The 72,089-nt window shown below is 36.4% G+C and overlaps 4 protein-coding genes across 4 annotated transcripts; 2 read left to right on the forward strand and 2 right to left on the reverse strand.

The window, feature by feature from the left end:
* The first annotated feature begins 24,260 nt into the window (after positions 1–24,260).
* Positions 24,261–34,339, forward strand: LOC145031275 (Glycosyl hydrolase family protein). Its single transcript, XM_078979832.1, has 6 exons — positions 24,261–24,698; positions 25,060–25,362; positions 26,084–26,253; positions 26,521–26,618; positions 32,737–33,498; positions 33,585–34,339. Exons 1-6 carry the CDS (start codon positions 24,297–24,299, stop codon positions 34,175–34,177), a joined length of 2,328 nt encoding a protein of 775 aa, XP_078835958.1. The 5' UTR covers positions 24,261–24,296; the 3' UTR covers positions 34,178–34,339.
* On the reverse strand, positions 30,510–32,326 carry LOC145031367 (uncharacterized). Its single transcript, XM_078979940.1, has 2 exons — positions 30,998–32,326; positions 30,510–30,761 (listed from the first exon to the last, which is right to left on the reverse strand). The coding sequence occupies exon 1, from the start codon at positions 31,963–31,965 to the stop codon at positions 31,051–31,053; it is 915 nt and encodes a 304-aa protein (XP_078836066.1). The 5' UTR covers positions 31,966–32,326; the 3' UTR covers positions 30,510–30,761; positions 30,998–31,050.
* Positions 34,340–42,803: 8,464 nt separating the features above from the next.
* Positions 42,804–45,512, forward strand: LOC145031457 (SEC12-like protein 2). The gene is made up of 11 exons (XM_078980050.1): positions 42,804–42,923; positions 43,041–43,317; positions 43,641–43,735; positions 43,838–43,988; positions 44,086–44,177; positions 44,273–44,372; positions 44,463–44,538; positions 44,673–44,793; positions 44,887–45,003; positions 45,113–45,180; positions 45,270–45,512. Exons 2-11 carry the CDS (start codon positions 43,060–43,062, stop codon positions 45,353–45,355), a joined length of 1,164 nt encoding a protein of 387 aa, XP_078836176.1. The 5' UTR covers positions 42,804–42,923; positions 43,041–43,059; the 3' UTR covers positions 45,356–45,512.
* Positions 45,513–66,299: 20,787 nt separating this feature from the next.
* LOC145047652 (uncharacterized) lies at positions 66,300–68,634 on the reverse strand. The gene is made up of 3 exons (XM_078995980.1): positions 68,244–68,634; positions 67,693–68,181; positions 66,300–67,117 (listed from the first exon to the last, which is right to left on the reverse strand). Exons 1-3 carry the CDS (start codon positions 68,632–68,634, stop codon positions 66,300–66,302), a joined length of 1,698 nt encoding a protein of 565 aa, XP_078852106.1.
* Positions 68,635–72,089: the final 3,455 nt, after the last annotated feature.

The following is a 72,089-nucleotide window of genomic DNA, read 5'->3' on the forward strand; positions in this document are numbered from 1 at the left end:
ACAATAAATTGTAAATTTAATATAAGGAAATTGACTAATCTAACCATTTTACAATGATATTTTAAAAATACCATCGTAACAGTTATAGGATCCGATCCGGTTTTGTGATCCCCATATAAATATTGTTTCGAAGTTCATTTGGACGTTACTTGTGCTTGAACATACATTTCGAAGACCGTTTCAAACTCAGTAATTATGGACTATCAATCCAACTGCAAATGTTTTCGTCTAGCGGTGATGAGTATCAATTTTTATATGTAAGTTTATAATTATATGTATTTAATTTAGACTGTACGTTAAAACATACATAATTTATGCAATTATATATGTATGATAGATCAAAAAATATTATAAATATCCTCATTTTGACTAGTTTGAAATGGATCCAGAATTTGTATAACACGTCCGCAATACTAAGAACTCATTCGGAATACGAGGAACAATTCTGGAATATGGATCTAGAGCGTTTTTATTCGGAATCTTGATCCATAGTGTTTTCATCATGAATACGTATCTAGAAAAGGGATCTGGAATTGTGATCAAGAATTTTGATACGGAATTCCAATTCGGAATTGTGTATTCCAGAATGTCCTCTAGAACATCCATACAAAAATGCTTAATTAATGATTCTTTTAAATTGTGCAGCATGATAGAACATACGAAGTGGTTGTGACTACAACATGCAGGTATGAACTTGAGCGGGAAATCATGGCTCATTTACAAAATCGAGCAGTTTATGCGGCCATGTTTAGGCAATCATGTTTTGGTGATGATGTGAACATGTCGATGGTGTGGAAGTCACTCTTTACACTGTTACTATCTTATATGCAAGGAGTATACTACTTTATCTCTAGTTGACCTATATGAGCTTCTATTTTCAAAACACAACTATCAGGTTTGCTTTGATAGGAAAACATTATGCTTGATTATCGGCTTGCGGTTTAGGGAACATTTCCCCCTACTTCAGATTTTGCACAATAGATGTTGCAGATTACCATGATATTTGATTTATAGTTTTTTTTGTGCATGATTTGTAACATCCATAAAATTTAAACTTTTCAAAACAACTCTTTTTCTATGGAAGTGTTTACAAAACCCATTGTTTCCAAAACATTATTAAAATCAGAATCGTTCTCAACATAGTTTTCAAAACTTTGTCATTATAAGAGTATCCCAAAAATCATAAGTCCAAAAACGCGAGGATGTGTACGGTTATGCCTTCACCTTGACAAAATCTGTTGAAGTACCTAAAACCATAAACCAAAACTGTAAGCATGAAGTACGGTGAGTTCCCCCAAAGTACCAACACACAATCAGATAACATATACCAACAACAACATGCATACATAGCCTTCAGCCTGTCTAGACGCCTCACCAGGCCTTCAGCCTGTCTGGACCGCTCACATAACCTTCAGCATGTCTGGATCGCCTCACCGGGCATGCAGCTTGTTTGGACCGTTCTCCGGGCCCTCGCCCTGACTGGTACGCTCCACTAGCCTACAACCTATCCAGGCCACCCTGGGTCTGTTAGCCTTCAGCACTAAGCAGGACTGCCTCAACCCAATTATACACACAAACCATGTCGACATATACATAAGAGATAAGCATACATATAACATACCGATATACATATCACCAAGTTTGTTGACTGACATCACAAAGCAGTACAGTCTCAACCCAACCACACATAACATTAACACATGCGACTGGTAAACATATAGCCAGAACAAATAACAAGCAGATCACTAAGCATAGAATAATCCTATCTGCCAGAATACTTATCTAACAGATCATAACAACATTGCAACATACTCAATATCAACAATCCAAGGAATGCATGGTCGTATATATTCAAAGGTAAGATAGTCACCCGGACAAATGATCCCACTCTAGAACCACAACCAAACGAGGAACAGGTAAGAGAGCTTGGATCAAGAGTCTTCAGCCTATCCTACATGACTATATACAATCCCTTAGGTACCCTTCTAACCAAAACTAGTGGGCCAGAATTGGTGCCTTCAACCCACTTGTATAGTGAGGCAAAACTCACCTTGGATGTTGAACTTCACTGCAAGAATTCTTAGATGTTGCCCCGACGACACCTCCGATCTATCAGATCAAAATAATACCCATTTAACAATTGGGTTTCATTGTAACTCCCACCATCCATACTTTGGGTAAAATGACCATTTTACCCCTAACCCAACATGAACCAAAACTGAGGCCCCATTTCCATTAACCAAAAGGTCCACAAAGGCCCATAAGTGGCCTAATTTTCCAAATTGGGCCCAACCTCATATGAGTCTTATCCTAAGCTCATAATTTCCTCTATTACAATTTAGGTCACCTCAAGTACCCCCTTAGGACAACTTGGTCAAAAACAAAAGTCAAAAACTCAAGGTCAACGACCCGAGTTACCCCAACTCGCCGAGTTGTTCCTTCAACTCGCTGTGTTTTTCCATTTAACTGCAAATTCAGGAAAAACTGATCCAACTCGTCGAGTTTATCAATAAACTCGCCGAGTCCGCTCAAAACCCAACAGCTTAATACAATAAGCACTTAATCCATAACGACATGACCCCAAAACCTAGATTTAACTTCCTTGAGCTGGAAAACCACGTAAAGTTGCCAACTTTACATTCATGCATGTCTAAATGAAGCTATTAAGCTTGAAATGGACTTAAGGATTGACTTAATGCATGCATGATGTAACATCCATAAAATTTCATACATTTTAAACTTTTCAAAACAACCATTTTTCTATAGAAGTGTTTACAAAATTGTTGCTCCTAAAATCATTATTTAAAAATCAGAATCTCTTTCAACATAGTTTTCAAAACATTCACATTATTAGAGTTTCCCAAAAATCATAAGTCTAAAACACGAGGATGTGTACGGTCACGCTTTCACCTTGCCACAATCCATTGAATTACCTGGAACCATAAACCGAAACGGTAAACATGAAGCTTAGTGAGTTCCCCCAAAGTACCAACACCCAAACAGATAACATATACAAATAACAACATGCATACAGAGCCTTCAACCTATATGGACCGCTCACAGAACCTTCATCATGTCTGGACCACCTCACCGGGCCTTCAGCTTGTCTGGACCATCTCCAGGCCTTCGACCTGACCGGTCAGCCTTACAGGCCTTTAGTCTATCTGGGTCGCCCTGGGTCTGTTGGCCTTCAACACAAAGCAGTTCCGTTTCAACCCAACCACACACATAAACCATGTCGACATATACATAAAAAATAAGCATACATATAATGTACTGATATAAAGATTATCGGGTTTGTTGACTGGCAGCACCAAGCAGTATAGTCTCAACCCAACCACACTACATCAACACATGTTACTGGAAAACATATAGCCAGAACAGATAACAGGCAGATCTAACAGATCACTAAGCATAACATCATCCTATCTATCAGGATACTGATCTAACAAATCATAACAACATAGCAACATCTTATCTTCCAGGATACTGATCTAAGAGATCATAACAATACAATAGCATGCATAACAGGATATCAATCCAATGGACCAGCATTGGTGTCTTCGACCCATGGGTACAGTGAGGACAACTCACCTTGAATGCAGAAGCTCTCCGAAAGAAAATCCCTAGCTGCTGCCCTACCGCTTTTCGAGTTATCAATACCAACAACACACCCAGTTAGCAATTGGTTTCCATTATATAATCCATAATCCATACTTGGGGTAAAATGAACATTTTTACCCCTGACCTAACATGAACCAAAACTGAGGACCAAAACCAAAAGATCCACAAATCCACTAATTGCCCAAATTTCCAAATTAGGCCCCACCCCATATGGGCCTTTGTCACACCCCAAAACTGAGAACGCCGGAAACGTTCTGGGGCGGAGGACGTCATGTAATGTATCACAACAATGCAAAGTAGTAAACAAGCAACAACATCATCCATTGCATTAATAGTATAATTTTAAATACATGCGTGTTCTTTCATAGTATAAAACAACATAATGAATGTTCAAAATAAAAGACGAGTCTGATTGCTCTGTCTTCACAAAACCTGGTTGTCGTACCTGTCTATTTGTGACCTGAGAATACATTTTATTTTGAAAGCGAGTATCAGCAATGAAGCTGGTAAATTTATAAGTATTAATGTGTCTTTGGTTTGTAAAGCTGTAAAGAAAGACTTGTAAATGTTTGAAGAAAAGTTTGTATCAATGAACATGTTTGTAAATAATTATAAGCGTTTGACAACCCTAGAAAATCCCATATTTCCTACTAGTATAAAAGTAGTCTTCTACCAAGACCCAACTGTTTTGAAAGTAGCCTTCTACCAAGACCCATCTATTTTAAAAGTAGCCTTCTACCAAGACCCAATTGTTTTGAAAGTAGTCTTCTACTAAGACCCGACTGTTTTGTAAGTAAGCATCACTGTAAATGTAATGGTTTTTCCCCTGTATAACTATTATTATAAAACTATAGTCTACCTCATCGTTTATGCGTATGAGTCACAATATAAAGGTAATAAGGAAAATAGTCTATCTATATAAAATATATCATACCTCGTCGTTCATGTGAATGTGTCACAAAGTAATGGTAAGAAGGAAAATAATATAATAACTAAAAATTGTATCCTTTTGTACTAGGATATTAACAGCGTGGAAACTTGCCGAACAGTACAACCGTAGACACCCGTCGATGAACATTTTCCCTACTGTAGCTAACACACTTGGGTCGATTCTGATTCTTGGCCATCTAGTCTTAAGGACATGAGATCCAGATGATGTTATTTTCACCCATAAAGCTTAGTAAGGTATAAAGTTTTAATAAAACTACAGTTAGAGTATTGGGTTACACTGTTTCGGGTCTTCCTCACCTTGGGAGTCTGTGATATATGGAAGGAAGCATGATGGTTGTCTAAGTATTAATGATTGGAGCCATATTGATGTAAAGTCTGATTGTACTTACATAGATTATTTACTTGTGCCTTAAATTTCTTTTTGATACATTTTGTTCTTTAGTGCTTATGTACATATTTTTTTTCTCATGGTTTGCATTGCATGCATTCATTCCTAGTCCTTAGGACTTTCCCGTTCCCTTTTGTTCTAAGTTCCTTTTTGTCATCTAGAAATCGTCATGTTTTGTCTGTTTCTTGTTCTTTCTTGAGGACAAGAAAGGTCTAAGCTTGGGGAGATTTGTTAGGTGTTATTTGTGCACCTTTTTGCACACCTTTTAGTCCCATTTCATGCATCTATTTAGCACAATTGTTCTTCCCTTTTCTTGCATTTCATCATATTCATGTTAGTCTCTAAAACAACCTTATTTGCACACTTTTATGTCTTTTTCAGGTAAACCGGAGGTTGGAGTGCGCTTTTGGAGGTGCCGGGCGGAATTGGTGAAGATTGCGGGATGATCGGGCGTAAAACGGAAGAATTGAGAAAATCAAGTTTGGGCTCGGAGTCGGAGGGAAACACGGGGCGTGTTGGTTTTGGCCTAGAAATCCAACACGGGGCGTGTTTGACCATCCCAGGCAGTTTGACCCCACTGAACACGACCCGTGTTCATTTACTCTATATTGACACGGGGCGTGTTAGTCTAGTTGAACATTTTTTAGCATCATACTTTAGAGTTGGAATCGAAGTTGAAGGGTGTGTTTTCACTTAACACGACCCGTGTTGATTTACTCTATATCGACACGGGCCATGTTCGACTTAAAAACTGCATTTTGGTAGTTTTTCCCTTTTGCCTTATGTCGAGAATTGGGTCATTTTTTTAGGGGAGGAGAACATATCAGAGCACTATTGGAGGGGAGAATTCGAAGGTTTTTGAAAGGGTTTGTTCGTAATCATTTAGAAACATTAATTCTCGTTTTTGTAAGTTGTAATTACACTTAATTTCATCTTTTAGACTTGTGATCTTGTTCTAGCTATGTGTGGCTAGAACCCTAACTTCTCCAATTTCATGTTTTGACTTTTTGGTTGTGAATCAAATCATATGACCTGATGTTTGTGTTTAATTTCTATATAGTGAAATTGATTTTACTTCAATCGAATGTTTGATTCTAATAATGATTCTTATTGGCCATTTGAATTAGGGTTAGGTCATTCAAGTTATTCATTTTGCAAAATCCGTAATTGTTTTGTGAATTGAACTAAGTAACAAGCATTAAATTGATTTCTTATGAATGAATTTAGTGTAAATCTTTTCACACATTCTTACGCTCCCGAGCTTGTGAGGAGTATTGGGTGTTGTTGGGAACATTCACAATAAGCTTAATGCAATATTGTAATCTACTTCTAAGAGCTTGTTTAGATTAGGTTAGTAAGGTTAGGATTAATCAAAGAGCTTGTTTTGATTGATTAATGTGGTGAATGGAAAGTGTTAGAGCTTGTTAACACTTTCAAGTACCAACTTAGATAGAATGAAACAAATGTCTTGTCATCTTTGATTCACATTGTTGGATTGTCATACATGGAGTTGGGGTCCTTACAAAATCTGAACTTAATTCATTTGTTTAGTTGTCTACTCGTGTTTTAAATTTGTTTGTTTAGTCATTGCATTCTAAACCCCCCTTATTACTGTTGGTGACCATAGTACCTTGCGCAAAGAGGTATAGACTAATTATCCCGTGTCTCTGTGGACCGACCCTGCTTGCCTTGTACTACCTTTTAGTGCAATATATTGGGATTATTTTGGAGTATATCGTACCCCTTTATTTGTTGGGTTTGATACGCCTAACAATAATACAGTTTGATAAAGAGTTTTAAGGATGTAAAAACGTTTGAGAAAGTCATTTGAAGTGATATGTTTGGTAAAACAGTAAACGTGTAGTAAATCCATTTGTATGCTAGTTATTAATCACATGTGATTGATATAATAACTAGAATGATTCAACTTGTATTCCCCCCTATAAAAGCATTTATAAAAATTTAAAAGGTTAATTAAGGGGTATGAACTCACCTGCAGTGAGTGGATCGGATGGAAGTGTCGGACAAGTGCTTGGTGTCAAGTGAAGACTTAAACACACACAATGATCCTAAGAACATATAAAGACATATGTATATATACAATTAGTGATTTAAACACTAATTAGACAAGTATAAACATCCTAATGTGAGGAAAACACTTTGGTCAAAGTGTTAGGAGGCTATTGGGTTGTAACAAAGGAGTATAGGGTTGTGTATTTGAGTTTATGGTCCATAGACCATACTTATTGGAGTTTACGGCCCAGGGGAGTTTACTCCTGGCCGTAAACTCTCAAATGGGTCTCCAATTGAGGCTTAAAGGTAAGGTGTCTTATGTGGTTAAGTGTTCCAAGGCTTAAACAAGATGCTAGGTGAGTTGAAGGTCCAGGAATGACCCTTACATGTGTTTACGACTTGGGGACCACTTCCCAATGAGTTTACCGCCGTAAACTCATGGTATGAAGTACCATTTCATTTATTTAAGTCCCTAGTTCAATGGTGTAAGGTTCTAGACTAAGTTATGGGCATAAGTAAGGAGGAAAGGGCATCATTGCACCCTTATAGTGAGTTTACAGCCTTGGGAGATCCTTGGCCGTAAACTCTCATTCATCCATCTATTCTTGATGATTCTAAGCTCTAAACATGTTAAACCTAGTGTACAACGAGTTAGAACAAGAGTACTTACGATCTAGGAGCTTGAATAGTCAGTTTTGGCCAAGAACACTAGCGTGTGTTCTTGGTGAAACTAAGAACACTTGAAGATCAACACAACTGGAATGATTTCACGGATGGAATTGTGTAAGATCACTAGATTAAGTAGGATATCAACTAGTTAGGGCAAGAAACATACGAGTTTTGAAGATCGGGGATGAAGATCAGGATGATACTTGAGAGGATTTGGGAGGAAATCAGCCAAGGGAAAGAAGGAAATGAACTAATGGCCACATATCATCATATAAGGGTGGGGTTTACGGCCCACATGGAGTTTATGGCCGTAAACTCCCATGTGGTGGCCGTGAACTACTTGTAAAGATGTTTAAGACTGGTTCTTTGAGCTATAACTTCAGCAGATAAACCCCGACACTTATCCCTTAAGTGGACAAGGCTCAGAACGCTCAAACAAACTCCAAATTGTGCTAAATGAGTTTGACTTTCAATGAAGTGTTTGACTGTACATGATAGAAAGTTTTGGGTTGTCACAGCCTTATCTTAAGCCCATAATTTTCCTTATAACAATTCATATTACCTCAAGTACCCCTTGAGACAAACTTGCTCAAAGACATAAATCAAAAGTCAAATTCAATGGCCCAAGTTGACCCAACTCGTCGAGTATCTCCATCAACTACACAAATCGGGGAAAACCAAGTCAACTCGCTGAGTTGACCAACAAACTCATCTAGTTCCTCTATCATTCTGAAAATATCAGGGAAAACCGAGCTAACTTGCCGAGTTTATCCAAAAAACTCGCCGAGTTCGCCAGAAATCCACCTATTAATACAGTAAGCACTTAATCCATAAGGAAATGACTCCAAAATTAGATCTGAATTCCTTGAGCTGGAAAACCATGTAAAGTTGCCAACTTTATGTTCATGCATGTCTATTATAATAATTATTCTTTAAACGAATGGGTGAAAGGATATGCCATCTTGAGTTTTGAAATTTCAAAACAACGAATACCACGTGGCTTACAAGTTCACGGCCAAACTTTTATGTTTGGGCCTCAAATTACCCAAAAAAAAACGTAAACTCATGCTGTAACGCCCGTGTTTCTAGGCTTGCCATTTTTAGCAATGTAATAGTCTAGGTTAACCTTGTAACTCAACTTGAAATAATAAGAATGTATTATTTGTGAATTATTTGAATTATGTGATTTATGTGTGTTATTTCTTAATTTTTATAATTCAATGAATTAAGAATAAAATAAGCATCAAAATTAAAGTGTGAGATAAGCCTGACATCTTTGCATAAAGTTGTAGTGGTTGAAACAAGGATTCCAGAGATATAAGGAATGCCAAAATCCGAGTTATAACGAAGAAGCTATGACCTGTCGAAGTTTCGAGACAGAACCGGCACGACGCCGAGTGACGTAAAATATGAATTTAAGATAGAGCGATATTTAGCCTTGGTGATCTAAACGAAAGTCGTAGATTTCGTTAAACCGAGAGCGTGCATAAAAGGAATGCCCAAATCTGACTTCGTATGAAGAAGTTATGATTTTCTGAAGTTTCAAGGTGACAATATGCAGCCCGAATACTCGATTTGAGATCGAGCGGTTTTTAGCCGAAACAATCTAAATGATAATCGAATATCTCGTTGTTAGTATCGAAACGATGACAAGTTAGGCAAGAACGGACGTCAGACGAAGAAGTTATGAATTTATAACGAAGTTTTTCTGTCCCGGCCTTCTAAAAATAAATAATAAAAATAAAAGTCAAAATTAGCCAATGGAGTCTAAATGAAAGTTGTAGAGTATGGTCTAACCTTTGCGTGGATATAAAGAACGTCGAAAACGGAGCTCGTATGCGAAAGTTACGCAATTTATAAGTTCGATGAGTCAATTACGCCCCGCGTAATTTGAGTACGCCCAGCGTACTCAGTCGGATGCAACTTGTCTGACCGATACTCGAGTGCCACCAGTCGACGCACACAGTGACGTCAAAGTACGCCCCACATACTGAGTACGCCCCGCGTAATTTGAGATTACGCCCCGCGTAATCCCAGACCCTCAGCCTATAAATAGAACTCGAATTCAGCCATTTTCTCTTGTTCAAACTCTTCCCTCTCTTTAAGTTTTGCCTCGTTTTGCGTGCCGTTTATACCCCGAAGCCCCGGTAATATTCCCGAGCCCCGAAGCAAGATCCGAAGCCCCGAGGATCCCGAAGAGCGTTATTCCCGAGCCGAAACGCTGCCCGCGAGGAGCCCGGTTTTGTGAAGATCTTCCAGATCTACGGAGAAACACCTCTTCTGCAAGCCGTAGTGCTGCCCGATCATCTTCTGATCAAGTGAGTGTGTAGTTATTTTCATTCCAACGCAATATTATGAAGTATTTCCTATAAAATACGTGTTATGTGTATATATTTGGTTGTTATACGTGTAAGTGTATATTCACTCTCTTCTATCTTATAGATCTGATGTATTCTCTATGAAATACGTGTTATGTGTGTATGCCTCATCTGTTATGTGGAATATGGATTGCTTAAAGCATGTTATACAGTTTTTTTTAAACAATGTATAAAAATGTATATTTTTATCTACTAATATGCTGGGTAGAACATGGGTAGGTAATTGGTGTGTAATAAACAGATGAGAGGCCTCGGTGTTATTGGTGTTATTCTAGTCATTCAGCAGAGTATGGATGACGACCATGGACTATTCTAGACTGTCCTGTGGAACACTAGCAGGCTCATTACTTGTAGGTGTTGTGAACGACGTGTTCACCGGTGTACTCTATCCCCCACATGGTTGCCTTTAGGACACTTATTGTTGAGGAAGCCCCTCTGCAGTGATGTCCGTCCCGATGAAAAATCCTGAAATAGGTTCCTTATAATAGACGTTATTTTTAGGAACGTAAGGTGAGGATAACGGGAATGGGTAATCGGGTTTATTGTTGATTGTTGAAATTAAATATAATTATTGTGGGTTGAAAACCCTATATGCTCACCAGGCTCCCAAGCCTGACCCACTCAGTTGATTTATTTTACAGGAAGTGGCACAAGAGCTTAAGATGGGCGAACATCAAGTTGTTTTGTTTACAAGTCTGTATATGTATATATTTGTTGAATGACTTGTAATGCTATCGTTTATGCTTTATGATCTGTATTGGAACATGACATCCCGACTTTTGATTATGAAATTAAATCATATTTCTTTATGAAATGTTTTGATAAATATCTATTTTATCATGTTTTGTTTTTGGGAACAAATTCCGCATCTCTTTTAAAATTAAAAGGATTTACTCTGAAAATTATTTTAAAAAACATAAATGAAATCGGTCTTTTCTGGCCTAGATTTTGGGGATGTCACAGTTGGTATCAGAGCATTAGTTTAAGCGAATTAGGAATTTGTAGGATTTCTAAACTTAAACTTAGGATGCTAAGTGGAGATTGTGAGGTGTGTGTCTGATAAATTTTAGACACGAGCACTAGTTTATTTTAGGAAAGTTGCCTAAAATGCTTTTATGTGCTAAATGTTATATGTTGCCATATATGATATTATTTGTTCGGATCTACGGTTTGTTGCCAACCGGATCTGAAGGTTATGTGTTTAGGATTCTAAGCGTATATGTACGATATTAGAACTAGCATGTAATCGTTTGGAGTAATAAGGTGAAATTATTCGGTGTATAGATCAAAAATGGTGAGAACAAGAAGCGGAGTTGGAAATGCTGATGAAAACAGGAATCAACCGCCTGTAAATCAACGAGTACCTGTTGTAGCTGCTGCACCTGAGCTAATAACAATGGCTGGTGTACAAATGATGATTCAAATGATGTTGGATCGTCAGATGGAAGAAACAAGACGCCTGCTTAGGCAGAATCGTGAAGAACCTTCAATTCAAGCGGAAGAGCCCGAGGAGAATGGAGGGCAGTCTGAAGGAGAAAACTTTAGTGGGATCATTGGCCAAGACGAACAACCAGTGGTTAGACGCAATAACCAGTATGGAGGAAATGATGGTCGTGGGTGCAAGTATAAGGATTTCATGGCATCCAAACCACCATGCCTATCCGGAAGCCCGACGCCGGTACAAGTTATGGACTGGGTCTCCGAAATGGAGACTATGTTTGAAAGTTGCGAATGCAGCAACAGGCAGAAGACCGCTCTTGCGATCCCTCTGCTAAAATCTGGCGTGTTGAGTTGGTGGAAGCTGTTAGCTGACTCTATGCCCAATGGAGAAGCAAGCAAAATGTCTTGGGAAGACTTTGTGGAACAACTAAAGCTACAATACTGCTCCGAACAGGACCTTCTGGAAATCAGTAATGAGTTTCAGAATTTGAAGAAAGGGAAATTGAGCGTTACTGAATACGCTACAAGTTTCACGGAAAAGATGAAGTTTATCCCATATTTGGTGCCTACAGAACTCTCTAGGGTCAACAAGTTTGCCCTTGGACTACCAGCGGGCTATGGTCCAATGGTTAAGCAAGCGACCACATTGAAAGCTGCCATCTGGGCTGCTAGAAATGTTGAGACCCAGATCAGGGAAAAAGGTATGGAAAGGTCAGAGGTTGGTGAGAAAAGGAAAATCGATGGATTCTCAGCGTCCAGCAAGAAAAGTAAATTCTCGAAGTCTAGTTCGAGAGGAAGTGGAGGAAAGGTAGAGGCGAAATGGTGCGATAAGTGCAAGAAGAAGCATCATGGGAAGTGTGGCGGGGAAACCACATGCTTCAAATGTGGAAAGCCAGGGCATTATGCCAACAACTGCACCTTCACCAAGAATGTTTGTTATGGTTGCGGTGAGGAGGGGCACATCTCAAGGGATTGTCCAAAGAAGAAGGAGGCGGCAAGACCCAACATTCTGCCAAAGCCAAAGGCGAGAGCATTCCAGATGACACTGGAAGCTGCTAAAGATGAAGCTGATGTCGCTTCAGGTACCTTTCTCGTTAACAATTTGCCTGCCCAAATTTTATTTGATTCTGGAGCCAACTACTCCTTTATATCGCATGAATTTGGTAGAAAACTAGCTTTGCCTATTATGAGACTAGATAATGCTTTATTAGTCGAAGTTGCTAGTGGCAAGTTTGTACCTGTTAGCCATCGTATGAAAAACATTTTAATTGACTTGAATGGGAATAAGTTCCACGAGGAATTATTGTCTATCGAACTTAATGGTTTCGACATCGTTTTGGGAATGGATTGGCTTAGTGCCAATGATGCCGAAATTTTATGCAAGAAGAAAATAGTGAAAGTGAATCCGCCTGGAAAGGAATTGTTTATGGTGTATGGAGATAAACGCAGAGTAAATTCTGGAATCATTTCCCTAATGAAAGCCAGAAAGTGTTTGACCAAGGGATGTACATCATATTTAGCATTCGTGATCGATGCTAAGAAGGAAAAGAAGGTGATGCAAAATATTCCTGTTGTGTGTGATTATCCGGAAGTATTTCCTGAAGATCTTCCTGGATTACCGCCCGATCGACAAGTAGAATTTCGTATTGACTTGTTACCCAGAACAACGCCAATTGCAAAAGCACCTTATCGATTAGCACCGACGGAGATGAAGGAGCTAATGATGCAACTTCAGGAGTTATTGGGCAAAGGTTTCATTAGACCTAGTTCATCACCCTGGGGAGCTCCGGTGTTATTCGTAAAGAAGAAAGATGGAAGCATGAGGATGTGCATTGATTACCGAGAGCTGAATAAGGCAACAATAAAGAATAGATATCCGTTGCCAAGGATTGATGACCTATTCGATCAACTACAAGGTTCAAGTTATTTTTCAAAGATCGATCTAAGGTCAGGATATCATCAACTAAAAGTAAGAGAGCAGGATATAGAGAAGACTGCATTCAGAACCCGATATGGACACTATGAGTTTTTGGTTATGTCGTTTGGACTAACCAATGCTCCAGCAGCATTCATGGATTTAATGAATAGGGTTTGTAATCCGTTCCTTGATAAATCTGTGATAGTGTTCATTGATGACATTCTGATTTATTCGAAAAGCCAAGAGGAGCATGGCAGACACTTGCGAGAAGTGTTAGAAGTCTTGAAGAAGGAGAAGTTGTATGCAAAGTTCTCCAAATGTGATTTTTGGATTCGAGAAGTCCAATTCTTGGGTCACGTGGTCAACCAAGAAGGGATAATGGTTGATCCAGCAAAGATCGAAGCTGTGATGAAGTGGGAACAACCGAAAAGTCCCACGGAGATTCAAAGCTTTTTAGGATTAGCCGGATATTACCGAAGGTTTATCCAAGGCTTTTCTTCGATCGCTAGTCCATTAACAGCTTTGACCCACAAAGGAGCTACTTATGCTTGGAATGATAAGCATAAAGAAGCATTCGAGAAGCTAAAGAAGAAACTATGCGAGGCACCGATACTTTCTCTACCCAATGGAGTTGAAGACTTCGCTGTTTATAGCGATGTGTCTGGTGTTGGATTGGGTTGTGTTTTGACCCAAAGAGATAAGGTGACCGCGTATGCATCTCGACAGCTGAAAGAGCATGAAAAGAACTACCCAACTCATGATTTGGAGTTGGCAGCGGTAGTTTTCGCTCTGAAAATATGGAGGCATTACCTCTATGGCACGAAGTGCAAACTTTTCACTGATCATAAGAGTCTCCAATATCTCTTTAGTCAGAAAGAATTGAATATGAGGCAACGACGCTGGCTGGAACTACTTAAAGACTACGACTGTGAGATACTTTACCACCCCGGTAAAGCCAATGTTGTCGCTGATGCTCTCAGTCGGAAAGTCAATCTTGAAAAGAGAAGGCCAAGAGCGTTGAGAATTGAAGTTGTCTCAACCATTTTGGAAAGTATAAAGAAAGCTCAAGAGGAAGCTTCAGAGAAGAATGACCGAAAGGAGGAACGTTTGGGCAAAACGTTGGTGTTCGGTGTAAACAGTCACGGACTGAAGGTGTTCCAAGATCGGATTTGGATACCTAAGACAGGAGGAGTCAGAGATCTTCTGATGGAAGAAGCTCACAAGACCATGTACTCGATTCATCCCGGTAGCACTAAAATGTATAGGGACCTGAAACCCTACTACTGGTGGCCGACGATGAAACTCGACATTGCGAAGTATGTGGCCGAGTGTGTGACTTGTGCAAGAGTCAAGGCACAACATCAGAAACCATACGGGAGTTTAGAACCTTTTCCTGTGCCTATGGGCAAGTGGGAAGACATTACGATGGATTTTATCACTAAACTACCCAGAACAAAAAGCGGTCACGACATGATTTGGGTGCTCGTTGATCGATTCACTAAGAGTGCGCATTTCATAGTAGCCAACGAGAAATGGTCTATGGAAAAGCTTGCGAATTCTTACGTGAAGGAAATTGTGAGGCTTCACGGTGTTCCAATAACGATTGTGTCGGATCGTGATAGCCGTTTCACCTCACGATTTTGGAAAAGTCTACAAGAGGAATTGGGTACCAAGTTGTGTTTAAGTACAGCTTACCATCCGCAGACTGATGGTCAGAGCGAACGGACGATACAAACACTTGAAGATATGCTGAGAGCGTGTACCTTGGAATTCCTAGGTAATTGGGATGAACATTTACCTTTGGTAGAATTTTCCTATAATAATAGTTTTCACTCGAGCATAAAGATGGCACCTTATCAAGCTTTGTATGGACAGAAGTGTCGTACGCCGTCTTGTTGGCTTGAGGCTGGGGAAAAGCAGTTTATGGGGCCGGAGATAGTCCATCAAACTGCTGAAAAGTTGAAAATAATTAGGGAGAGAATGTTAGCAGCTCAGGATCGTCAAAAGAGTTATGCTGACAAAAAGCGAAGACCGATGACTTTTGAAGTTGGAGATTCTGTTTTGCTTAAAGTCTCGTCGTGGAAGGGACTTATAAGATTTGGAAAAAGGGGAAAGTTAAGTCCAAGGTTTATTGGACCGTTTAAAGTTCTTCAGAGGATTGGGAACCAAGCTTACAAGCTCGAACTACCAGAAGAACTGAATGGAATTCATAACACTTTCCATGTTTGTTATTTGAGGAAGTTCACGGGAGAAGTTCCCGACATAATTCCACTTTCAGAGTTGAGGATCGATGAGAACAAAAGGTTGATTGAGGAACCGGAGGCAATTGTTGACAGAAAGACTAAGAAATTGCGACGTAAGATGGTGGAGTTAGTGCTTGTCCGATGGAAACACACGAATGGGCCGAATCTCACCTGGGAGACGGAGAGTGACATGATGAGTCGCTATCCGCATTTGTTTGCTGGTGTGTGATTCCGGGGACGGAATCATTCTAAGGTGGAGAGAATTGTAACGCCCGTGTTTCTAGGCTTGCCATTTTTAGCAATGTAATAGTCTAGGTTAACCTTGTAACTCAGCTTGAAATAATAAGAATGTATTATTTGTGAATTATTTGAATTATGTGATTTATGTGTGTATTTTCTTAATTTTTATAATTCAATGGATTAAGAATAAAATAAGCATCAAAATTAAAGTGTGAGATAAGCCCGACATCTTTGCATAAAGTTGTAGTGGTTGAAACAAGGATTCCAGAGATATAAGGAATGCCAAAATCCGAGTTATAACGAAGAAGCTATGACCTGTCGAAGTTCCGAGACAGAACCGGCACGACGCCAAGTGACGTAAAATATGAATTTAAGATAGAGCGATATTTAGCCTTAGTGATCTAAACGAAAGTCGTAGATTTCGTTAAACCGAGAGCATGCATAAAAGGAACGCCCAAATCTGACTTCGTATGAAGAAGTTATGATTTTCTGAAGTTTCAACGTGGCAGTATGCAGCCCGAATACTCGATTTGAGATCGAGCGGTTTTTAGCCGAAACAATCTAAATGAGAATCGAAGATCTCGTTGTTAGTAGCGAAACGATGACAAGTTAGGCGAGAACGGACGTCAGACGAAGAAGTTATGAATTTATAACGAAGTTTTTCTGTCCCGGCCTTCTAAAAATAAATAATAAAAATAAAAGTCAAAATTAGCCAATGGAGTCTAAATGAAAGTTGTAGAGTATGGTCTAACCTGCGCGTGGGTATAAAGAACGTCGAAAACGGAGCTTGTATGCGAAAGTTACGCAATTTATAAGTTCGATGAGTCAATTACGCCCCGCGTAATTTGAGTACGCCCAGCGTACTCAGTCGGATGCAACTTGTCTGACCGATACTCGAGTGCCACCAGTCGACGCACGCAGTGACGTCAAAGTACGCCCCGCATACTGAGTACGCCCCGCGTAATTTGAGATTACGCCCCGCGTAATCCCAGACCCTCAGCCTATAAATAGAACTCGAATTCAGCCATTTCTCTTGTTCAAACTCTTCACTCTCTCTAAGTTTTGCCTCGTTTTGCATGCCGTTTATACCCCGAAGCCCCGGTAATATTCCCGAGCCCCGAAGCAAGATCCGAAGCCCCGAGGATCCCGAAGAGCGTTATTCCCGAGCCGAAACGCTGCCCGCGAGGAGCCCGGTTTTGTGAAGATCTTCCAGATCTACGGAGAAACACCTCTTCTGCAAGCCGTAGTGCTGCCCGATCATCTTCTGATCAAGTGAGTGTGTAGTTATTTTCATTCCAACGCAATATTATGAAGTATTTCCTATAAAATACGTGTTATGTGTATATATTTGGTTGTTATACGTGTAAGTGTATATTCATTCTCTTCTATCTTATAGATCTGATGTATTCTCTATGAAATACGTGTTATGTGTGTATGCCTCATCTGTTATGTGGAATACGGATTGCTTAAAGCATGTTATACAGTTTTTTTTTTAAACAATGTATAAAAATGTATATTTTTATCTACTAATATGCTGGGTAGAACATGGGTAGGTAATTGGTGTGTAATAAACAGATGAGAGGCCTCGGTGTTATTGGTGTTATTCTAGTCATTCAGCAGAGTATGGATGACGACCACGGACTATTCTAGACTGTCCTATGGAACACTAGCAGGCTCATTACTTGTAGGTGTTGTGAACGACGTGTTCACCGGTGTACTCTATCCCCCACATGGTTGCCTTTAGGACACTTATTGTTGAGGAAGCCCCTCTGCAGTGATGTCAGTCCCGATGAAAAATCCTGAAATAGGTTCCTTATAATAGACGTTATTTTTAGGAACGTAAGGTGAGGATAACGGGAATGGGTAATCGGGTTTATTGTTGATTGTTGAAATTAAATATAATTATTGTGGGTTGAAAACCCTATATGCTCACCAGGCTCCCAAACCTGACCCACTCAGTTGATTTATTTTACAGGAAGTGGCGCAAGAGCTTAAGATGGGCGAACATCAAGTTGTTTTGTTTACAAGTCTGTATATGTATATATTTGTTGAATGACTTGTAATGCTATCGTTTATGCTTTATGATCTGTATTGGAACATGACATCCCGACTTTTGATTATGAAATTAAATCATATTTCTTTATGAAATGTTTTGATAAATATCTATTTTATCATGTTTTGTTTTTGGGAACAAATTCCGCATCTCTTTTAAAATTAAAAGGATTTACTCTGAAATTATTTTAAAAAGCATAAATGAAATCGGTCTTTTCTGGCCGAGATTTTGGGGATGTCACACATGCTTAAGCATGAGTTTACTCCCCAAAACACTTCACTTCTCATTTGCAACCTCAAGAGTAAACTCCAAACTCTCTCAAGTCTCATCCCGGTTTTCGCCCGATTTCCCGAAAACGTAAGTATTTCTCGACTTGATTAGTTGATATAACATAACAACTAGTGATTATACATCTTTTCATCCATCCATTATTGTGTTTTGATTAGATTTCCAAAACACCAAGAACACACACTAGTGTTCTTGGGCCCTTAGCACCTTTTCAAGCTTCTAACTAGTAAGTACTCCAACCCTAGTGTATTGAAAAGCTTATTACCTTATCATACATCAAGAAAATGTCCTAAGAACACCAAGAACAAGGTGTTCACGGTTTTGGAAGCTCCCAAAAACGTAAACACCAAGTAAGGTGCCAAAGAGTGCCCTAAGGTGCCTTAGTCCTTCACAATGCCTCGGGGACATGTCTAGATCCTTCCTTGATGTGTATAAGTCCATGAAAAACACCAAATTCACTTATTTTTATGTTTTTATGGTTTGGGTATCTCCCAACACCGTAAACACCCCAAAGGGTGTATAAATGCCCCATATTTATTCCTTATGCCTAGAATCTAACCTAGACTATTACCTTGATGAGCTAAGGACTTGAAAACCCCCAAATACCATAAACCTTATAGGTTTACGACAGTAAACCCAAAGGAAAAGGGTTTAGGGACCGTAAACTCCATTTAGGAGTGAAATGGTGCCCTAGCTCCTTCCTTAGTCACAAACATCAAGTAGAAAAGCTTTTAGGGACTCTTAAGGATTCAAACATTAAATGGTCAACAAGTGGGTGAGTTTACGACCGTAAACCCAAGGTTTTACGACCGTAAACTCTTTGTTAGTGACCATAAAACTGTAAACTCCCTAATGGAGTTTTCCTTGAACCCTACACTTACTAGCTATGCCCTACAACACTTGGTTGCAACCCTTGTGATCTTTAACACTTGAAACAAAGTGTTACCATGTTCTAGAGTGTCTCAACTTAAATTATTAGAGATAAAGTGCTTAATTAGTTATTTATATATTGATTATATGATAACTAGGCTCGTTGTGTGTGTATAAGTCTCCACTTGTCACCTAGCATTGTATCCGACACTTCAATCCAATCCACTCACTACAGGTGAGTTCATACCCATAAATTAACCTTTTAAATGTTTTCAAATGTTTATAAATACTTTTATGGGGGGGGGGGGGGGGAAATACAAGTAAAGTTACGATAGTTATTATCTCAATCACATGTGATTAATAACTATCAGCAAGTGAATCTCTTACTTTCAAACTGTTTTACTTCAAACTGTCTTAAAAACTCCTTTACATATCAAATGCTTTACGAAACTTCTTTTATACTTTATATTGTAAATTGCATGCCTAGATATGTATAGTTATATAAGTAATGTTTGAAGGACTTAGGAAGGCTAACCCGCCTTATTTTTTTTTTCCCCGTTGGGATGTGGTCTGCTAGGATATCGGGTATCTGTCCGAAGGTTGTTTAACTATTAGTTATATATCATGTGTACATATATAGTCATAAAGGTTCTTCCAGTCAATTCAATACCATGAGTAGCAGGGGTATACTCCCATGTTCATACGTACAAGTTATATTACTAGTAAACTACAATAGGCGTAGTTTAGGGTTTTACTAATACTAATACTAATACTAGAACAATGAATCATTCAAAGAGTCAGTTCATACATGAGTCATAGCTTATAGTGATGAGAAACAAACATAATACATAGTGATGAGAAACCAACATAATACATAGTGATGAGAAACAAACATAATACATAGTTATGAGAAACAAACATAATACATAGTAATGAGAAACAAACATAATACATAGTGATGAGAAACAAACATACATGCTAGACAGAGAAAGAACACACAATATAGCTAGCACATACATTACATATACCTTACATTCAGTTATGTGAGCCATTAAACGGGTCATGGCACTACCTGCCATGACCATTTTTGTATCCATAATCTCCTTAATTGGGGAGCATATAAGTTTGCGTATAGATCTATACTGGATTGATTATCCTACACCTTGTTGCTCGCTACAGTGAGACCTGCAAGTCTACGGGTGCCAAATGTCATTTCTTACGGCGTCTTACATCCTCGTTTTACTATTGATTCGGTAGCAGGGTACAGGCCGATCACATGGTACTTTAAATAACAATTGATTTAAGGTAGTTAGTACAACAGTAGTTACTTAATACAACACTACAATACTATAATATTTTTCCCTTTACATTCACTTCGTGAACATTCACACGATGCACGGTAATGTAAGAACTATATTTTTGGTTAATGATAGTCAGATTTGGGAAAATACACACTCTTACAAGAGACACACACAATTACTAGATGCCTTGGTAGAAGGCTACTCTTAGTAAGAAACATAGGGTTTTCTAGGATAGTTCAAACAAATACAAACTTTACAAAACTTATACATTACATCTTACAAATGCTTTCATACAAACTCAAACACTAATATACTTATGATCTCACCAGCTTTAAAGCTGATACTCACTTTCAAAATAACTTGTATTCTCAGGTCGCCAGTAGACAGATACCGATGCCAGGTTTTTGAGAAGATGGAGCTTGTTCAAGACTCCTATTTTATTTTGATGTACTTTTTGGTGTTTATATAACTTGACAGAACACACTTGTATGAAATTATATTATTAATGCAATGGATGATGTTGTTGCTTGTTTACTACTTTGCATTGTTGTGATATTATACATGACGTCCTCCACCCCCGAATGATTCCGCCGTTCAGGTTTTGGGGTGTGACATAAGGCATCACAAATCAGGCCACCCTAGTCCTAATTTATGTATCACCTAGCCTACTCTCTAGCATGCATTATATCACATAAAATATCTCATAACAGAAAATGAGGGTATTTTAGGAAATCATCGCTCGACTCTGGCTGATTGTACACACTTCTCCGGCTCAGCTCTCTTGAACTCTTGCTCATTTTTAGAAAAAACTTATCTCTTTTTTGGAAATCTTTCTCACATCCTCAGTTTGAGTCCAAACACACCCGAGGGTGCATCCGAATCCCTCAAATCAAGGCTCTGATACCAACTTGTAACGACATAAATTCTCAAACATTTTTTTTTCAATTTAAAACACAATAAAACTCATTTCATAATTCTCAAAATCACATATGTCTCAACTGTCAACAAATAAAACAAAATCCCAGAACCATAAAAACAATCTCCCGCCGGTGTGTACAATCATGTTGTCGCATTGCCGCGATCCTCGGAACTACCTGAAACACATAACATGTAACACGGTAAGCATAAAATCTTAGTGAGTTCCCATAAATACCACACGCAACACATTAGCCACTCGAGGCTATAACTCAATAAGACCCTCTGGTTGATGTGTCTCAGTGGGACCCTCCGGTCCCACAACTCATATGGACCCTCCGGTCCCTCAACTTAGCATCACAATATAATACACAAAATGCATAGCAAAAATAAATAGCAGGATATCTCATTACACAGTTCATGCACATAAGACCCCCTGGTCACACATAAGAATTACCACTCAAGGTAAGTATAGTGAGAAGACTCACCTCGTAAGCTAATGAATGAAAATCTCGCACTCGGGATCTTGATCTCTACTCCCCGGTCTAGCTCCTGCCTAACACATAATAATTATCCCTAATTAATATTGGCCCTCAAGAAGCTAGACTAACCCTTTAATAACTCACTGAAAGGTAAAAGACCATTTTACCCCTTCAAAGCTTAATAGTCCTCAATCTTGACCAAACCCTAAAAGTCAACAAAAGTCAACAACAGAGAGTATGCTGAGCGTTCCAACTCCCTACGCTTGGCGTACTCGGCTAATACCCAGAAACGGGGTGCTCGGCCCCTACTTGGTGCGTACTGGGGATTACGCCCATCGTACTCCCCAATTTTACTCTTCTCATACTCATGGTCTTAATCAGTTAAGACATAAGCTCATATCTCAGATCTGGACCTTCTAATGTCTCTTAATCCATAAAGTCATCGACTTTAAGCCTTTGCATGGCTGAAAAGTCTCCATTCTAAAAAAATACACACTCGTTTGACCCAAGGGTCTCATAACTCATGCATGGAGTGATTTCACCATCCAAGATTGGATTTTTATGGCATAACATTACACATACACTCAAAAGGGGTTGATCCTAGAATATGGAGTTCAAGATCTCATCAAGACTCCAACTTTATGGGACAAAACCCTAAAATGCTCATCACAACATACTCAAGAAAAGAAAGGTAAAGCCTCAAGCTTTATACCTTAAAGAGAAGCTTCCCACACAGATTTGCTCAGATCTAGAAGCTTGGACTCCAACTCTCCTTCTTCAAGGCCTTCTCTTTTCTTCAAAGCCACACAAACACCCTCACAAGGCTCGAACACACACTCACAAGCTCTAGAACGGAGGTAAGGGCACTCTTAGTGTTTTCTCTCTGGAAATGGTGGCCAGAAACGAGGCCATCATGGTCCTTATATAGGGGACTCACCCCAAATTAGGGTTGCATTCTGGGACTAGTACACCCAGCGTACCCACGGGTACTCCCAGTACACAAAATCTAAAAAAAGGACATACACTGGCTTTGAGCTTTTCCGAATTAAAGAATGTGACATACCAAATGAAGGTTTTGAGATCGAAAACAAAAAATGACAAAAATAATTGCAGTTGCGTGACAACCCGATGGTCACAGGTTTGCAATCATGTACGGTGATAACTCAAGGCCCAATATTAGTTTCTACTCAATGAAGATAGGGAAAGTCTCTAAATTCACAACCCTAAAGCAAAAACAGGTGAATGCCCTTTTCTTGTCACCTGGTGACAGATTTGTATTTTTGGTTGAGTTGAAAGGATCCAATGGACAATTGGAATTCTTTAATGTAGATGAGCTTGAAACTATGGAAACTGTTGAGCATTTTATAGCAACAGATGTACTATTAGAAGGTAACTTTCTCAAATATGTGCATCTAAGTATTTTGTTAATAAGGGTAAAAAATAAATTAAATTGTCTATATTGCTATTGGTAGCCAGGGCAAAGTACGTTGCTATTTTCCACTATTTGACCATAAATTATGTATGTTATGTCATCATCATCATCATTCTTTTGCTTATTTGTTAGCATTTACAGCCATTCCGATAGAGTCAGTTTATGAATCATTTAAGAATGAAGATAGCTTATACAAGAGCCAATTGATAGACTCTGTTATTATTTATGATATATATATATATATATATATATATATATATATATATATATATATATATATATATATATATATATATATATATATATATATATATATATATATATATATATATATATATATATATATACACATTTCTTTGAACATTCATTTTTATCCTTATAGTTTACTATTATTGTTAAGGTTGTTTCCAGAAATCCGTATGTAAATTAAAAAAAAAAATACCGTCCCGTGCAAAGCATGGGATCACCTACTAGTTTGATATTAATAGACATTATCCAATTAGTTTATTTATGTGTATATAAAGACGTTGGTCAATAACTAAATGAACTATTAATTATTATCCATACACTGTCTTTGTAAGATATGTAACACATCCATGTTTTTTTGGTAATATAGTTAATTAGTATTTATGTTATTATAAAATTACCAATACTAATAAATTTATTCGACCTCAAAATTTAGAATGATGTATACATATTACAAGGCATGATTGTCATATATAAAACTTTTATTTTATAAATCCATTTGTTACAATAACATAGAAATGATAAGTGCAGTTTGCTACTTACACATTCGTATTTAACTTTTTTTTAATCAATCTCTGATGGATACGGGTTTTGCACCACTAGGTAAGAATATTAAGTTCTAAATGACAATAATAGAACTATAGAAGAACTAGTTCCGACCTTAATTCTTAATAATAGTTAAAAACATGAAAGTTTTACATAAACAAGTTATTAGTTTTTCAAGAAAGAAAAAAGTGGGAAGGGTAGTTTGGTCTTCCTGATCCAACTTTTCTCTTTCTCTCCTCCTTCTTATATCCTCCCGCGTCTAATGTCTTCCAACAAATCTGTTGTATTCCATAAACACGATGAGACTCGGCAATATACAGCTACTCTTATTATGTCTCACACTCACAACAATACTCGTACTCACCGAGTCAACTCAGCCACCGTTCGCCTGCGACTCATCCAAACCCGCCACCAAATCATTCCCATTCTGCAAAACCACACTACCCATCTCCGCCCGCGTCAAAGACCTCGTCTCCCGCCTCACCCTCGACGAGAAAATCTTGCAGCTCGTGAACACCGCGCCGGCGATCCCACGACTCGGTATCCCTGCCTATGAGTGGTGGTCGGAGGCATTGCACGGCGTTTCAAACTCGGGATATGGCATTCGCTTCAATGGCACTATCAAGTCCGCCACCAGTTTCCCTCAAGTTATCCTCACCGCCGCTTCTTTTGATGCCAGATTGTGGTATCGAATCGGTCAGGTGAATCGGCTTAACTCAGTACCGATTTAATATTAATTTATGGACTCTGGTTACAACGCTTTGCTTTATTAATTATTATTATGCCTTTCCTTCTTTAAATACTTCCAAATAATTGAATAAAAACTTTTTGGCGCATAGCCATGATATGAAATAAACAATGATAAATTATGTTCACCGAATGTATTTTAGATCGTTCTTGTATTATAAAACGTATCATATTAGTTGTTAATATACTACTATACGTTTTAAAGTAACATTTTTGATTTTACCATTGCATTTTGCTCTCAATATATTTTAATGTATATATTTGTCTTTACTTTTTACCTTGAAATATATTTATTTTTCAATGATTATTGATTAGGCAATTGGATTGGAGGCAAGGGCTGTTTATAATCAAGGCCAAGCCAATGGAATGACATTTTGGGCCCCAAACATTAACGTGTTTAGGGACCCAAGGTGGGGTAGAGGTCAAGAGACACCTGGCGAAGACCCATTGGTCAGTGGCAAATATGCAATTTCTTATGTTAGAGGGGTCCAAGGTGACAATTTTGAAGGTGGAGGGCTTAAAGATGGACATCTTCAAGCTTCTGCTTGTTGCAAACACTTCACTGCCTATGATTTGGATCATTGGAATGGTGTTAGCAGATTTGGTTATGATGCTAAGGTTAGTATATTTCCAATTTTTCTCCTTATAATATAAAAATGAAAATACACTTTGCATGCAAGAAAATGTTATATTATAACTCGCAAAAACAAATCGTAGAAGATTTTTATAACTATACAATGTATGTGGAAGTAAATATCATAACTAGCAAAAAAACAAATCGTAGAATATTTTTTATTTTGTTTAACATCATAAAAAATGGCACTCTCAAGAAATTATTCCTTTTTCTTGAGACTTGTGCTAGAAATTTATGTTTTTTGTATTATAAATATTTGATGGTGATGCTTCTTTCCGGATTTTGTGTTTGCAACGTTTATGGGTTGGTTTTTTCTTTTTTTCTTTTTTCTTTTTTCTTTTTTCTTTTGGAGTTTTTTATATTATATTATTGAAAAAAAGAACCACCTTTTGGACTATTCCATTTTTGGACTTTTCCAAAAAAGAGGAGCACGACCCATGACTAGAATTACAATAATTTTAGATATAAATAGCATTATCTGAATCATTTACAAATATATATAGTTATATACATATCCAAATAGAAAAGCAAAGTAATAAAATATCATCAATGGAGTTTGATGTTTGTGATCGTTTATTTTTGGCAGTAGATATTAGTAACCAATCACATAACAAATCCGAAATACGTGACATAACTCTTCTTTCATGTTATTTTGATTTTATTATTATTTAAGGATATCTTATATTGTGAAAATGTAAAAAATAGGTGACAAAACAAGATCTTGCTGACACTTATCAACCACCATTTCAAAGTTGCATTCAACGCGCTGGAGCTAGCGGAATCATGTGTGCTTATAACCGTGTCAATGGAGTCCCAAATTGTGCTGATGAAAATCTTTTATCCAACATTGCCCGGAAGCAATGGGGTTTTAAAGGGTAATATCCCAATCCCATATACAAAAAAAATAAAAATAAAAACAACAATAAAAACAAATGGACTATAATATTTCTTTGTGTAGAGAGTTTTTGTAAATTAATGGTATTATTTACAATTTACAAGATTCTTTACTAAATAATATCTCTCTCAATATAATTACTAAAGCTATATCCATATATGTAAAGTGAAACATTGCAATTGACACCTTTTTTTGAGTAAATTACAAGATTGGGGGCAGATTGGTAATTCCACATCTTTTTGTTCAGGTACATCACTTCAGACTGTGATGCAGTATCCATCATATATGATGTTCATAAATATGCCAAAACACCAGAAGATGCAGTTGCTGATGTACTTAAAGCAGGTATCCCTTTTTCTTACTACTTTTACTTTCAATCCTTTAACTATTTATATTCAACAAAAGGTCCCCCTTTGGAGCACTCTCTTCTTCATCCGTCCTTTTACATATACAAGTGTCTTGTACTCTTGAGTCTTTTTAGAATTTTTTTTACAGTAAAAACTAACTGTGATCCCTTGTTAATATTATCAATTGATAATACTATTGGTTTATGTACATGAGATTCCGTTTTTTCGTTTGATTGACTATACTCTTTGTTTGGTCACGAAATGGGACCCATTAAATAAAGTATACTAAATGAATGACCCTTCTAGCTTTTATGCTTGGAATTATGAGTTTTTGAACACCGACATTCGTGAGTATCTAGTTGAAGATTAAAGTATGAATTTAGTCCCTGGACAATTCATCAAGCTATTAGTGTATATGATCATAGCCGTTTGTTTGTTGAAGGAGACAATTTATCAAATTTGTAGTTCAAAGGGAGAAATTGTCACATAATAATTAACAATATAAACCTTTTTCTTATGACTATTTTCTACAGAAATATGATAATTTTATGTTAAATGTTTCAAATTAATCCTATTGTTTTTCAAAATATCTAAACTTAGATTACATATCTATCCTTGTCACAGTCGTATTTATTGAAATATAATTTTATAATTTTCTATCATTATTCTACATGAAGTTCACAGGCATAGGGATTGGGTTGGTTAAGTAGTTAACACTAGTTCATGACCACCTAAAATCAAAATCTGATTCTTATATAGTTATATTTATATATATTGCCAACGAATTATAAAGTTATTATATAATTCTTATATTTATATATATTGCAATCAATTATTGCTTTCTGAGTCTCGTGGAAATATATATACAATATAGTAATTGTTATTTTCTGTATTATGTGGTATATGATTGGAGTCATTGGACCATTTTGGTTGTTTGGTCCAACTATTGCGCATGGCTTAACTAAAGTGCATATAATAGACATTTGGTCCATACACGTGACTCTTAAAATAATTAGACTGTTTTCCTTTTTTAATTTTTGACTTTTTGAATCTACCACCCCACATATCTTATTAACACTGTCATTTTTTTTTTTTTTTAAAAATTTATATACCCATAATAGAAATACATTATACATTCATATATTTTTTTTTATTTATAATCGTAACTTAATCATATTATTTTACCGATAACCTATACTAGCAACACCTTTATACTTCTTTATACACAATAAGAACATACTTACAAGTTTTTAAAGGGAATCATGTCTTTCTTGCCCAACAAAACAGAGTATAACAGATTAAATACAGGAAAGCTAGCTACAAAAGAGGAACAGATTTCCCTGTAATTAGGGATAATCGCAGATTTCTAGGTACTAACCTAAAATAGATAAACTAATATTAAATACAATTTACAGCTAATAATATACACGCTAATACACCCCTCGGTCTGAGCAGTAGGAGGACGAATGCTCAGATGGACCGAAACCGAGTGAAAAGGTGACGTGGAAGCCCTTTAGTGAATATGTCAGCGTACTGAAACTCGGCCAGAACATGTAAAACCTGAACAGAACCAATTTTCACTTTTTCTCGGACAAAGTGTATATCAATTTCCACGTGCTTGGTACGTTGGTGTTGAACGGGGTTTTCCGATAAATATACGGCTGATATATTATCGCAGTAAACTATCGTGGCCGTGCGAGTTGGAAGATGAAGTTCAAGAAGTAAGTTGCGCAGCTAAGTCGTTTCGGCAACCGCGTTTGCAACCCTACGATATTCTGCCTCCGCGCTAGAGCGTGATATGGTTGCTTGACGTTTTGAAGACCAAGAAACCAAATTATCCCCTAAGAAAACACAGTATCCGGATGTAGAGCGGCGAGAGTCGGGGCATCCCCCCCAATCGGCATCAGAGTAGGCAGTAAGTTGGGTCGATTTGGAGGGTGTTATACGGGGACCATAGTTGAGAGTTCCTTTAAGATAGCGAAGAACCCGTTTGAGGAACTGAAAGTGGGTGTCTCGAGGGGCATGCATAAATAGGCAGATTTGTTGAACCGCATAGGTAAGGTCCGGGCGAGTGATGGTGATATATTGTAAAGCGCCTGCCAATTAGCGATAATGTGTCCCATCAGGTAGAGGGTTTCCACTAGTTGCACTCATTTTGGGGGAAGTGTCAACAGGAATGGAAGAAGGCTTGCAATCTGCCATATGAGCCCGTGATAAAATGGAAGCAGCATAATTTTCTTGTGAGAGGAAAAGCCCGTCGTTCTTTTGTGTAACCTGGATCCCAAGAAAGTGATGGAGTGAGCAGTTGATCATTAGATGCCGTGAGGACAATGTCATCAACATATAACAGTAAATAGGCCATGTCTTGTCCCTTTTTGTAGACAAAAAGGGAAACTCGGTACTCCGGAAACCAGACTTTTTAATATAGGTAGCAAATCTGTCATACCATGCCCTGGGGGTTTGTTTAAGCCCGTAAAGTGACTTGCGTAACCTGCATACATAATTGGGATGAGTGGTGTCGGTAAATCCCGGAGGTTGAAACATATATACTGTTTCATGTAAATCCCCGAGCAGAAATGCGTTTTTAACATCGAGTTGGTTAATTGACCAACCCCGGGAGACGGTGAGAGTGAGTACCGTTCGGATTGTGGTTGGTTTGACAACGGGACTAAATGTGTCTTCACAATCAATGCCGACCTGTTGACATTTCCCGTTAACTACTAATCTTGCTTTGTATAGTTGTAAGGTGCCATTAGCGTTAAACTTGTGACGGAATAACCAAATACATCGAATAAAGTTTGCATCAGGTGGCCGAGGTACCAATTCCCACGTTTGATTGTCCATTAAGGCTCGATATTTGTCAGTCATGGCAGCGTGCCAATGTGGATTAGATAGGGCTTTGATGTGAGAGGTTGGTATGGGAGATATGTGAATTGGAGTAGTGGTGTGAAGGCTGACAGGAGGTTGAGTTGTAGATGCTCGGGACCGGGTTATCATGGGGTGGGTGGAAGCGGTTTGTGGTGGTAGTGGGGGAGGTGGTATGGTAGGGGCTGCTGCGGGTTGTACGGTGTTTGTGGGTGTTTGTGTCGGCGGTGGTAGGTATGAAGGAGAGGGGGCTGTGGGAGGGTTGTGTTTGGAGTAGAGGGATGGTGGTTGGGTGTTTGTGGAGGTGGCGGAGAGACAGGCGGGTGAAAGATGAGAGGAGACGGGTCAGACTCAAGTAAAGAGTAGTCAACAGGAACATGAGAATGTTGTTCAGAAAAAGGAAAGCATGTCTCGTCGAAGGTTACATGACGGGATAAAATCACCCTGCAGGAAGATATGTCAAGGCATCGATACCCACAAAAATTAGCGGGGTACCCGAGGAAAACACAACGAGTTGAACGGTGTTCCAACTTATGTTTTCGTGTGGCAGTAGTGTTAGGATAACACGCACAACCAAACACACGGAGGTGTTCATATGATGGTTGTCGGTGGTAGAGAGCAGTCATGGGGGTGTTGAATTTCAAGAGTTTTGTTGGGAGAATGTTGTGAGGATAAGATGCAGTATGAAGTGCTTCGACCCAGAAATGTGGTGGAAGAGATGCGTGGGTGAGGAGTGTAAGTATGATCTCGTTAAGGCGACGAATCATACGCTCAAACTTTCCGTTTTGTTGGGAAGTGTGAGGGCAAGAAAACCGGAAAAGGAGACCATTTGTTTCAACAAAAGATTTGAAGTGTTGGTTGTCAAATTCACCCCCTAAGTCACATCGGAAATTTTTAATTTTTAGGTGGAATTGAGTGGAAATATAGTTATGGAATTGAGAAAATTTGGAAAATGTTTCAGTGGGGATGTCCATAAGTTACAGTGAACAATATCAAACGGTAAAATAGTAGAAGAAGTTGAATCTGAAAATGGTAATCGTTTATGCTTGGAAATTTTACAAGAATTGCAAAGTAACGATCTAGAACGTTTATTACATGGAATAAGCTTGTTTAAATTAAGAAAATCCAAAACTGGAAGACCGGGGTGTCCCAATCGATCATGTCAAAAATCTCGAGCACTTGAGGTAAGGAAGGCTGCATTTGTGACTGGGTAAGTGAGAGTATAAAGTTTGCTGGAACTATTGTGGCGGGACAACATCTGACCATTAGGAAAATCCTTCACAGAAAACCCATGAGGATCAAATTCTATGGAAACATTATTATCAACAAAAAAATTTCGAACAAAAATAAGATTCTTGATGATATTTGGTGTGTAAAGGATATTATTTAAGTGAAGGTTTCGTGTGGTTGTCTGAATGGTTGAGGAACCTGATCCACAAACTGGCACAGAGGCACCATTACCTACAAAGATGGAGCCAATAGGACAATTGAACGAGGGTTTGGAAATTTTACCTTGGTCACCTATGAGGTGATATGTGGCACCGGAGTCCATGTACCATTGATCATCAACCGGGTCCATAGTCATTGTCTGAAGTGCTTTGCCAAGTTGAGTGGGCTCGAGAGGGTCGAATGCAGTAAGGTTGGCTTGGTTTGCTGTTGGAGCAGGGGATCTGGGTCCAGATTTGGATGTTGCAGGTGTGTCGGTAGGTGTAGGCCAGAAAGAAGACGCAGGAGGCCCGGCCCAGGGAGAGGTCCAACCCGGGTTGGTGGGAAAGGGACACGGGGGCAGGGTCCAATAGGCCCAGTTGGGTAGCCGGTTGGGATGAAACATCCAGGGGGACTGAGGTGTACCAGTGCCTCGTCTGGGCTGTTGAGGGGGAGCCGCTAGAGGGGTTATTGGAGCGCTTCTGTCCAGGCCTATGGTTGAGACGCCGTCTGTTGTTATAATTAGGAGAGGCAGGTGGCGGTTCAGATGAGACAGCGGCCATGGCAGTGGGATGGGACATGGATTCACGGGCCGATTGGCGTTGATGTTCCAGTTCAAGCATGCTGCAGGCGGTCTCCCAAGTGGGAAGGCTTTGGTTGATGTACGAGGCAACGGTATCATATTCAGCAGGTAGTCCTCGAACTAGTTGAAGAACAAGCCGGTGATCATTTACCGGACAGTCCACATCATTGAGTTGACTTCCCAATTCTTTGAGCTTTTGACAATAGGCTTCAAGAGATGGCATGGATTTTAGTGTGAGATTGTTGAATTCATGCTCCAAAGCTGCAGCCCTAGAGCCCTTGTTGTTGAGAAAAATGGCTTTGATTCGAGCCCAGGCCTCATAAGCAGTGGACTCGGTAACCAGAATGCGAACCAGCAGATCGTCAGATAATGTTCCATAAATCCATTGCAAAACAATGACATCAATTTCAGCCCAGGCCTCGTATTCTGTATCTGTTTTGGCCGGGGACGATGTCCCGTCAATGTGAGACATGTCTTTGTAACCCTTTGCGTGTAGTTGAAAGAGCTTGACCCACGAAGAGTATGATACCTTCGTTCCATCAAGCACGCGGACCTTATGCTGAATGTTGGTCACAGTGTAGACGGGATGGAGGGGCTTGGCAGCAGGTGCAGTTGTGGCTGGCGGCCATGGACAACAGGATACAGGAAAAAAAAAAAAAACAGAAAAATAGAGGAAGATCAAACCGTGGTTTGAGAGAGACGAGAGCTAGGCTCTGATACCATAAAGGGAATCGTGTCTTTCTTGCCCAGCAAAACAGAGTACAACAGATTAAATACAGGAAAGCTAGCTACAAAAGAGGAACAAATTTCCCTGTAATTAGGGATAATCGCAGATTTCTAGGTACTAACCTAAAATAGATAAGCTAATATTAAATACAATTTACAGCTAATAATATACACGCTAATAGTTTTTACCCACAATAGCAGTGTAAACAGTTCTTTAATTGATAATATCAAAATCAAAACATAACAAATATATTGGTAGCAAAATGTAAGTAGTTTGTTTTGTTATTATGAGTAAGTATGTTATTATGGGTAAAAATAAAGTGTATTGCTATTATTGATAAAAGAATGTAAGAACGTTGCTAAGATTAGTATAGTATAAAATACAATGCTCAATCTTATATGTCACACCTCTTATATTTCACTAAGTAGCAAGTAAATATAAAGTACAATCACATGAACTCAAACTATGTTAAACTCAGCAAAGTAAAATTCTTGTTTTGTTGAAAAAAAATAACAGGAATGGATGTAGACTGTGGTTTCTACTTGAAGAACCACACCAAATCAGCAGTCCAAAAGAAGAAAGTCCTTGAATCAGACATAGACAGAGCCCTTACCAACCTCTTCACCATGAGAATGAGACTCGGTTTGTTCAATGGCAACCCAGCCACACTCCCATACGGCTCAATCGGTCCGAACCAAGTCTGCACCCAAGCGCACCAAGACCTAGCCCTGGACGCTGCGAGAAACGGAATTGTACTTCTAAAGAACTCCGCTAAACTCCTCCCATTGAAAAAGACCATTTCGTCCTTAGCCGTTATTGGCCCTAACGCCAATTCCGCTTATACCCTCGTCGGAAACTACGCAGGCCCACCTTGCAAATCCATCGAGCCTCTCAAAGCCCTTCAGAGCTATGTGAAAAACACGCAGTACCATAAAGGGTGTAACTTTGTTAATTGCACATCGGCTTCGATCAATGAGGCTGTTGAGGTGGCTAAAAATGCGGATTATGTGGTTTTGTTTATGGGGTTGGATCAGGGGGAGGAAAGGGAGGATTTTGATCGGGTTGATTTGGTGCTTCCGGGGAAGCAACGTGATCTGATTAGTAGTGTGGCTAAAGCGGCTAAAAAACCGGTGATTTTGGTGATGATTTGTGGTGGTCCGGTGGATATTTCGTTTGCTAAACGTGATCCCAAGATTGGTGGGATCTTGTGGGCCGGTTATCCCGGTGAATCCGGTGGCATTGCACTTGCGGAAATCATCTTTGGTGATCATAATCCAGGTAAAATTCGAGCAATTTATTCAAAATCGTAACTCACGATAGTTTTAATCTATAAACATTTTTATTCGTGTGCCCTGTTTTTGCAGGAGGGAAGCTACCAATGACATGGTACCCAAAAGAATTCGTGAAGATACCAATGACAGACATGAGAATGAGACCACAGCCATCCTCTGGTTATCCCGGGCGTACGTATAGATTCTACACAGGCCGAAAAGTTTTCCGGTTTGGCTATGGGCTCAGCTACTCAAAGTACACATACGAATTTGTATCCGTTACACAAAACAAACTCTCCTTAACCCAAATTTCAAGCACCGGTTCCACCCTTCAGAATTCCGATTCCGTTCATTACACACCAATCACCGACACCGAAACCGAATCATGTGAAAAGTCCAAGTTTTCAGCCACCATCGGAATCCAGAATCACGGGGAAATGGAAGGGAAACATGCGGTTTTGCTGTTTGTGAAGCAAGACGGAATTGGAAACGGAAAGGCGAGGAAGCAGTTGGCGGCATTCGATAGTGTGAAAACGAAAGGCGGAGAAAGGGTTGAAGTTGAATTTGTGATCAATCCGTGTGAGCATTTTAGGACAGCAAATGAAGATGGGTTGATGGTGATTGAAGAAGGGTCTCGTTACCTTGCTGTTGGTGATCAGCAATATGAGATTAGTGTTTCAGCTTGATGTTTGATGGATCTTCAAATGGTCTGATTCGAGCTATTGTGCATTGCGGTTTTTATGTGGAGTTTTGTGGTTTGTTTTTAGAGCAATGTACTTTGTGGAGGGAAACACGAATACACGGTTGTTTATTTAACAATTCTATTTAGTAATATTTGAACCTATGAAGTTCCGTTGTTGACAAGTTAAAACGAAGAGGTTTATTAATGAAAATTAGTGAAGAGATCAAATGAGTTCTTTTTATTAATGGATCACAAAGCAGTCAGGAACATTATAAACATCAACCAACCGAATTCTTGTAAGCTAAGGGGATGTTCGGTATTAGCCGTCTTGCCTTCGTCTAAGAGCCGTATGTTTCTAAATAAGGCATGCAACTAGAAAAAGGCCACAATATGCGAATTAAAATACTAGACACTAAATTTTAATTCAAAATAAATTAATTAGTAGATAAGTACTATGTATAGACGTAACATCTACACATGAATAGCATAGATGAGTACTATATAAATGAAATAATAAGTCGACAAAACATAAAAATAATATTAGTACACCCTGGGTTTTAAATGTTGTAAGGGGTGGCATGATGTTAAACAACGAAAGTTTTTACGAGTTATAATAAGTCATGATGTTTTTTTAAGCATGACGTAACACGACAATTTTGTATATATATATATATATATATATATATATATATATATATATATATATATATATATATATATATATATATATATAAAATCAAATAAAATATATCAAAGTTTTAGAAGTGTTATCAATACTTGATAAAAAAAAAAAAAAAAAAAAAATCACTAATTTTATGTCCGATAAAAGCTTGTGCATTGAAAAAAAAACTCACACCATGGCTTGATATGGGGGCATCTAGACGAGTCATTAAATGTGTCATGCATAACAACGCTCGAGATGAAAAAATCATGTCTCCAAGCAATGCGAACTTTTTATACCCCTAAGCCGAAGGACACCACATCCAAAGTTTTCAAGCTCTCAAGAAATTTTTTTTGCATCAAGTAAATAGCGAATATTTATAAATAATTTTCAATATTAGAAATATATGATTCTTAGTCCATCCACACTTATACAATAATAATATATTTTTAAACATATAGCTCATATATTTACCGACTATACCAGTGCAAAGCCAATATATTTTGAAAAATAAACTCCCTCAACACATCATCACATACCTTATATATATTTGTAATCACTAAAATCATATTAAAAAAAACAAACAACTAAATCAAATGTTACTATTACGTGTAAAATTGTTATGCTATTGAAGGTATAACTAATGAAATATATAAGGTAATCATAAAATGTTTTTAATTTCTAACTTAAATACATAAAAATTCGTTAGTTGTGTAACCAATTCATATAACATTTTAGACAACATTTTATTTACTATTTTGATATTATCAAAAACAAATTGATATGTTGTTATCTTTATATAGTTTAATAATAAGATAATTGTTTGTATAGAATGTGAGACCTAGAAAGAGATAAAATTACCTTCTTCTTGAAGGATTTGCAACATTTGAAAGATCAAGGCTCACGTTACTTTTCTTAAGTGTTTTGCAATGTATAGTATACACCGATATGAATGGTCTATATTTATAGATTATTGAATGATATGTGATTTTTAAAAGTTTTATATTCAAATTTACTTTATTTTAGTTTTTTCATCCACTAACTTACTCGTTTTTAGATGAAGTTTTAGGTGTTGTTTGTTTGTTTGTTTGTTTGTTTTTTTTTTTTTTTTTGAAAAACTCTTCTTGACCAATTTTGTTCGCGTCGCGCAAACAACACGCAGACTTTTATTCTCGCAGAGTGTTTGTTTTTTCAAATGGTTGAGATATAAAAACGTTTGCGCGAGGTCTTCACCACACATACATGGGCTACCCACTTCTCACATTTGCGGGCTTTTAACCTAGAAAAAACGCCACATACTTTTTCTATTCTCTTGAACGAACTCGCCTACATCTGATACATCTCCATCGGTGCCTCAACCCTTGACTCCCTGCCTAACTCCACCAACGATCTCCGATCAGACGAGGCTATGCTGACCAGACACGAAAGTCTTCACCTGTCGGAGTTCAACGCCGCACCACCTTCCTCCTTCGCTGCCGGACTTCAATAAAAACGAAGATTTGCATCTGCTTCTTCTTCTTCTTCTTCTTCTTTTCAAATCTCATATGAAATTGGTGTTTAGTTTTGCTAGAAAAGTCTATAATCTAGTCAAATATGTTGTTTCCTTTTGCTGAAAATGCTTGTTCTTGCTTAAATTTGGTGTTAGATGTTACAAATCCAAAAATAATGACGAAAATTTTCTTTCTTGCTTAACTTTCTTGTTGAATGTTGCTGAAAATCTATAACATTGGTGAAATCAAGCTTTTTTCTTGATTAAAATATGAAAATATGTGCTGAAATATGAAATAATGATGTGAATGTTGTGATTCTTGCTGAAAATACTATTTATTGCTTCAAATTGTTGTTGAATGTACTGAAAATAGTTATTTAGTTTTGGAAATATGAAACAATGATGTTAATTGTTGAATGTTTTTTATTGGAATGTGTTGATATGCAATACTTTATGAAATCATATTTGTGAATTTGTGAATGCTACAATACTTTATAAATTTTATTGGGATGTTTATGATATATTAGTTATTAGAAATGAGAGAAAAATAACAATTGACCAATGAACATTTAAAATGCTTATTTGATACTTTTATTGAAGAAGTATAGAGTGTTGGTAGAAAATGACTGTGTTTGCAGAGAGATTCATGGATAATGCTTGGAAGAGTTCTTAAGGAAAAATTTGGCGTTGATTTGAGTCAAAAACAAATGAAAAAAGCATATGGCAATCTGAAATCCAAATACACGGGATGCGTATATTTAAAAAAACAAAACTGGCAATATATATATATATATATATATATATATATATATATATATATATATATATATATATAATTCTCAAACAAACACTTTTAACTTAACAGCCGAGGAGTGGGATTCTTGCTGAAGTTGCCAAATATTCTTATACTATTTTTAAAAAAACAAATCTGGCAATATATATATATATATATATATATATATATATATATATATATATATATATATATATATATATATATATAACATTTACATTTGAAGTTGCCAATATTCTTATACTATTTTTTTGTTACATTTGGGTTTACGGGCATCCGATGGTTGCTTCATTGAGAACAATTTCACTGCCTTTTCCAGATCTTTGTGCACGTCTTTTTGATGGAAGTAGTGTCACTAATAATTTTAGGAGTTACTCAACCCAATCATCATCAGTAGTTGGAGCATCCTCTTATCGTGTTCCACCACATCAGATTACGTGCACCTTTTTTCTTGCAATAGATGATGATGGTGATGACACTTCCCATCATGCTAGTGAGCCTTTTCATGAGCCACCACATTCAGCTGCTTCACCATAAACTGATTCACCCTCCGGTAACCCCCAACAAAATGGCTAAACCCTCAACTCCTATAGCTCTTAGTGCCTCACCGTTTGCTTCTTCACCTGATGGAACTTCTATTATTGTTGGCGATTTAGCATTTAAAATGAAAAAAGCTCTACAAAGTTTGACTAAAGGGTATACAATTCCTCAATGTTTAGAGAGGTTAGAGGTGCTTCAGTTAGGCCCTACAGATCCTTTACGCTTTGTTGCATATCATATTTTTGGAGGGACCATGAACACGAGAGAGATGTGAATGCATTTGCCTGATGTTCCCGAGATATTATGAGGATGGCTTGAGATGACCGGTACAAGTTTAGGAGTTTTGAAAGACGGAAAGATTATCCAATGATTTTTCTTGTGTTGAAACTATTTGTTATGTATTTTTGCCTTTGTTGAAACTATTTGTTGTTATTTTACTACTTGGATTATGGTTAATGTAATTTTTTTTTGCTACTTGAAATATGATAATATAGGCCCTGTTTGATATGTGTCTGAGTCAGGTCAGGCATTTTTGGCTGACTCGATCAGTTGAAAGTGTTTGATTTGCAAAATTTAAGCTGACTTGGAAAGTATGGCCGAGAAAGAAGTTGGAACATAGCTGACTGAGAAAGGATGCAAGGCTTTTCAATATGCAAAATTTAAGCTGACTCGGAAAGTATCGTCTGGCCGAGAAAGAAGTTGGAACATAGCTGACTGAGAAAGGAAGCAAGGCTTTTCAATAGTACCATTGCCAGTGGATAAAAATTCGCATGTATATAGCGACATTGCAAGAATCAAACTCGGGTCTCCCTTATTTAAACAATGGTGTTTACCAGCAAGTTAAAGGGTTTTTTGTGTTTTAATCCCTAAAATAATATATTTAATGTATATTATGCTGGAAGTTTTTATATACACTATTATTATTATTATTATTATTATTATTATTATTATTATTATTATTATTATTATTATTATTATTATTGTTGTTGTTGTTGTTGTTGTTGTTGTTGTTATTATTATTATATAGGACATTAGGGTAAAATAGTCATTTTGCATCAGTCGGCACATTCAGTTGGATGTGCAATCAAACATTATGATTTCTTACTCAATCAGAATTTATTACTCAGACAGACCTTTCTCAATCATCACTTTCTCAATTAGAAACTATCAAACGGGGCCGTAGTGTTATTTTGCTACTTGAAATATGATAATGTAGTGTTATGTTGCTACTTGAAATATGATTAATGTAATGTTTTTTTTTGCTACTTGAAATATGATTAATGTAATGTTTTTTTGATACTTGAAATATGATTAATATAGTGTTATTTTGCTACTTGAAATATGGTTAATATAATGTTTTTTGCTACTTGAAGTATGATTAATGTAATGTTTTTTTGCTACTTGAAATATGATTAATGTAGTGTTATTTTGCTACTTGAAATATGATTAATGTAGTGTTATTTTACTATTTGAAATATGGTTAATGTAATGTGTTTTTTGCTACTTAAAATATGATTAATGTAATTTTTTTAAAGTTATACTTTGTTGATTTTAGGTTCATAATGGATCACGATCCAAAGATACTTCTCGTAATTCTTATATACTTGTACATCCGTTATTTTTGGAAGATGTGTAACGACATAAATTTTCAAAACAATTTTTCATTTTCAAAACAACATAATTTCATTCATAAGAAAATCCCAAATCCAATGTTTCACATATTATCCGAATAAAACAAATCCCAAGATCTCAACACATAAAATCCCTTAGTGTGTACGACTCATGCCGATGCCTTCCCGCGATCCTCATTGGTACCTGAAACACATAACACAAACACCGTAAGCATAAATGCTTAGTGAGTTCCCCAAAATACCACATACAACACATACGCCACTCGATGCTATATCTCAGTACGACCTTCCGGTCGATGTGTCTTAGCGGGACCCTCCAGTCCCGTAACTCGTTGGACCCTCCGACCGGTCTATATCGTTGGACCCTTCGGTCCGGTCTATACAACACATAACATACATATATCACCATACAAAATCTCAAGCATACACATACACATAAGACCCTCCGGTCTACATAGATACCACTTTAGGTAATGTATAGTGAGAAGACTCACCTCGGGTAACTCGGATAATCTCACACTCGAAATACTGATCTAGCCTCCACCTAACCACATAAACAATTTCCTTAAACAAGTAACGACTCCCAAAGGCTAGTTTACTCTTTCTACAATCCCACAGAAGGGTAAAAGATCATTTTACCCCTCCTTGACCCCAAAAGTCCAAATGTTGACCAAAACCCTAAAAGTCAATAGCAAGCAGTATGTGGGGCGTACCAACTCGTGTACGAGGGTCATACTCCAACTAACCAGAATCGAGGGACTCAACCCCTTACGCGGCGCGTACTGGGACTTACGCCCAACGTAAGTCCCAGTTTCCCATTCTCAAAAGTTTTGGTCTGGATCGATTAAGACAACGGTTCATATCACCGATCTAGGCACTCTACTGCCTCCTAAACCATAAAGTCGAAACCTTTAGGCCTTTGCATGGCTGAAAAGGTTATAACTCCTTCCAACCTCTTATCCCCTTTTCTCATTAAGACCATAACTCATGCATGACTCCATAATGATGACCAAGATTGGATTTTTATGGATCTAAAACACATATAACGCTGAAATGGGATAGATCTAGGTCCATGGAGTCCCTTTGCTCATAAAGTCTCCACCTTTAGGACTTAAACCCTAAAAATGGCCTATAATACACAAATCCAAAATGAAGAGGAAAGTTCTGAGCTTTTTACCTCCAAGTGATGTTTCCCCCTCTGCAAAGATCAGATTCGAAGCTTGCACTCCAAGACTAGCTTCCACAAAGGTCCTCTCTTCTTCTTTACAAACACACAAAGGAATTTTAAGCTCAACAACACACACACAAAAGCTTAGAACGAAGGTTGGCTATCTTTTAGGGTTTCACTCTCTGAAATGGTGGCTGAGGATAAGACCATAACTTTCTTTATATAGGGCTCAAGTCTCATTTAGGGTTTTGAGTCTGGACCCACTATGCCCAGCGTACCGGGTGGAGTCCGCATCCAAAGCACGCCAATGAGTACGCGCAACGTACTCTTCAGTACGCCCAGCGTACCTATTTGCCATAATCTTCTTTTAAGGGCTAAACTTGACAACTTAGAAAGCAAGAAGGGTTAAATAGATATACCTGAATTTCAGGATGTTACAAGAGGAGTGTGAAACGATTGCGGGATAATGATTCGGAAATAACGGTACAAGAATACATGTTAGAGTTATTGCATCGTAATCGTTTACAATGTGTTAAAGTACTACGCATGTTCCATGACTATTTTGTACGACTATGCTCTCATTTTATAGCAAATTACTCATTAAAGGGCAACAAACATGTATCGGTTATGATCGACCATAATCAACATTACGTGATTATCAAGTGTAGATTTCAACACTCAAAGCAAAAAAATCATAGTTTTTTTATGAAGTATGGGAAAAAAATGATGCTTTTGGCACAATACGTTATAGTACCAACTTCTTTTAATTTAAATCCAAACATTCCAGGACATAATAGGAGGCTACGATGGGTTTTCAAACGGGCGGTCGTTACACTTGATGACACTTTGATACATGTTGTCTCTGCTAAGAAACAATACTTATATAGAAGTAGGGGAAAGAGAGATTGTTACCAAAGCATATTGGGAATTTGTGAGTTCAATATGATTTTTATATTTATTGTGGCTGAGTGGGAAGATGTAACACATGACTCTAGAATATTATCAGAAGCAGTAGTTGATCCACAAACATTATTCTCGTTTCCACCACCAGGTAAGTTTTTGGTTTTTTTTAATATTTTAATCTTAGTTTGAAAATTGATTAGTGTTTTGCATTTTTTACAGACAAATATTATCTTTGTGATGTCGTGTATGCACACACTCGAGGATTTATGGCCCCTTATCGTAATGTGAGGTATTGACTTGGAGATTTTCGTCAAAGACGTGCATTGACCAATAAAGAAAAATTTAACCATGGACATGCAAAACCTTAGAATGTCATTGAGCGTGTTTTTGGTGTTTTGAAAGCACGATTCCCTATATTGAAGAGGATGATACAATTCTCATTTGTTACACAAAGAAACATTGCCATGACATGTTTCGCGCTTCATAATTTTATTAGGAAAGAAGGACTAAGTGATGAGTATTTTGCACGATACAATGAATCCACTGTCTCGTTTCGAAATAACAATGTGGCCCGTTGATGATGATGAAGACGAGATTCCAACACATGGTATGCAACAGACCGTGGATATATGACTTAGTTACGGGATGAAATTGTTGAGAAGTTGATGCACAATATAAATAGAATTGTTTTTAAATGAAATTGTTATTGTAAAACCATTTTTTTTATTGTATAACTAATTTAGTTGCACGAATTTTGTTTTTAGTGTTGTATGACTATTATTATTAAAATTTTGGTGTTGAAAAACATTTTAAGTTTGTAAAATCATTTTATTTAAAATTCACTTTGTTTTAGCAGCCTACAGACGTTAAAAAACAAACAGTCTTCTTATTGTATACTATAGAAGTTTGGTTTACCTCTTTTGCTGCAGAGACTTGCAAATATGATCCGTAGACTGCAAATATTTTAACATCAGAAAAACAAACAACATCTTACTCATGCAAAAACTTTTGTTAAATGAGGAATCTCTGTTAAAATCATAATACTTTGTGTTATTTTACGGTTTAATCATAATTTTTATTTTTTGGATAGAAAAATCTTGATTATTTTATATTTTGCATAAATTTATGAAATAATAATTATTTTTTTTTTCAATAGAAAATGACAGATTATTATATAAAATTAGATAATTATGATTTTTCTGTTCGAAAAATAAATGTTTGGATTAAACCGTAAACAAACCCAAAATATTGAAACTTTATTGAAGATTTACTAAATAAAACTGTTGAAACTATGGGGACTGAAATGATAGGGTATGCAAAATATCTGGTTAAAATGAAATTGATGAAACTATTGGGGCTGAAGTGATAAGCTTACGAAAATGCTAGGCTTCAATGTAATCTTTTTGATTCTGTTTCTAATTTCATGGTATAAATAAAGCGTAGACTCACGGCACGCTTGGATTCGATTCCGCATTCTTCGAATTGTGATTTTGGTTGACGATCGATCTTTTCGTGAAAGCTTCGCTTCGATCTCGTGCAATCTCCGACTTTTCTTGAAATATCTAGTAAGTATTTGATCAGATTGATTGACGATTCAATTTAGGGTTCATCAGATTCTTTTTTAGTTTAACGGTAATTGTTTGATTTTTTCTCAAATTAGTTTTGTACATTTGTTTATCAAGGTTTTAGTTTTGTTAAGAGATGGGGAAAAGCAGCCATGATGCAGACATAGGGGCGAATTGTAAAAAGTACGGTGTTCCTTTCTATGGTGCTTCCTTCGTCCCACGCAACGCGCTCAGATCCTCGGAAACAGAATCCAAGCGCGAAGACGAGATTGTTGGTGATGGATCTAACTATGTGGTTTTTGCCGGAGGCGGTGGCGAAGGTCGAAGTGGAATCCCTAATGCGCTCGTCATCTCCCTCTTTGACTCCGCTTCCAATTCCCTTTCGGACCAACCCGTGAGTCCCATTTTTTCTTATTTTTCATAGATACATTATTTGTTTGCAAATATATGACAAAAAAAGTCATAGAAAAGTTTTCACTTGTTGTTTGACATTTTATGAGGATTGAGCAAACAAAGCAAAAATTAACTAAATTGAATCAGTTGAAGTCATGCCTAATTGTTCATTAAGATATGATTAGTTAAGATCTGAGAGTAGTCTGTTTCACGTTGCTCTTAGTGAACGCATAAGCTTTCAATGTTTGAAGATGATTTTACTTTTCCTGTAACAAAGCTTTTTTTCCTGGCATAAGCTTATGAACTAGACACTCCTTATTGCAGGTGAACAAGTTTGGGCTTGATGATGAGCTTCCATATAGAATGGCTGTTCACCCAGGTGGTGAAGGTGTTATATGTTCATTACCAAAGAGTTGCAGGTAATTTTGAAAGTACTTCACATAATTCCTAATTGTTAGCCCACATATTTAATAAAATTGGATTCATGTTAGAAGTTAATAGCATATAGTTACACTATGTAGATGGTTCGAATGGGAAGCAACCAAGAAAGATGATGACTTCACGTTGAATCTAAAGCAGTCTGAGAAAGTCCTATATGAATTAGAACATATTGGACAACAACTTGCAGTTACTTTTAGTCATGATGGTTCTTTACTTGCTGTAGGTGGTGAGGTAGGGCTCATCTTTCACATACCCTGAGCTGTAGAATTTTGTTGTTGAATGTGAATCATCATATGGTTTTTAACTATCCAGTTATGGTGCAGTACAGGATGGTAAGCTGAGGGCATTCAAGTGGCCCAGTATGGAAGCAACTATTGATATCCCTGATGCTCATGGCTCTGTGAAAAATTTGGATTTCAGGTTCTATACCTAAATTGTAATTGCTTAATCATGCTGATGTCATACTCTTATACTCCAAATTTACTGATTTTGTTGGGTGTTAATCTGTGTTGCAGCCCTGATGGAAAGTTTTTGGTGTCTGTGGGAAGTGGTGGCCCTGGTAGAGTTTGGGACACCTCATCATCAACCAATAAAGCTTCTTTACCAAAAGAGAATGTATGGAATATCTCCTAACTATATTTTATGAAAAATGTAAGAAATTAGAAATGCGTACTTGTCACTAACTACATTTACTTTTCTTTACAGGATGAAGTTTTTGGGTTTTGCAAGTTTTCACATGATAGCTTGAATAATGAAGTTCTGTATGTCACTGCAATGCGAGGTGTGTGTGTGTTTGCTGTTTGGCATTCTCGAATTTATGTAATCTTTGTTTGTTGTTTTAATTATGTAAACATTGATGAATGTTTTTAATGAAATAGTGAACTAATTTGTTTGGACATTTTTCATCATGGGTAGATCGAGGAGGAAGTATTGTTAAGTGGAATACAACAACATGGAAGCGTATAAGCTCAAAGTATGTAGTGAGAGACCCGATTTCTGCCTTCAATGTGTCAGATGATGGGAGGTTTCTTGCCATGTAAGACCTATTTTATTAGCATGTGTGTATAAATCTGCTTCTGCTTCTGAATAGAACATCTTCAAATGATAAATGTTGATGCATTCTTTGCAGAGGTACGATTCAAGGGGACATATTTATATTGAATGCTAGTAATTTGAGGGTGCAGAGTGTAGTGAAGAAAGCACATCTTGGCCTTGTTACAGCCCTAGCCTTCTCACAGGATTCAAGGTTCCCTTTCTTTCTTTCTTTCAGATTTCCGACCTTTTTCCATACCCTTTTTTTTTTTTTTTTTTTTTTAAGTAAAAAGGCTTCTTCTTGTTGTTTTTTGGTAATACAGAGCCCTGGCATCTGCTTCTCTTGATTCAAGTGCAAGGGTCACACAAATCAAAGAAACAAAAAACAATGGTACATCTCTCCTCTCCCACATTTGATATCTGATTCACACATAATGCAATGTACTTCCTAAAGTTGTTTGTTTCATTTTTTTTTTGCAGGATTTAACATATGGATCATACTGTTATTCATATTACTTGCAGCAGCTTTATATTATGCAAAAACAGAAGGCTATCTTCTTCTCTAAGCAAACAAAAATTCTCACTTGTATTGTATCCCAACACTAGACCAAAAACTTGGCTCAACAATTCAAAAATGTTTTGTGGGTAACTGTACCCATGCAATGTATGTGACTTAAATTATATCAGGTAGAATTAATACCATTTTCATTCTACTTGCATATATTTTCATTGTGTATGTGTATGTGTATACTATACTTTTTCCATACATATGATTTCAACATTTTCATATCCTTACATGAATGTGAGAATCTGTAAGTGAGATCTATTTTATGATCAAAATAAGTTTACTTATCATTAAGCTTGAAATGGCTTGATTTTTGGACCCAGAAAGCAAATATAGATTTTATCAAGTCTGTAAGGGCGCAGTAAATATATAAATCCTAGTTTTGGTTAATAGTTGCTAAATGGTATGCAGTCGTATTATGGAATTTTTTTAAACATTTGTCTATGTACTAAATTGTGATAATATTAAAAACGAAGTATAATGTATGTTCCTCTCGTTTCATACAAGCTTTCACGTTTGTTTTTTTGATGTCTAATAAGTCATTTGTTATCTTATGAATGCTTACATATAATAATATTACAGGGACAATCACGAAAATAGTACTTTTTCATAGCACTTTCAAGAAATTGGCCACATTTTGGGCTAAACTCCCGATTTTGTAACCAATCGGTTGTGAAATACATAACTCGTGAAGCTATTTTTTCTGACTTGAAGAGTTTACAGTTTGACTTGTGAGGTTGTTTCCACTCGAAAACCACCTTTTCAGGCAAATCTTACCATTATACTTGCGTTTAGGGGGTGTTTGACGTATCTTTTGAGGGACTAAAGAACTTTTTTGGAAAAGATAGAATGCAAAAGATGTTTGTGGTAAAACTATTTTAACAACTATTTTTTGATTTTTTATATAAGGAAAAGTGATTTTTTTGGAAAAATCAAGAAATATTGTCTTTTTGTAACTTTTGCCAAATTGACTTTTGGCTCCAAAAAAATAAGTCAAACACCCTCTTAGTAAGAAACTGCTCTCTTAATCCTGGTTTTGAAATTTTCTTTGTGGTGCTGATTTCTCTTCTATTATTATATATTGAAGAGTTTTGTAGATTTAATCTCCATTTTCAAGAGGTTTAAGTCTGCAAACACATATTGTTTCGTACTTTCATTCAAGATGAATTCATTCGACAAGGAATTATGGTATTGGTTTCACTTCGAGTTTAAACTTTCCTAGGTTGGTTAATTTGATGGCAATCAAGATACGTTTAACAGACAAACATACTCGTTTGATCTTTTCAATATTTTGAAATGAAGAATATAATCGAGCTAGTTAACAACAGTGATGTCAAATACTTTATAGATGTTCTTTCTTTATTACCAAATACGATAACTATATTACTTGTTGATAGTCGTGTCAATTGTGGAAATGATTTCCTATAAATCAAATGGTATGTAGAAACCGCTCGGGGAAAATAGATAAAGTGTTGGAAGCAATTAAGCAAGTAATTACTTCCATGCTTTTGATGATTCATGATATTTGTACTAAACACCAATAACATGTGGTTTTGAGTATGTTTCACCACAAAAGGATAAACATGTTGGTGATGATAAGCTTGCATACAAGGTTGATGAATCATCAACTGGTTATTGAGATTAGTTGATGTTATTTGATAATTCAAATCGAAATTCACAAGAGAAGTTGCTTGAAAATTGTAAGTGTATACATATCCTTGTCCTCGATACTGAGTATTTCAGTTGTGAGGATGAAGGAGGAGGTGACAGAAGAATAAGTTCTTTCTGGTATATGCCCCTTTAATACCAACCCTATATCGTTTTCACATCCATGCCATCAATTTGCACAAGTCGAAATTAAATGTAAAAAATCTACAAATATTCAGAAGTATAAGGATTGAAACATGGGATTGAAATGTTATGAAAATGATTTTGTGATTAAAACCAATATATATACAAAAGACGGGGGTCAGGAAATATGTTGCTGTGAATACTATAAACCACGTACCAAGATTGTCCTATCTCTTAAAATTAAACTTTTCAAGGTTCAAAATTTTAATGGACGATCATATTTTTCAACAACCTAGTTGCATTTCAATTAGCACGAAGTTAACAAAAAAAATGCATGATCATATATCAAAGGAGATAATGCTTAATAACATAGTATATCAAGGAAAACGAATTGTCTAACAATGTTGATACCAGTTCAAAGTTGACATTCCATACTCTTCAATTCTTCTGGTTGGCGGGGAAAGTGTCAGAGGCTAAACCCAGGGCCTGTTCATTGATTTTGAGTGCTCTATGCGGAATGTAAAAAATGGGCCCTTAATTTTGTAGTATACAAAGTTTACTAATACATGTTATAAAAATATCCAAAGAAAACGATAATACAATATTTATAGTTTTATGTAGTTACATAAAATTGTTCCCAAATAACAGATTTAATCGAAATAATAGTCTAAATTAACAATTGCTTAATTGTTAAAATTTTAATAATAATAGTCTCGATTAACAAATGCTTAATGGTTAAATTGTTAATGCGTCATCCTTAATAGACATAGACATAGGTTAATAAAGAAAGATGTACATGCGTGAATAAACAGAAGAAAAAGCTTTGAAAAAATTTTGTGAATAAAAAAAAACCAACAAACGTTATATAAAAGAAGGGTGGGATACTAGCTTACAAGAAAATTAGAAAAAATGCAAGCCGCTAAAATCAAACGCGATCACAGAGACAAAAAGGATAAACAAGCGCATCCTAACCAGCTGATCTAATACATCTGTTCATAAATATTTAGGTGACCTTTTATATATATATACTAGCCGTCTATCCGCGCAAAGCGGCGGGGCACGTGAGTTCTTTCGGTGATATGTTTCCATTACAAAATTGTTATGTTAAAAAAAAGTACATGTTGAAGACAATATAATCAAACTATGGTGTTATTTGTTACATCATGCATCAAATAACCAATAAAAAACAACCAGTCAAGACGACACAAAATATTAATCGTGCAATACTTCTTTATACACCACATTTGCTGTATAAACCCCATCACCTTTTGAATTTTCGTTAGGCTTTACTAATACTTTTGTATTGCAACGTGAAACCCCTCTGGACAATGCAACATAAAGTTGTCCATGCGAGAATACTGGTTCTGGAAGATAGATACCTACATATGGAATTGTTTGTCCCTGAGCTTTATTGATTGTCATTGCAAAGCACAATCGAATAGGAAACTGTTTCCTCATTAGAGGATCGATGGTTGCTACTAATTGCTTGTAACTGGTATTGGTTTCATATCGATGGATGTGGATTCGCATATGAAATCAATTGTGTTCGCATCTATGAAATCAGTTCGCATATGACATCAATTGAGTTCGCATTTGGTTTTGTGGGTCAAAACAGTTCGCATAAGAAGTTCACGATTTGTTTGAGGTTAATTGATTTTGATTTCGCAAGCTTGGAGTCGGAGATCTGGATTGTGTTCGCATCTATAGAATGCGAGGAGAATTTAATGGTGATATTCAGTTCGCATTTGGTGACACAAGTACGTGGTTGATGATTTTTGGTTGGTTCGCATTTGAAATTAGTGGGTTTCGCATTTGGCTTCGTATCTGGGTTTCTCAAACAACTGAAATGCGAATATGAGATAATTGATTAATTTCTCAGTTAATGCGATGAAATGCGAATGAACTCAAAGACGGATGGATGCAAGATGCGAAGAATTTGAATGAAAATGCGAAGTTTTTAATGTATAAATGCGAATTGGGGAAGAAAGCTTAGAGTTTCGCATTTGGCACCTGATCTTTTCAAGAAATAATATAAGTGGTCCAACTTCGCAAAATGGGGTCATTTAATCAGAAAATCGATCATTCTTCAAATATGACATTTAATCAGAAAATCGATCTAAAAATGAGACATTTGGTGTTTATCGATTTTTCAGGGTCGACGGGTTGTATGAAAAGCGAAGGCTGAGTAATTGAAAATTAGAGGATCGATGGTTGCTACTAATTTCTTGCAACTGGTATTGGTTTCATATCGATGGATGTGGATTCGCATATGAAATCAATTGTGTTCGCATCTATGAAATCAGTTCGCATATGACATCAATTGAGTTCGCATTTGGTTTTGTGGGTCAAAACAGTTCGCATAAGAAGTTCACGATTTGTTTGAGGTTAATTGATTTTGATTTCGCAAGCTTGGAGTCGGAGATCTGGATTGTGTTCGCATCTATGGAATGCGAGGAGAATTTAATGGTGATATTCAGTTCGCATTTGGTGACACAAGTACGTGGTTGATGATTTTTGGTTGGTTCGCATTTGAAATCAGTGGGTTTCGCATTTGGGTTCGTATCTGGGTTTCTCAAACAACTGAAATGCGAATATGAGACAATTGATTAATTTCTCAGTTAATGCGATGAAATGCGAATGAACTCAAAGACGGATGGATGCAAGATGCGAAGAATTTGAATGAAAATGCGAAGTTTTTAATGTATAAATGCGAATTGGGGAAGAAAGCTTAGAGTTTCGCATTTGGCACCTGATCTTTTCAAGAAATAATATAAGTGGTCCAACTTCGCAAAATGGGGTCATAAAAAGACAAAAGTGCAGAATTTTCATTTCGCATCCCTGTAGTATTCGCAAAATGGAAAATTTTACCCAGTTTCGCATTTGGGGTAAATTTTTTTGAGAAATTGGAATATTTTCAAACTTTTTTTCTTAAAAAAAACACATTGTCTTCGTCTAAGAGAGGGAGAAAAACGATTAGGGTTTATAAGGGAAATACTTCATGGCAGTGGGATTTATAGCAGGGTTTATAAGGTGGAGAGAACAAACACACGTCTGCTATGAGATATTTTAATCAGCTGCAAATGCAACATTTAAAGGATATTTGTTGAAGCGTATTAGGATGAAAAGGTTTTAAATTTTGAATGACCATGAAATTAGGATTTTGCTGAGAAATATAAGGAATCAAAACAAATTTAAAATTTAATATTATTTTATTAATGGTTGTTTGTAATATTAGCTTAATCGTTTGTACGTCTTAAAAAAATAATATTATTATATTCAATCTATTTATAGAAATAGTTAGATTTCATTTATAAGTAGTAAAGATATATATATATATATATATATATATATATATATATATATATATATATATATATATATATATATATATATATATATATACTAGATTATAGCCCGCATTAAACGCGGGAAACGCATAAAAAAACATATAATCGTTTATAGATATTGTATAATGATTATAAAAAAAATATATAACTATTGGTATTATTGAAATATGTAGAAAATACATTGAAAACGATATATATATATATATATATATATATATATATATATATATATATATATAATCATTGAAAGATCTTTTTGTAGATATCATTTTTTGTTTTATTAGTTGAACGATTTTCCTCGTGTTATATAGTTATGATATATATATATATATATATATATATATATATATATATATATATATATATATATATATATATATATATATATATATATATATATATATATATATTTATAAGCATTTTAATTAGACGTTCATTGCATACTAATGTTACCTAATTTAAACATATATTGACAATTAATATACCGTTTTTTCTATTGTATTAAATATTAACAACTATTTTATTTATTCAAATAAAGTTATGTAATATAATTTATAAAATGTTAAATGTTATATAGATTTAATTTTAGTATATCATCAATGGAGATTCTTTTCTAAATCATGATTGGTTTATTTTAAATTGATTATAAATATAAATTGCTAGCTTTTATGTTTGTTCTTATTTATTTAGTGTTCGCAAAAATTTTGCATTAGTTTTGGCGCAATTTTGAATAATTTTAGTATATCATCAATTTAATTTGATATATCTGTCAATTATATGAAATATCAAATAATGACATTTCATTACTATCGTGATAATTTAGTTTATATATTGTATTTTCACTAATCTTAACGGTCTTATTTTTTGTAATAACCGTAACGCTTTTATTAAATGTACTTTTTACAAATCTCCTAATATCTTATAATGTTAATCTTACTTTATAATTTTTTATAACTATGTTATTTTCAAGATTGACTGCTTTAATAGAGTTTTTTTTTTTTTTTTTTTTTTTTTTTTTTTTTTTTTTTTTTTTTTTAGTGTATTCAATTTTATATTTCATTGTACAACATTATCGTTTGTATGTATTCTGAAATTTCACTTTAAAAATGTTTAATGTTTACACCTTGATATAAATTTTTTTAATAAACTCATGTAATAATTATGGAATATATATCTCATTTAATTAACATTCACTTCCTTTATTATATCAAATTTCTCATTAAACGGATATACTTTTGGAAAATAATAATTATAATAGGGCAGCATTATCTAAAACGTAAATGTTTGATATACTTTTGGAGAAAAAAATCAGGGATCATTAAAAAAAATTTATATAAATAAAATACAAATTTAAATTTGTTGAAATTATGGATGAAATTACTGATGAAAATTTATTTTGGAAGGAGTTGTATTTTGTAAGGTATAATAATATTACAAAATTTGAAATATCTATATTTGTTGTGTAAATTAATAAATTTTATTGTTACTATACGAAGATAAAAAAAATAGGTTGATATAATATATAAAAACATAATAATTTCAATGATATTTTAAAATGATGCCAAAATTAGCCGGACTCTTATGACATAAAAATTAAAAAAAAAATCATAATCATCTCTAATATATAAAAGTAACATTTTCGTAATTAATGTGAGTTCCTAGGATAGTTAATTTTTGTTTTGTTAAAGGTACCTAATACCTTTTCATGTTTATTTAAAAAGTTTCAGAAAAGTAGTTAACTGATTTCATGTAATTTGTGACAAACAAAATCGAAATATATGAATACATACATTTGATATAAGAACAAAAAATGATCGAAAAAAATATAAAAAGCGAAAAAAGGTACTGACCTTCTAGCGCACAAGAGCGAATGTTGATAGCAGAGAATGATGATGGAAGTTATAAGCAATATTAACGATGTTGTAGGAGAAGGTTTGAAGAAAAGAATCGATTGAAAATAAATGTGAGTCGTGGATTCAATGATGAATCGTATATGTATGTGATAATTTGAATATGATTTTTCGGTATTAATGATTTCCTAATAAAAAAAGATTTTATATTACTGGTTTACTAATATAAACGGATTTATATTAATGGTTAATATTAAGGCCTTGATTGAAATGATTTGTTAGTAATATATTTTTAAAATTGATCATATTAAAATCTTCATAACTGAAAATTCAAGATGTAAAATATGGAAAGCTTTTATTGGAATTAAATACATTTCATTTCAATGAATGTAAGTTATTGATTGATGATTGGAAAACATTTATTGGAATTAAATACATTCCATATGGGGAAGATGATGTCAGCAATTTGATCTAAGGGTGGAAAAAATAAGATTGAAATACAATCCATGGTCCAGATTATTTAAGATGATATCATAAAGTTTCTCTTTTAGTAATATTTAATATATATATATATATATATATATATATATATATATATATATATATATATATATATATATACTTTTATTAGATAATTTGGCTAAATCTCGGCCCTTTTTTTTTCGGCGTTCTATCCGATCGCATGTCCTAAACCTTCTTTGGGCCAGACCTGGCTAGACCAATAGACCTTATGAGGAGGATCGTGAAGAATCATTATTTAAACTTCTAATGTTGTCACAATTTGAAAAAGACAAATTTGGACATTGCGGTCCACATTAAGCCGGATGAAGATAAACAATTTGAGTGGTTCTTTGAGGTCATTGGTTGTGCGGTAAGATTATTATTATTATTATTATTATTTTTTTTAACATTGTAGTTGTTATTTTCACAACAACTCTTGTGCGGTAAGGCTTTTATTAAAATAAATAAATAAATAAAATGGTGAAATAAATAGGAAATAATAAGGAAACAATTTATTTATCAGGTTGAAAGGAGAAAATTCATACTTTAATAAGATTAAATTGTTTATTTAGTCAAATATATAAAACTATGGTTAATTTGGTAAATTAGGAAAATGCCTAGTATTTGACAAAGATTTAACAAATTAATATCTTGTAGACCAAAAAGTTAAAAACATTGTGAGATATAGGAGAGACGAGGTGCTTATGCTTATTACTGGTCAAAGTATGAAACTATAAAGCTAAAGGAATTATTAAAAGCTAATAATCTTTCTTCATTCCCAATTTGAGTCGAAATCAAGAATTAGAAAGGGAAGAAGAAACCAAGGGTGATTTTGAACATTTGAGAATGTTTTTGGGTGGAGATTGAAGCATTGATGTTAGAGTTAAGCAAGGAGCATTGGCAATGTACCATGCATCTTCTTCATTCTCTAGATTTCGAGTTAGTGCTAGGAGTAATCTCCAAATCCAAAAATCAAACACACTAGATGTATTTGATTGGAGTTGTAAGTTAGTCTTGATTAATAAATAACTAGAATTACTAACTTGATTTTGAACATATAGGGATTTTGTAGCTTCAATATCATAACAACAGTTTTTTTCCCCTAAATTTGAGCTTGCTCTCATGAAATTGATGTTTTCTCTAAAGTTACTTTGATGTTTCTAAACTCTCTTATGTATTTTTGTTTATGAAAAACAATTCCATTGGAATTATGATTGAATTCCATTCCAAGCAAAAAATTAATGATTCCTAAATCTTTAATCTTGAAACAATCATCTAGGAACAATTTTATTTGAGATATTTCTTGATCATCATCCTCTATAATGAGTATATCATCAAAATATACTTCAATTATGACGATTATGTCCTTTTACCTTTTTATGAACAGTGAGTGATCATTAAGAGAATGAGAGTAACCCTTCAATTGTAGAGCATGTGAAAGTTTTGCATACAATTGCCTCAAGGCTTGTTTCAAGCCATATGACTTTCTGAGTTTACAAACAAGTGAAGGAGAACCATGTTTCATGTAAACCTCTTCATGGAGATCACCATGATGAAAAGCATTATTTACATCAAGTTGTTGAATTGGCCACCCCCTTTTATCTGCAACAATTACTATGCATTTAACAGTACCAACTTGACAACTGGGGAAAATGTCTCATCATAATCAACACTGGTTTTTTGAGTAAATGCCTTTGCAACCAATCTTGCCTTGTATCTTTCAATACTTCTTTCAACCATGTACTTTATTTTGTATACCCATCGACATAATATAGGCTTTTTGCCTTTGGGTAATTAACAATGTCCCATGTTCCATTAGTTAATAAAGCTTCCAACTCCTTTTGTATAGCTTCTTCCCCAAAAGGATTGTCTTTAGCTTCAAGAAAGAATACAGGCACAACAACAGTAACTTGAGCATTAAAAGCAATAGAAGTGAAATCTTGAGACTGAACAGAAGGAATGCACAAATCCATGATAATATGATTGTAGAAATGTAATTGGTCATGAGAATTAGCAAGATTGCAAACATAATCATGTAAATGAGATGGTGGATGAGAAAATATGGTACTTCTTTGTAATATATGTGCATCAGGAGAAGGACTTGGGGACAAAATCTTAGGCGAATCATGAATAGGGGTATTATTGTCATTAGACTCTCTATTATCAGGTGAAACAAAAGAGTAATCTTCATTTTGATTGATAAATGTAGGAATATAGAATGAAGAAGATAGTTGTGATGTAGACATCACTGAATGAAGAGGAAAGATTTCTTACAAAAATTTCACATCTCTAGATACTAAAATCTTGTTGGTTTGAAGATTTAGGAGTTTGTAAGCTTTACGATCATAGGGATACGCAATAAAATTCATGATTAAGCTTTCTCCATAAATTTATCCCTTCCAATAGGATTAGTTTTTACAAAACATATGCAACCAAATGATTTTAAGAAGGAAAAATCAACTTTAGTCCCATATAGTAACTTATAAGGGATCTTGTCTTGAAGAACTGAAGATGGCATTATGTTAATAAGATGAACTATAGTCTTAACACATTCACCCCAATACATATGTTTCCTAATCCAGATTGATAATACAAGGCTCTTGCAACTTCAATGTGACACACAGGTGTTCACGTTGTGAGATTAGGATAACCATAATCTCGTGTTTTGCTCCTTATTTAAGAAAAGTGGGAGGTGACGGTTTGCACACCCTCAACCTCCATCACTTCCTTCCTGCCCAAATCGTTCCTAGCCTCCATTGGTGACCTTGAAGAGCTCATTTGGTGGTTTTTGTCTCTTTGAAGAAGAAGAAGGCTCCTTGGGTGCATTCTTTTGGCAATCAAGCTCCTACCTCATCATCTTGCAATACTTATGGACCTTTGTAAGTCCTAAATCTATTTCCTTTATCTCTTATGCATGCTAGATCTAAGATTTATGCTTCTCTTTTCATGGTTGGGTTGGGTAGCATGCATGGGATCCATAAAGTTAGCAACTTTATGGATCATTGATACAATTTATGTAGTATAAGTTCCAGATCTGAGGTTTGGTGTTGATTTTAGACTCCAAGCATGAGCCTTGATCCCATTTCAGTCTTATTGACCTAGTAGTGTCCAAGTAATGCGTTGGACATGCATGAATGAAAAGCAACGATTTTTATGGTCCTTAGGGTTATGGAAGACCCTCTGGAAAGTCTCAAGGAGTAGCTTAAGAGATTAAGAGCTTAATGTTCAAAGTTGTCCATATCGGATCTCATGACGTGAGGGATAGGATGTCATGTCGTGAAATGTGGTGTTTGTGACTATTTTGTCTTTTTTAAGTCACGAGGTGACCTATGGGCAATCACGACGTAACTGATAGCTGAAGTTAACCCGGTTTGATTTTTGACCATGGTTGACTTTGGGGTACAATTAGGGTTTTAAGGATGTAGGCTGAAAGAGCATGTCTTTTCTAATGTTAGGTGTCTTGTTGCTCCTGTCTACTATATGTGTGAGAGCTGATGTAGTTCTAGCTGTTATTCGCAAGGCGAGTCCTTTCACTTGTGGTAATTTTTTTTGTGAGCAGGTGGGTCTTAACTGTTGATTATTGTTATGTATGCATTGAATTGTACTGCTGATAATTTGGGATTGCTGAGAATCCTTAGGGTTGTTGATAACCTCTGGAACATGCTGTTAGACCACAGGGCGTGTGGTTAGCCCATTGGGATTACTGATAATCCCTATGGTTACTGATAACCCATAGTTGTTTATTATGTTGTGATGTATGGATATTTTGGAAAGGACTCATTAAGCTTTATGATTACACTTGTTGATTTATGTGTTTTAGGTACTTCAGATGATCGCAGGAGGCAAAGGCTTAACTGTACACTCTAGCTCACAGTTTTTATGATTTTCACCTTTTTGATACGCTGATTTGGATGACTGTATTGACGTACTTGGGATTTTTTATGACTTGGATATTTATGTCACTTGTGGTTTTGTTGAATTAAAAATGAAAATTTTTGTGGAAAACATCAATTTGTTACACATTCGATCTTGAGTCTTCTTTCTTATTCTTAGTGAACTTAAAGTCGGCATGAAAACCATAGAGTCTTTAACACTGAGATTTGACATGTCCGGGTTTCTTGCAATGATTGCAGGTAATAGCCTTCTTTGAACCAACATTTTAAGAAGTAACATTCATGGCAATTGCATTAGGATTAAGAGGAGAAGATGTGTGAATACCTCTTTGTCTTTCTTCTTGAAGAATAAAAGGAGTAGTAGCAATGGAAGGAAGAGGCACCATCATAAGAGTTTGTCCAAGAATAACCTTGTAGGATTCACTAACCCCATCAATAACCAGATTGATTTTTGATTCTCAATGAATTTACTAATTCCTATTCTGACTTCACAAGTACATGCAGAAATTTTTTTACACCATTCGTAATTCATCTCGGACTTTAGTCAATTTTGTGATGTAGAAAAATTATCTGATCCTTAAATAATTGAATAGAGCTTCCGTTGAATATGGTAAATAAGAGTTCCATCAGATTGTTCATACCTTTGGTTCAGCTCTTTCCAAATCTCAACAACAGTTTAAAGGAACAAGACACTTTCCACAATACTTTTATCAAGTGAATTCAAGATCCAGTTGATCACCATCGAATTAGCACGATTCGAATTTGAATATGTGCTTGAGGTACTTACAGGCTGTGGAATCGATCCATTAACGATTTTGTTTTTCGCTGAAAGAGCTATGATCATAGATAACTTCCATGAAGTGAATCCGAAACCATTAAAGATATTCGAAACGAGAGTTGTACTCGAATCATCATAAGATCCGATGAACACAAGATTAGAAACATTCAAATTGGAAGATAAACTTGATGGATTTGATTCAGACATTGTTGAAACAACAAGTAGGATTAGAATAACGAAATGAATCGGAAAAAAAAATCAATGAAATCAATAGACATCAACTACCACTTCTAACAAACTCGACTAACAAAATAACAATATTTACAATTTAAACTCTGCTCTTCAGAAAAGTTATAAAATATATCATTTCATAGAAATAAACTCTCATAAAGTTTTTAAGTTAACTTGTGGCTTTAATAGTACTTTTCAAGCTTACTTTCATGTTTTGATCTAATTTTGGAATGTTGTGATCTTAATTAAACAAAACTGAAACACAAATGTTTATTTCGGTAGTTTGTAAGAGCATTGTGTTACTTTGGAACTTTTGGTAAGTTCTTAATACAAATATACTCATTTACTTTTCTTTCAATACTAGTCTTTATACTAGGTTTCATTGTTTTGTCAACATCTCTAGTCATCATATTGTCTATTCTTTTCGATTATGTGTTTCAAACAGACTATTTTTTTTTCTAACAACTGAATGATTTATATTAACAAATTTGCAAAATACTAACAATAACAACTGAATGATTTATATTAACATGTTTGCAAAATACTAACAACAAAAACAGATTACAATGAAATGTGTTTCAAATCAACTAATATCAATCGAGGTTTATTTTGATAAATTTCTTATAGTTTGATTTATTTTATTTTACTTTATTTTTTTACATTTTTGTTTTGAATAAGATTATTGTTTAATCTAATAGTAATAACAAAAAAAATGTATATAATATTAAATGCGGTCAAATTTTTTTTCTTCATGTTATACAAAATTAGCATTTTAAATATAAAATACTAATCAAATTGCTTTTTAATATTTTACTAAATTGCATGCTTAATCAAATGTCATTTTTTTTTTCAAACAAATTTTGCACGTATTTTATTTATGGACTACATCGTGTTGATAAGCTTTATTTTTAAGATAAATAGATAATGTTTATTACACATTTTTTATTATTATATTTGCACAAATTATATTTATTAATATGTAACATAAACTAAATATTCTAAAGTAAGTGACTCAAATAGGAACATTATCTCCACATCCACTACCTTGAACTCAAACAGTAGCCATCAATACCGAACAACAAACCATCACCTTCAAAATGCAAAAGTAGAAGTTGATGTATGTAATGATCGCTGAAAGTGAGATTTGGTTGGTACCATGTTTTTCTTCTGATAAGACAATTTTATCTATTAATTTATTTCTTAATATCTTTTTATGTCGAATGTCATTGTCGAAAACATACATTCCTACTGTTGAGCTGCCTATTTCCTACATCGCTTACCTTATTTTCATGGGATTGATGTATTTTTAGTGTTAGTATAGTGTACGTTTTTCTCCTGATAGGCAATGGCGAGCTGCTAGGGATAGTGGGGGTGCTGTAGCATCTCAAAAACAATAAAAAATTGTTCATTTCATGTATTAATTTTTTTCAACTCTCTGCCTCCGTCGTTGCCTATAGGTAATCAAAGATGGCATTGGTTTTGTGAAAAGAATTATTTATTATTTTATTTTATGTTGTTAATTCAATATTTTCCCTTAACGAATATTTGCATTCCACTAATAATATATATACAATACAAGGAAGAAGGGTGACGTTAGTGGGCTAAATACATTGGGTCACACTATAATAAAAGCATACAACAAAATAAATGGTACACTAGAATGATCGACTAACATCCCCGTAGTCGGAATTGTAGATCTAGAATGAACGTTTAGACTAAATCTGAAATCGAGAAATAAAGAAGATAGTAGCCATTTGATGAAAATATCATCACATTAGACGATGAGGAAACATGGAGAACACAAATCTGTCCCATGGCAACTTTGACACACACAAAATGAATGTCAATCTCTATGTGTTTGGTACGTTGACGTCAAACTAGATTGGTGGACAAATAGACAACACTAACATTGTCGCAACAAACAAGACTTCCGGTAAAAGATTATGTAAGAAACATGTCTCGACAACTCTTTCCATGTTTCGCAGTTGTGGAAGTGTGTGTTAGACGATGAGGCAACGGTTCCTTTGGATGATATCTAGGTCGATGAGCGTCTGAATTATATTAAGAGGCCGGTAGCGATAATGAAGAGAAAGATGAAGGTCATGCACAACAAAGAGATACCTTTGTAAAGGTTCAATGGTAGCATTGGGAGCCAGAGGCAGAGATGCGGGAGCATTATCCTGAGTTATTCACAGCAGCGGACTTCGAGGATGAAGTCTAGATCAAGTGGGGGGGGGGGGGGGGGGGAATTGTAACATCCCGGTGTTGAGGTAATTTCAACAGTTGACTTTTGACCGGTTGACTTTTTGACTTTGCCCTAAATTTTGCATATGGAAGGTGAGCGTTCTAAACGACCTAGGCACATCAAGTCGTCGGCCCACCATCGTAGGTCCCCATCGCCTCTGCTTAGGTCCCTGTCAGCTCCGCCTCCATCTCCACCAAATCCGACACATGGTGGTGTGGTTTGTCGCGACCCAATTCAAGTTGCCAAACTTGAGGCCTTTCTCCAGCGCGCACATACTACCCAACAATTTTCGCATGTGCCATCTCTCCGTGAGTTGCACATCTATAATCAAGTCCACACCTTGTTCCGGAACATTGGATGGCAAGGGTTGTTGCAGGTCCACGAGCTCAGTTACAAAGTCCCGACAGTTGAGTTCTTATCTTCACTTGATTTGGACCATGGTGTCCTACGTTTCCTGCTTATGAACCAAGATCATGCCTTGTCCCTAGACCAAATCAATGTCATAGTTAGGTCCCCCCACAGAACACACCTTTGGCCCCAATGATCCAATCCCATGATACAGTGATCTTACGTGGTGGACTGACCTTACGCGCCAACTTCTCTATGTCTTAAGTTCTGCTAAGGCCTCATCTCTCATCCACCCTGTGATGAAAGTGGCCCACAAGATTATTGCTTCACTTGTCGTCCCTAGAGAATAAAGAAGCACCATTAGCGCCCTTGAGCTCAAAATACTTTATGCGATGGCCCACCCGGACGATAACCTCATTCCTCACTATGCCTCATTCCTTTGCAACAAGCTCAATCGCCTTAGCACATCACGACCCAGAAAAAATTATATTGGTGGAATTGTCAGTTTGTTTGCTAAAAGTGCTCCAGTCCGGTCCCCATATCCCGGAATTCACCAACCTCTACCCTGTGACCCCTACCTCACCACGATAGTACTCGAGACCATGAGGATGTTTCGGACGGAGGACGAGAACCACAATTGGACCGTGGGCCAAAACCACGACCCAAGACTCCTCATCACCCCCAAAAACCGGAACATCCTTTCCCCCAGGAGGCCTACTAACTTCACCGACTGGCAAATCACGCCCTATCTTTACCCTATCTCCTTCTTCGAGGAGGAAGATGAGGAAAGTGGAGAAAGTGACGAGGCTGTCGAGAGTGATGGGGCGGCACCACAAAACTCTTCTCCCATGGGTGGTGTCAGCTCATCCCATCATGTTGGGCACCCATCATATCACCAAAAATATATGGATCAATTCCAATCGATCCATACCCGCCTCGAAACTTACCATAAAGATGTCATGAACCTAACCCAAAGCTTTTCCGCCTTCACCACTCAATACGCTCGGGATCAAGAGCGTCAGCGTAAACATGAGGAGGACTTTTGGGCTTGGACCTGAAATCCTAGCTACTATCCTCCTCCTCCTCCTCTGCAATAAGTTTTTCCGCCCTCTCCAAGCATCAGGGACGATGCTTATCTTTAAGCTTGGGGAAGGGTAGAGTTGTATATTAGGTGCATTTTCATGTTCATGTTCATATTCATATTCATGCATGCATTTTAAAAAAAAAAGATTTTACCATTCTTATTTTCATTTTCCTCGCATTCTACATTTATAAAACCCAAAAATATGTTTTTTTTTTAATTTCAAGTTTTTGCATTCCATCATTTTCATGCATCATCATCATCTTTTTTTCAATATATATATATATATATATATATATATATATATATATATATATATATATATATATATATAACGAGGCGACCAGATAGTTACCGGAAGTGTAGAATCATCTGTCATAACTAGGGGGCCCAAACACCGTAATTCGAGACCCCAACCTTAGAAAATAAAAAAAAAATCATACTGAAACGTTTTGTGGGCGGTAATAACATCTTCGGGATGATTTGCTTCTGAATGTTTAAAAAGAATCTTTATCGGCAACACTGGACCCACAGAACGCGGGCCTGTTTGTTGACACGTGTTACCCTCGCGGTAATAGGGATCTTAAGTATTAGATCCACACATTCAAGAAGGAAGAATGGGTACAACTATTATATCCAATACCCATATCAAATAAATAAATAAATAAATAAGTTCAAGCACTTAATCAAAGAAACTTTCAGAAATTCAAAAGTTGATTGAAGAATTCAAAGCTTAAAATGAAGATACAAATCCAAGTTCAATCAAAATCAAAAGCTGCCTCAAAGTCAAATCTGGTGAATGAAGAACTGTGTGATATGATACTTGTGGCTCTTGAAAAAGTGAAAGCAAAGGAGTTGGGCCCCTTCAGGTGGGCTCGCTGTTTCAACGAAAGCTGATTCACCGTGACGGGTTTTAAGGATGCGTCGATTTTGATTCTTGGCCATCTAGTCTTAAGGACATGAGATCCGGACTGTGTTATTTTTGCCCATAAAGCTAATTAAGGTATGAAGTTTAAATAAAACTATGGTTGGATTATTGGGTTACACCGTTTAGGATCTTCCTCACTTTAGGAGTCTGTTATATGTGGAAGGAAACAATATGGTTGCCTAGGTAATAATGTTTGAAGCCACATTGATGTAAAGTTTGATCGTACTTATATAGATAAATTACTTGTGTTCTTAAATTTCTCTTTAGTTCATTTTGTTTCTTTAGTGCTTTGTACATATATTTCTTTTTCATGGTTTTCATTGCATGCATTCATTCCTAGCCTTTAGTATCTTTTTGTCCCTTTTTGCTTTGTGTTTCTTTTTGCCATCTAGATAACTTCCTATTCATCCGATTCTTGCACTTTTTTGAGGACAAGAAATGTCTAAGCTTGGGGAGATTTGTTAGGTGCATTTTGTGCACCTTTTTGCACATCTTTTAACCCCTTTTATGCATCTATTTAGCATAATTGTTCTTCATTTGTCTTGCATTTCATCATATTCATGTTAGTCTTTAGAACAACCTTATTTGCACATTTTCATGTCTTTTTCAGGTAAACGGAGTTTGTAATGCGCTTTGGGAGGTGTAGGGAAGCATTGGTGAAGATTTTAGGAAGATCAGACGAAGAACGAAAAAGTTGGAAAAATCAAGTTTGGATTCGGAGTCAGAGGAGTACACGGCCCACGTTGGATTTACACTGCAGAATGGGCACGAGCCGTGTTGACCAAAATGGGAGCTGTTGAATTCACTGAACACGACCAGTGCCAGTTTAGTCTAATTTGACACAAGCCGTGTTGGCCCAGCTGAGCAAATTTGAGCATCGAACATAAGGGTTGGAATCGAGGATTGAAGACCAATTTTCACTCAACACGACCCGTGTTGATTTGTTCTATTTTGACACAGTCCTTTTGGCAGTTTTTCCTATTTTTCATATCTTGGGATTAGGGTCATTTGGACACACATACAAAATATCATAGAACCTTTTGAGAAGAGATATCGAAGGTTTTTGCAAGGGTTTGATCAGTAATCATTTGGAAACATTATTTCTAGTATTGTAAGTTGTATTTACACATTATTTCCATCTTTTACACTTGTGATCTTGTTCTAGTCATGTGTAGCTAGAACCCAGGTTTCTCCAATTTCATGTTTTGACTTCTTGGTAGTGACTTCAATCATATGACATGATGTTTGTTCTTAATTTCTATATAGTGAATTTGATTTGGCTTTAATCGAATGTTTGATTCTAATTGTGATTCTTATTGGCCATTTGAATTAGGTTTAGGTCATTCAAGTTATCTCTTTTAAAAAATCCGTAATTGTTTTGTGAAATTGAACAAGTAAAAAGCACTAAATTGATCTCTATTGAATGAGTTTAGTGTAAATCATATTCATAAACTTTTACACTCTCGAGCTTGTGAGGAGTATTGGGTGTTGTTGGGAGCATTCACATAAAGCTTCATGCAATCTTTTAATCTAATTCTAATAGCTTGTTTAGATTAGGTTAGTACGGTTAGGGTTAATCAAAGAACTTGTTTTGGTTAATTAATGTGGTGAATGGGAAGTGTTAGAGCTTGTTAACACTTTCAAGTACCAACATAGATAGAACTGAGTGAATATTGTGTCATCTTTGAATCACATTGCCAAGTTGCCATACATGAAGTTGGAGCCCTTACAAATTCTAAATTTAATTCACTCATTTAGCCGATTACTTGTGTTTTTAATTTGTTTGTTTAATCATTGCATTCAACCCCCCCCTCCCCCTCTTTAATGTTTTGTGAACAGGTACCTTGCGTAAAGAGGTATTAGACCGATTGTCACATGTCTATGTGGATCGACCCTACTTGCCTTGTACTACCTTTTAGTGCAATATAGTAGTGTTCTTAGGAGTATATCCTACCCTATTATTTGTTGGGTTTGACACGCCTAACAAATCGAATTTGACCACCAAAATTTCACGGGAAACTTGGTTCTTAGTGATTTCTAAGTGATTGTCAAGTCCAATATGACCACAAATGCATGCAATTGACCTTATAAACACAAAATCCACAAGTGAAGAGTTGGAAAGATTTTACCAAATCGTTAGTGGAAATGCGTTGTAGTTGGTGAGAAAGACCTTCTTCAACCTCCCTAAACTTGCCTTTTGAAGATTTAAGACAAAATCATAAAGAATCAAGGGATTTTTGATGAAAATCGGACCTTGGGGTTTTCTTGGGGGAGAGGGGCTATTTTGGAATGGGTGTGTAGAATAATGGGGAAAAAACCCGATTTTTAGCATTAAAAACCACAGGTCTGTTGCGCGAACATGACCCGTGTTCCCACAGGCCAAATCGACACGGACCGTGTTGAGATCAAAATTCCTGAGAAATGTTGAACATGACCCGTGTTCAGTATAAGGCAAAAATGAACATGGGTCGTGTACCCCTCTGATTGAACACGACCCATGTACGGCTCTGTTTGCCACTACTCATTTTTTGAACTCAAAAACACCCTCTTATTCAAACGGAATGTTTTTTCATCCCTAGGTTCGTTTGGTGATTTTAAATCATGTTTAAATGCATTTGGAACATTGAAAACCAAAAATTCAAAGAAATGGAAATTGTTTTTAAAGAAAAAGAAAGAAATACCCCCGGGTTGCCTCCCGGTAAGCTGTCCTTGTTTTAAGTCGTTGGCTCGACTTTGCCCCCGAGTATGCTTCAATCTTGGTACGTAGGGTTACCAACAACTTCTATCTCATCATTCTTCACCTCGAATCCTTCGTAAAACGACTTCAGTCTATGACCATTGACTTTGAATGTTTTTCCAGTTTGTTGGCTTGTGATTTCCACCGCACCATGGTCAAATACCTTTGTGACCATGAAAGGACCAATCCATCTTGATCTTAATTTCCCTGAAATCAACTTGAACCTCGAGTGATAAAGAAGCACTTCTTTTCCTTGTGCAAAAGTCTTCCGGGAGATCATTTTGTCATGATACGCCTTTGTCTTCTCTTTGTAGATCATGTCACTTTCATACACATCATTTCAGATCTCCTCTAGCTCTTGGATGTCTAGCTTCCTTTTGTTTTCGGCCTCATCTTCATTCACGTTGAATTTCTTTATGGCCAAAAAATATTTGTGCTCGAGCTCAACTGGGAGGTGACCTGCTTTTCCAAATACTAGCCTATATGGGGGCATACCAATGGGCGTTTTGAAAGCAGTTTGATATGACTATAAGGTATCATCCAGCCTTATGCTCCATTCTTTGCGATTTAAATTGACTGTTTTCTCCAAAATGCTTTTGATTTGCCTATTGGAGACCTCCGCATGCCTATTGGTTTGGGGGTGATAGGTTGTTGAGACTTTATGAGTCACCCCATACTTCTTCAGGACAACTTCAAGCATCCGGTTGAAAAAGTGAGTACCACAGTCACTTATGAGAGCCTTTGGAGTGCCAAACTAGGAGAAAATTTGTGTTTTAATAAAATCCACCACAACTTTGGAATCATTAGTACAGGTGGCTTTGGCGTCCACCCATTTGGACACATAGTCCACCGCCAACAAGATATATGATCAACCAAAAGAAGGCTGAAATGATCCTATAAAGTCAATACCCCATACATCAAAGATCTCACATACTAAAATGGGGGGTAAGGGGCATTTGATTCTTAGAGCTTAAGGACCCGGATATTTGGCATTTATCACATTGGGCACAAAACACATAAGAATCGTGAAAAATGGTAGGCCAAAAGAATCCGCTATCTAAATACTTTTCTAGTTGTCCTTTGGGGTCCAAAGTGACCTCCACAAACATAGGAATGACAAAAATTAAGGATGGATTGTACCTCTTGTTGCTCAAAACACCTACGGATCATTTGGTCTGCACAATACTTCCAAAGGTAAGGCTCATCCCAGACGTATCACTTGGCGTCCTTCTTGATTTTGTCCTTTTGCCAACGGGTGGAATCCGGGGGAAATTGACTTGTGACCAAGTAATGAATGATGTTCGCATGCCATGGAGCTTCCTTTATAGCGAACAAATGCTCATCTGGAAATGTGGTACAGATTGGTGTGGTGTCTTTAGGTGGCACAATTCGATTGAGATGATCCGCAACCAAATTCTCTTTCCCACTTTTAAATTTGATTTCAATATCGAACTCTTGCAAAAACAACATCCACCGTATTAACCTCGACTTAGAATCTTTCTTGAGTAGTAAATGCTTTATAGCTGCATGGTCCGAATAGATAATCACTTTAGTCCCGAGGAGGTAATGTTGGAATTTCTCCAATGCAAAGACAATAGCTAACAACTCCTTCTCTGTTGTGCTATAGTTGTTCTGTGCACTATCAAGAGTCTTTGATGCATAGTATATGACATGATGTGTTCGATCCACCTTTTGACCCAATACCGCCCCTACAACCGTGTTGCTCGCGTCACACATGATCTCAAATGGGAGATCCCAATCAGGTGGTTGGATGATTGGAGCGAGGGTGGGTAAATCTTTCAAACGATCAAAAGCCTCCTTGCATGGTTGGGTAAACTCAAATTCAACATCTTTTTGGAGTAGTTGACACATCGGCACCGTAATGTTTGAAAAATCTTTGATGAACAGTCGATAGAAACCTGCACGACCAAGAAACGAACGAACTTCCTGAATATTTGTAGGGTAAGGAAGACTCTTGATAACATCTATCTTGGCTTTGTCAACTTCCAATCCGTTTGGGGACACAATATGACCTAAAATCAATCCCTTGTCCACCATGAAATGGCATTTTTCCTAGTTAAGCACAAGATCCGTGTCAATGCACCTTTGCAGAATTTTTGTTAGATTGCTTAAGCATTCACCAAAGGAGTTTCCATAGACTATGAAATCATCTATGAAGACTTCAATGATGTTTTCATCATATTCATAAAAAATGCTCACCATGCATCTCTGAAATGTTGCGCGTGCATTGCATAGACCGAAAGGCATACGCCTATAAGAAAATGTGACAAAGGGACATGTGAAGGTGGTTTTCTCTTGATCTTCTGGGGCTACCGGAATTTGATGAAAGCCCGAGAAACCATCTAAACAGCAATAGTGGGATTTGCCCGCCGATCTCTCTAACATTTGGTCAATAATGGTAGGAGAAATGGTCCTTTCTTGTTGAAGCATTAAACTTCCTATAGTCAATACAAACTCGCCACCCATTTTGCACATGGGTTGGCACCAATTCTCCCTCATCGTTTTTTTAAAACTGTGACCCCAACCTTTTTCGGGACTATCTGAACGGGGCTCACCCATTTACTATCTAAGATAGGGTAAATCATACCTGCATCTAAAACCTTCATGATTTCTTTCTTGACCACCTCCATCATGGGTGGATTCAATCTTCTTTGTGACTCTCGGGTTGGTTTGATGTCTTCCTCCATGAGAATCTTATGCATGCATAAAGAGGGACTCAACCCCTTTATGTCAGCAATCGTCCACCCAATAGCCTTTTTATACTCTTTCAGCAATTTCACCAACTTATTTTCTTCTTCTTTAGACAACTTATTGGAGATAATAACAGGCAATGTCTCCTCTTCTCCAAGATATGCATACTTCAAATGCTCAGGAAGAGTCTTTAATTCCAGCATTAGTGTCTGCACAACAGAAGGAAGAAGTTTTGTGTTAGACATGGGCAGTTTCAGCTTGGTATTATCATACCTCATTTTCTTCCTTTCTTCCATGAACTCCACAAGTTCTAGTAATTCTTCATCAAGCTTGAAATTTGGTGCAATTTCCTTGACCAAATTGTTATTGAAATTCCTTCTTAAAACTAACTCCAAATAATCATGGTTAGTGAACTCAAAACACTTTTCAAATCAAGGAAATTTATACAATGAACATCGCTTGGATGCCTCTTTGCTTCATAGATATTGAAGTTAATGACTTCCCCATCAAATTCCATAGAGAATGTACCATTGTAGACATCAATTTTTGTTCTTGCTGTTTTTAAAAATGGTCTACCTAAAAGTATGGAACTTGAGGTTTGGTTATCATCTCCCATATCAAGCACATAAAAATCAGCAGGAAACACAAGTTCATTGATTTGCACTAATACGTCCTCTAATACACCTTTTGGATGTACCAAAGATCGATCAGCAAGCTGAATTATGATTCCGGTTTCGGCTAGAGGTCCAATTCTCATTGTTTTATAGCTTAAGTAGGGTAAAACATTAATTGATACTCCAAGATCAAGCATCGCACATGGCACAAAAAGGTTACCCATTTCACAATGAACCGTGAATACACCCGGATCCTTGCATTTTTTTGGTAGCCGTTTTTGTAACACGGCTGAAACATTTCCCCCAACTTTCACAGTGTGATTTCCTTTAAGATTTTTCTTAGATGAGCCAAGTTCCTTAAGAAACTTAACAAATCTAGGAATATGTGTAATAGCATCTAAAATATGGATATTGATTTCATCCTTTTAGAACATTGCCATGATTTCGTCATCTTGCCGGTCTCTCTTTGTGTTTGTTAGCCTTGAAGGAAATGGAGTTGGTGTGACTCTCACTTCGGTCTCTATTGGCTTCTTTTATTTCCTCTTATTTGACAACTTCTTCTACCTCAATCTCTTTCTCTTCCTCTTCTTCATCCGACATCCTTGGATCTTCATAGCTTTTCCCACCTCTTAGGGTAATGGCACATGCATTGTGTTTCCGGTTCTTCTCGGTTTGAGATGGTATCTTTCCTTGTGTGACATCCCCAAAATCTCGGCAGAAAAGACCGATTTTAATTTATGCTTTTAAAATAATTTCAGAGTAAATCCTTTTGATTTAAAAGAGTTGCGGAATTTGTTCCCAAAAACAAAACATGATAAAACAATGTTTACCAAAGCATTTCATAAAAGAAATGTATTTTCATTATATAATCAAAACTCGGAGTGTCATGTTTCGATACAGACCAATAAGCATAAACGATAACATTACAAGTCATTCAACAAATATATACAAATACAGACTTGTAAACAAAACAACTTGATGGTTCATCCATCTTACGCCCTTGCGCCACTTCCTGTAATACAAATAAAACTGAGTGGGTCAGGCTGAGCATATAGGGTTTTCATCCCACAATAAATAAGTAAATTAATTATTATCAACCAACAACAACCCAATTACCCATTCCCGTTATTCTCACTTTATGTCCCTAAAATAACTAACACAAGTGACCTAGTCTAAGAATATTTCATCGGGGTGACAACACATGCTTTGGGGGTTCCTCAACAATATAAGTCAAATAAGGCAACCATGAGGGGGATGGAATACAGCGAATGAACACCCAAGTTCATTAACACCTACAGGTTATGAGCCTGCTAGCGTTCCACGGGATTGTCTAGAAAAGTTCGTGGTCGTCATCTAAATTCCGCTAGATGACTGGATCAAAACAACATCGAGGCCTCTCATCTGTTTATTACACACCAACTATCTACCCATGTTCTACCCAACATATTAGGAGATAAAACATACATTTTTATACATAGTTTCAAAACCTGTATAGCATGCTCAATCAATACATTTTCCATATAACAGATAAGGCACACACACATAACACGTATTTCATATAGAAATAATCAGATCTGTAAGATAGAAGAAAGTGAATATACATTCACACACATAACAACAAAATATACACATAACACGTATCTCGTATAAAATACTTCATAATTATGCGTTAGAAGAAAGTAACTACACCCTCACACATATAAACAACAATATACTTAATACACTCAAACAATACTTGTATTATTATCGTGTTTATGAAATGTAGTATACACTCACCTGATCAGAAGATGATCGGACAGAACTACGGCTCGTAGGAGTAGTATTTCTCAGCAGATCTAGAAGATCTCTACAACAAATTGAACTTCTCGCGGGTAGAGCTTCGGCTCGGAAACCGCACTTCTCGGGATCTTCGGGATCTCGGGACTTGCTTCGGGACTCGGGAATATTACCGAGGCTTCGGGGGTTAAAATGCAAAGCTTCGGCACGAAATGGAGGAGAAATGAGCAAATAAGCCCGGACCCCTCGCATCCTATTTATAGGAGGCTGAGGCCTCGCAGTACGCGGGGAGTACTGCTCCGAAATTGTCACTGCACGTCATCCGAAGTCCTCGAGTGCGAGTGTCGATATCCTTCGCTGTACGCGGGGCGTACACGAGTATGCGGTGCGTACTTCGAATGAGTCCGGTGACTCGCCTTCGGATAATACCGAATTTAATAATTAAATTTAATTATTAATTATTTAATAAACTTCGAAAATTCATATCTTCTTCATACGAACTCCGTTTTTGACGTTTTTTATATCCACGCGAAGGTGAAACTACGCTCTACAACTTTCGTTTAGAATCCGTCGGCTAATTTTGAATTTATTTTTATTATTTATTTTTAATAGGCCGGGACAGAAAATTTCGTTATAAATTCATAACTTCTTCGTTTGAGGTCCGTTCTCGCCTAACTTTTTATCGCTTCGATACTAACAACGAGATCTTCGATTATCGTTTAGATCACTAAGGCTAAATATCATTCTAACGTAAATTTCACTTTTTACGTCATTCAGCGGTGCCGGTTTTGTCGCGAAACTTCGACAGGTCATAACTTCCTCGTTATAACTCGGATTTTGGCATTCTTTATATCTTCGGAAACCTTGTTTCAGCTACTACAACATTATCTAAAGATATCAAGTTTATTTTAGACTTAAATTTTGACGCTTATTTTTATTCTTAATTAATCAAACCACATAATTAAGTAATTAAGCACAAAACACATAATAGTCAAATAATACACTTCTATTATTTCAAAACTGGTTACAAAGGTTAACCTAGACTATTACATTGCTAAAAATGGCAAGCCCAGAAACACAGGCGTTACACCTTGTGATTCCATCTTACTCACGGATTGGGCCAATTCTGACACTTGTTTCTCCAAGCTTTTTATGCTTGCCTTGGTTTCTTGTTGGAAGCTTTGAGTTCTAGTGGCAAGGCTTTTGACAATATCTTCTAGTGACATGTTTGATGAACCCGCTTGTGGAGGTGGTTATGGTGGATTCCTTGGCTAGAAATTTTGAGGTTGAAAAGGTGGTCTTTGTTGATTTTGAGGAAATGGTGGTCTTTGTTGGTATTGATGTAGTTGATTTGGTTGATAATTTCCTTGTTGAATTCCTCCCCAACCTTGATTATTGTTCCATCTTTGGTCAACCCGTGGCTGCTCATATCCCCTTTTATTTGACCTAGAAAAGCCTCCCATGGCTTTTGCTTCTTCATAATCCTCGTCCTGAAGTTGAGGGCACATATCAATTGGTTGCCTCACTTGAGTGCAAATATCGAAGGGCATGGTGTGGGCTGCACACATTTGTCTTTAGCTAGCATCATTACAACTTTTGTAAGATCGGACAATTGAGCTTCAATTTGAGGAGTTTGTACTTCCTTTACACCTCTGGGTGCATCCGTATACCATTCTTCATCATGGCTTGAATGTTTAGAATCTTCAGCAATGTTCTTGATTAAGTTGCGAATTTCGGTTGGAGTCTTGTTGGGTAAAGATCCCTCACTTGAAGCATTAAGAAGCCTTCTTTCCATTGGAGTCATTCCTTAAATGAAATATTGGAGGAGTTGGTACTCGGTAATTCCATGCTTGGGATAACGGGCACAAAGTTTCTTGAACCTTTCCCAATATGTGTGAAAAGC

Source organism: Lactuca saligna, chromosome 1, assembly GCF_052625555.1.
Source record: "Lactuca saligna cultivar CGN05327 chromosome 1, ASM5262555v1, whole genome shotgun sequence".
Taxonomy (NCBI): domain Eukaryota; kingdom Viridiplantae; phylum Streptophyta; class Magnoliopsida; order Asterales; family Asteraceae; genus Lactuca; species Lactuca saligna.

What these genes read in the sequence shown, in the direction of transcription:
- LOC145031457 (XM_078980050.1), top strand. Translation starts at nt 43,060, where the DNA reads ATGGGGAAAAGCAGCCATGATGCAGACATAGGGGCGAATTGTAAAAAG. An exon ending in CTTCTTTACCAAAAGAGAAT is followed by an intron (nt 44,373 to 44,462) that starts GTATGGAATATC and finishes TTTTCTTTACAG; the next exon opens with GATGAAGTTTTTGGGTTTTG. An exon ending in CAAAGAAACAAAAAACAATG is followed by an intron (nt 45,181 to 45,269) that starts GTACATCTCTCC and finishes TTTTTTTTGCAG; the next exon opens with GATTTAACATATGGATCATA.
- LOC145047652 (XM_078995980.1), bottom strand. Translation starts at nt 68,634, where the DNA reads ATGGGTAACCTTTTTGTGCCATGTGCGATGCTTGATCTTGGAGTATCA. An exon ending in GCATCCAAGCGATGTTCATT is followed by an intron (nt 68,182 to 68,243) that starts GTATAAATTTCC and finishes ATTTGGAGTTAG; the next exon opens with TTTTAAGAAGGAATTTCAAT. An exon ending in CATGAAGGTTTTAGATGCAG is followed by an intron (nt 67,118 to 67,692) that starts GTATGATTTACC and finishes GATTGATTTTAG; the next exon opens with GTCATATTGTGTCCCCAAAC.
- LOC145031367 (XM_078979940.1), bottom strand. Translation starts at nt 31,965, where the DNA reads ATGTCTCACATTGACGGGACATCGTCCCCGGCCAAAACAGATACAGAA.
- LOC145031275 (XM_078979832.1), top strand. Translation starts at nt 24,297, where the DNA reads ATGAGACTCGGCAATATACAGCTACTCTTATTATGTCTCACACTCACA. An exon ending in TGTGGTATCGAATCGGTCAG is followed by an intron (nt 24,699 to 25,059) that starts GTGAATCGGCTT and finishes ATTATTGATTAG; the next exon opens with GCAATTGGATTGGAGGCAAG. An exon ending in TGCTGATGTACTTAAAGCAG is followed by an intron (nt 26,619 to 32,736) that starts GTATCCCTTTTT and finishes AAAAAATAACAG; the next exon opens with GAATGGATGTAGACTGTGGT.